This window comes from Sylvia atricapilla, chromosome 5, assembly GCF_009819655.1.
Source record: "Sylvia atricapilla isolate bSylAtr1 chromosome 5, bSylAtr1.pri, whole genome shotgun sequence".
NCBI classification, from domain to species: Eukaryota; Metazoa; Chordata; class Aves; order Passeriformes; family Sylviidae; genus Sylvia; species Sylvia atricapilla.
The window spans coordinates 59524170-59596258 of NC_089144.1; positions in this window are offsets into that span (position 1 = coordinate 59524170).

The following is a 72089-nucleotide window of genomic DNA, read 5'->3' on the forward strand; positions in this document are numbered from 1 at the left end:
TTGCACATGGATGCCTATAGTTATTATATCTCTAGACACAGATGAGCTACAAAATGTATGAAACCTGGCTGTGTTGCATTAAATGACAGTAATTATTCCCCCACCTCCAAAAGGAGACTGAGTTTGGTCAGATTAATGCATGGGTAGGGCATGCTGTGTGTGGAATCCTCAATGGAATAGTCTATTAAGATGAAATACTGCCCAGTTTAGATTCAGTTCAGGGCTCTTTTGTAGCTCTGTCCTTGAGGATCTCTTGATGACTGCAAGTGAAGGTTGAACTTAACTCCAAGTGCTGGACATGGATTCAGGATACAGGACTGGGCCAAGCAGCAAGAGGCTGTGGATTCTGCCTTGCTGTGGCTCTGGAGACAGTGTTAGTGTCAAATGCTTGATATTGAAGTTTTCAGTGCACAAGGGAAGAGCTAAAGGCTGCTCTTCATCTGTTTCAGCAATTAAAACTATTGATATGCCTGCAGCTTGTTTGGCTTGTGTCAAACATCTGTGTGGACTCCAAAATAAAGGACTATTTAAGATGGTTTTATTTTGAAAAGCAGGATATGTGTGTTGCAAGGGAAGGTAGAGGTGATGGTGGGAAATCTTGACTGCATGTGGTCTTAATGTTTAACTCCTGAAAAATGTGTAGACCAAGCACTGGAAGCAGGAGGAGAGTCAACTTTGGTCAAATATGTAATTGCTTGTATTAAATGACCAAGACTGACTTAATCCTGAATTTGCTTGCTAAAAAGTTAAGAATCAAGTTGTTCTTAGATGGCTATTTGTCTACCTCCTGTAACCTACACAATGGGAACAGCCTACTCTAACTTAAAATTGCTGGACCTTTCTCTGTCCTCTAATTAGTCATTGGAATGGTAAATGTGGCAAGTCATTTCCCAGATACCTGTTGGAATGTATGAGGAATAATTTCATTCTCTGTGGGGTTTTCCCTTTGTCTGTTTTGGGTGCTCAGATGCTCAGAGGGTTCAAGATGTTTGTCCTTCATGTCCCTAGTCTGGTGAGGATATCCTCATGAGGAGGTAGCTGAGGATGTTGTCCTCCTTATTTAGATGTGTAAAATACTTAAATGAGGTTGTGCAAAACCTGCCTTCTATTTAAAAGTGGGTTAAAACCCTAATGAATGTAATTTAAAGGATAGCTTTTATCTTGGTCCAGACAAGATCAAAGCCAAATTACATTAGTATTTGTGGAACAAATGAGGTTATGTTTGTTTCTTTGGAGGCAATAAGGGAACTGAAAAACAGCTTTTGAGCCTTTTAGACTAAAATTTTCTACTCAGGGTATTGAGTCCCACATGAGTAGTGCTGTGCTGCATATACTGGATTTTTGTAGAGTAAGGTAGAAACAAAGAGGGTGATCGTTAAACATCTTTATTTTAAACTAAGACATGTCTGGCAACCCAGAAAAATGTAGTCAGGTAAATGGCAAAAGAACTGAAACCATTTCCTCAGACTTGGTTTTTGCAAGCTTATTGCATCTGTTTGTTAAATAATAAAAAAATCCTCCTCCATCAAAAACACCTGAAGTAGTCCCAGCACCTAAAAATGTTTGTGTGCTGTTTTAACAATGCATTTTCAGTGGAAATGTGATCTTTGCACAATCATAGGGTTTTTCCTGTCTGTGTTTACAAGTGCTGCCCTGTAGCAGTGCCAGTTGCTGTGTCTCTGTGCTGCACTCTCATTTCAGGGGAAGCTGCACCCTGGATCCCATCAAGCCTGATGTCATTATGCTTGTTTCATAGCTGGGAAATCAGACTTCCACAACTGAGAAAGGTTTACAAGTTCCAACTAGAGTAGGCCAGAGTGCAGAAGAACCATCTGGGCTCCCCCCATCTTGAGGGTGATGCTGAGAGGTGCACCTGCTTCCTGAATTTCTGCTAGCAACCCCAGGAATAAAAGGTAGATCTCTGTGCTGCTCAAGTTGGATGGTGCAGTAACCTACTAAAAGGTAGGTGTGCTGACCAAAGGCCAATGCAGAGGCTATTGGAAAAAGTATCAAGAAAAAGGACTAATTTCCACTAGTTTTCTGCGTGGGGTCTTCAACATAAAGGGTGAATGTTCAGAGAACTGTGATGCCAGTAGCATTTGCAGGTTCTGCTGTCCCTTTTATTCCTGAAAGCAGAGCAGTGCTTTGTCTCAGGAGCTGGCATTTGATTGTACAAATGTGGAATGGTTTGGGTTGGAAGGGACTTTAAAGAGCATCCAATTCCACCCCACTGCCATGGGCAGGGACACCTGCCACTATCCTAGGCTGCAAAGAGTCCATCCAGCCTCGCCTTGGACAGTGCCAGGGATGGGGCAGCCACAGCTTCTCAGGGCAACCTGTGCCAGGGCCTCACCACCCTCACAGGGAACAATTTCTTCCTCCTATCCAATCTAAACCTGCTCTCTGTCAGTGTGAAGCCATTGCCCCTTGTCCTGTCACTCCAGGCCCTTGTCAAGAGTCTCTCTCCATCTTTCCTGTGGGCTCCCCTCAGGCACTGCAAGGCCACAATGAGGTCACCCCAAAGCCTTCTCCTCTCCAGGGTGAGCAATCCCAATTCTCTGTCTTTCTTTCCTCATAGCAGAGGTATATGAAGAACTGATATAGAAACACTTCCATGTGGAAGGACAGCAAACTCTCCATTTCAAAGATCTTCAAACTCAGACCTTGAAAACTATCTCCCTGGCAAACACTGTACCACTCTCAGAAACACCTGAGTTTATGGTCAGGCAGTGGCACCTCTAGTGTAATCTTTACATTTGGAGGTGAGATTAGAGAGCGTTTCATCCTTTGCCCTGCAAATCTGCAAATCCCTGCTTCCAGGGGCATCCAGCAAGCAAGGAAAGGAAGTGGGTCCTGAGAAATGCATCTGAGCCTTGTCCTGGACCCCGTGGCTGTTCATGAGTTTTGGCTTAGGAGATGAGGAGTCACCTCCCTGGGGGATGTTTGTTAACACAGCAAAAAGAAGAGCTGCAGAAAAGACAGTGTGTGCAGGGAGAAGGGCTCTGAGGCACTAAGTAATATCTGTTTAAGGCAAATAAATGAGGCTTGTAGGAAACCTGACAAACTGCACTGACAAGTTTTTCTAGTGGTTAGAGCATTTTTAGCTAAATGGTACTGTGAAGAGTAAGCTCATAAAAAGAGCAAGTGAGATTTACCCAGATACTCTCAAAAGTTAACTTTGAATCTTCTGATTGCGTCTTGACGTGATTCAGTAAATGATCTAACCTCGTGCTTCAGATTCTCTTAAAATAATATTTTCATCTCTGAGAAGCAATAGATTGCTAAAATAATTGAATCTAAATGATGCTTTAGCTTGTTTTAGTGAATAGATAATTGAATCAGGGATAATAATTTTATGAAGCAGTGCTCAGAGCATAACTGTCTAAACAATCAAGTAGTGACTTAAAAATCAAAGGGAAGAACATTCTAAGTCAGCATATCAGAAGTTAAACTATTTTTGAGTTAGGATAAAGACTGTTCTCCATGGCTAAAGGACTGTCATAGGTTAGGGTACTGTACAGTGTGTGGTGCAATAACCCAAAGATGCTCTGATGTAATGGTGTGCTTCATCACCGGGGTCAGTTTTTTGGCTAAAAATGTGTTGTAGGCATCACAGAACGTGCATACATCTTGATGTATGGCAAGAAAACCCATCAGCTCTCTGGAATGGTTTTTCTCCTTCCTCTAGATTTTGCCTCTGGGCTCGACCACGTTTTCTACAGTCCTAGCAAAAACATAAGGCTTCTAAAACAAAATACAGTTTGTATTGTTTAATGTAAGAATTAAAATAATAACTTTGGTGTTTGTAGCTGGGAAAAGTTTGGGGTTTTTTTCAACTGGAGTTTCATCTCCTTTGTATCTGGGGCATTTTTTTTAATGGACATTTCGTCTCCTTACTTAATGAAGAGGCATGAAATCCCAGTAAAACTTCTGAAATGATTTTGACTACATCAAGTCCGGGAAATACCAAAGCAGCCGTTCTCAGGGTATCCTGTTACTCTAATCAGCCGGAAGAGAAGTGGGTATTTCATGAGTAAAAGCAAGTTGTAAGACTTAAATCCTAGGCTGATTTTTGGAGCTTTGTTTCTATTGTAGCTGAGCTAGTTTGCCTCTACTAAATATAAGCCAATGTAAGAGGTGCTAAAACTTTTCCAGGTGCATTTGTGACCTTTTAAAGTTTATTTTCACTTAAATTATTATTTTGGAATCTGAAGTCAAACGGTCCTCACAATTGTCATAGGCTTTCCTTTAGGATGTGGACACTTGGTAGACTTGGTAGGCACTGCTCTGGTGGGCTTGGAAATGCGTGAGAGATCTCTGCTGCTCTGTATTTGTTTCCTTCCCTAGAATTGGCTCTTGGTGGCAGAGAGCCACAGCTGTTTTGTGGTCTGACACCTCCCCATCAATGTGAGGAGTTGGTGTCTGATGTGAATTCTGGTGACTGTTCTGTGAATTGTCCGTATACATTTTCCCTCTTCTGTGACATCACTCTGGATGTATACCTCTGCATCCTCTTGTAGAGTCTGTGTGAGCCCCACAGAGCAGCAGAGTCACCCTCATGATACCAAAGGTGCTGGCAGCCCCTGGAGGCTCTGCCAGAGGCATTTTCAGCCTCCAGGTTGGCACTTGATGTGAACAGACCTGCACTAGGGTGAGGGTGGAGTGAGAAGTAGGTTCATGATTGCACCAGGGATCCCAGGAGCAGATGGAAAAAGCAGTGGTACCCTTAGGAGAAGTTCCTGTTTGCAAGAGCTGCCCAGGGCTTTACCAAAATATCCTCTTTTTTGAGGACCATCCTGGAGATCTCAGCCAGGCAAGCCACTGGCAGACAGTGAAGTCCATGTGGAGCTGGTTTGTGAGCAGTGGGATGCTGTGGAATGCAGAGGCAAGCCCCTTGGCAAGAATGAGTCAATGCTAATGGTTTTGTGGTGGTAGTCTGGATGCAGTTAAGAAATGATTGGCAGTTGCTTTGTTCAGGTTGGCACACTGTAACTTAGGTGTCACCCCTTGGCTTTTTAAGGTGAGCTTCTGTCTCACCTGATCTGACTTTTCCTGAATGCTAAACTGTCTCCAAAAATTATCACTAATGTGTCATCAGTGCATCAGCTTCCTAATTAATGTTATAGGCAAATTTACCCACCCCATCAAACACACTTACAAGGATGCTCTGGCCTCCTCCCTTCCCAGGGCTGTGATATTATATATTCATAACGACAAAGCAGGAGCAAGCCTCAGATGCAGATGTTCTCCTGTATCTCAGCAGGGCTGCTTCCTGTACCTGCCACTCCAGATAAAGAGCAGGTTTAAATGATGCTCTAGGAGTGAGGCACAGCAGCAAGGAATCCTGCAATATAAAACTGCTAGCTGGCAGAACCAGTGAAATGCACAGCACATGTCCTGTGTGCCATGAGATGACAAATGCAATCCTCTTTAGGACTAAACAAGAGGACACATGTCATGGAAATGCAGTGACTGCATCTTGTTGTGGGTTTCTTTTTCCAGCAGCAAAATGCATCACAATAACGCAGACATTTAGCCTGAGTTACAAAAATTCTTATCTTTTGTGCTGATTTTCTTCTAAATTGTGCTTGGGAACTGAATTTTTCTGCTGCAATTGCAGCAAGTGGTAGAAATGAGACATCACTGGTGTGAGATGCTGCAGTGTGCTAAAAAGTGATGCAGGATAGAACTCACAGCAGTGTTTGGATTACAGAGCAAGTCAATACATCCATCTATGTTTATGGGAATTCTACTGGTGAGGAACTAAAAATTCCAGGGCCCTAACTTTACCCTAGGAAAATTGAGCAGCTTAATCTCTTTGTGGCTTGCATGCCCTACTGGCAGACACAAATGCTTGGATGGAATATTGGAACTATTCTGAATTATGAAAAAAATCTTTCAGGGAGGAATTAGACTACAACCTCGGGAATACCTCTTTTTGTGTCTCTTCCCTCTGCAGAGGCTGTTGGTGTAGCCTTGACTTCCTTTAACTGCTACAGAACTGAGCTAATTTGTTGCAGGTCAAGACCAATAAGTCTTTCTGTTTTTCTGCTCTTCTCTTTCTGGACAGGAGAGGTGGGAGGACAACTCAGGGGGAGCTTGGTTACACCCTGTGTCTTGATCAGGGCATGTGGTGTGAAATTCTTTATGAAAGGAAGTAACGATTTTTCTCTCTTTTGGAGGTGGATGGGATAAAGAAGTAAGACAAATCACTCGTTCTGCTAAGCCACGAGCAATGAAGACAAGGCAGGGGTTTTCCATTTGTCTTTCTGAGGGATGATATGAATAAAGCAAGAAGTCAGTAGCTTCTTCAACGATGCTCTGTCCATCCCTGCTCACAATCTCCCACTCCTATGGCCTGGCAATATAATATCACTTTTATGAGAAGTATTTCTCATACTTCTGCTTTGAGTGATGTCTCAATGACCTGCTCAGAGCTGAAGAGCTTTATTTTTAAGTAGTCAGCTCCATGGGTGGTGTTCCTGTCTGGCTCTGCCAACCCCCAGAATATGTGACACCCATCGTTGCAACTGTGACTTTTTTTCTTCAGTGGACCAGTGTCACTGTGATTTATATTTCTGCCTGACTAAAGGATTTGGATGTTAAACTAATATCGTGGGAGGAATCCTGGTTAGCTAAATGCATTTCATTGACACTGATTATCTGGGACTAGGTCTGTGGTGATAAATTTGCCAGGGAAGTTACTCTTGGTTTGGTGGATCCCAGGAGACAATGCTGTGTGCAGGCTCCCATCACTTTCTGCTCCTTTTGTGTATTGGGGGGCAAATTTTAAGGGAGGTACAAAGAGTGATGAGACCTGCTAGGAATTTTTTAATAAAGTTTTTGGCAAGATGAGGTCCTGTCAAGAAACATTTGTTTGCAGCATGTCACTTGGAGGCTGCTGAGAGCAGCCTCTTCCACTTTCCACTTCCAGAACTGGATTACTAAAGATGGAGGGTGTTCAATTTAGTGAAAAAAAATCTTCTGATTTACTGATGAATTAGGAGTGCCTGCCTGCATGTACATGTGTGTAAAAGCTACATTTCCCAGCTGTATTGAATGCAATTCTTCTCTGTTAGGTTGTGTGGAATCCTTTTTAGTGATACCTAAAAGGTATCACTAAAAGTAAGAGGTTCTCTCCCTCCTCTATAATGAATTCTGCTGTCCTGAGAAGGGTGCACGAAGAAATACAAGCTTATGTTTCTAGGGTACTGGTGAAAATGATCCTTCTAACCAAATTTTTGACTTGAAGTCATCCAGTGGCAGTGCTTGTTGCTGAGAAAGATGATCTCAAATAAGAGAGGGGAGATCAACATTAGTTGAAAAGCTATGTCTGTGATACTGTTGGTAGGTTTTGTATGATTTCTGAATTCAGTGACTGCCAAATGTTTTGAAGTGCCTTTAATTCTTTTATAAAGCATGGCCTTCTACTGTGAAGGACTGACCAAGTAAGAAATCAGGAACTTCATATCAGAGACTTCTGCTCGAAAGGAAAATGTTTACCTGGAGTTGGAATGATTGTGGCTACTACAGTCCTGGGATTTGTCAGGCATGGTGTGCCCCAGCCCCTGTGGAATATGCTGTTCTCACCTTTATTTGTGCTGAGTAAGGTGTTTTAATCTCAACAAGGTTTGTACTGCAGACCTTGCATGACAATTACAGAATTAAGCTCCCTCTCTAGTGTACACATTCTGCCTTTGGGTTGAATAATTGCTCACTTTAAATGTTATATATGCATTTGTGGTGAGTGTATACATATGGGGGTGGGAGGGAAGAATGGGCAGGCAAAAGATGTAATTATTCAACAGAAGCCTTAGCCTTGCATTATAAATATGGATCATGACTTAAGGAGCCTGAGGACATAGTAGATTCATCTTCTGCTTGAATATCTACTTTTAATCATAAATTTGCCTGAAATTCCTTACGAAAGATGTGCACTGACATTTAAGGGCCTTGTGACGTGTGTGTTGTCCATGTGCAGAGGCAGTGAGTGGGCTCTTGCAGCAAAGGGGCTGGGGAGCAGGGGATGCTGAGCTGGAACAAGGCCAGTCTGCCTTTTCCAAAGAGGAAAACTTTCTGTGTACCAGAAAATGCCTACAGGTAAGGCAAGCACATGTTTAGCATAAATGTCAAATCATTCAGTTGAAAGGAGGCAATTTCTGGAGGCAACAGTGTGGGCACTGGGGAGTGGGCTGGCAGCGAATGTGGATCGTGTCCTCATCCCCGGCTTTGGGTGGACTCTTTAACCTCTTCTCACCCAGCTCCTCTGCTGCCTGCAGCTGTCCAGCCTCGGGAGCTGCCCCAAAGAGCAAGTGTGCAGCTGTGGAAAGGCAAAAGGGAGGTAGGAGAAATGCAGGAGGTTCAGCTGCCCTGCACCTCTTCCATGGCAGTGAAATAGGTGTGAACTACGTGTAAAGAAGCATTAAAATGGTCTCCTGTCCCCATTGCTGCAGAGGCAGAACTCCCAGAACACAGCCTGCGATTATCCAGAGTAAGGATTTGATATTAGCCTTAAGGCTGTCCTATAATAAAAGTTGACTGCTGAGCAAGATTAATAAACTGTTTTGCAGATCACACACCTCTCTCTGTTGCATCCTTGTGATAGGCTACCACAGGAGTCTTATTTTGCTTTAAAGAAGTTATTTTCTCCTGTTACCAGTTTTGAATTCAATGGTAAAGAGAGAGTTCTGCAACAGAGTGGCTGCAAAATACCAGACATAACTTGCTGTGATATCTTATTAGACATTAGGCTACATCTTGTAGCCTCTTGCCTTGTGCACAGTTGTTCCCATAGCTCAACACTTAAGTAATTTTACGATTTAGCCCAGCTTGTGGTATTCCACTCAACTGGAGCCCTTGAGTGTGTGGCTATTTGTGGAATGAGTACTTGCCTTTGCTTTGTGAGTGCTGGGCTCTTAACTGAGATAAGGCTCTGGCAGAGATATGCAATGACTCTAAATTTCCCTCTCTAAAAAAGACAGAAGAGATGATGAGGGGGTGTGCTGGTTTGTGGTTCTCAGCTTGTGAATTCTCATTTGGTTTGGTTGCAGAGTTTAGACTCTGTAGAGAAGATGAGTGTAGGTGCTGATGTGTAAGGGAGAAGATGAACTTATGGAGCCAGAGGCCCAATAAATAAAATCAACAGTTTGATATCAAGTGACTTTTGTGTAGAAATTATGAGTTTTGTTAACCAATATATCATCCAAACCTTCCCCTGTGCTGTGAGAGAAACCTCACAAGTGGCAGTAGTGCCATTGCACACGTGTTGTCTTCACAGTCATTCTGCTGTTTGTCATATGTTTTGATTGCAAATCATGCATAAGAGTCTCTTCTCCTTTGGGTTACTCTGAATCTCTTCAGAACAAACTACAGACTCTTCCCTGAAGGAGCTCCTAAAATTTATAGCATAATTACTCAGTAGTGTTGCAGAAATCAAAGATTGAAATTATTGAGGAACAATTAGAAATTTCCTTGAGGAAACAGACGTATTATTAAGGGATGAAATTTGATAAGACAACTGACCTTTTACTTGTTCCCAAGAAAAGAATGAGATAAGATTTTGTTTTATTCCTTCCCCCTGCCCCCATAGCTTGTGAAGTCAGACAACACAGCTATGCATGTGTGTGATACATGTAGTAAATTATTGCTTCAACAGTATTTCCAGAAGAAGCAGTACTGTAAGGCCCTGTTTGGATATTAAAAGTAGCTTCCTGAAGGAACCCTTTCCAAGGAGCTGGGATGTCCTGCAGTTGACAAACTCCTGGCAAGCATGGAGTGCTGCCATCAGCGTGTCACTTGTGTTCAGCCTCCTGACAGGCTGGGGGGCAGTATGGGAGGGCAGTGCCAAGCCTGCTGCCTTCCAGCAGCATCTGTAAGTTGTCCTGCCAGCCAGCAGAACCCAGGGATCCCAAGAGACCAGAGCAGATTTGTCTTTGTTTCAGTATTTCATTGGAAATGCTGTGCCAGGTCCTGTAAGTGAGGACAGACAGGATAGCTCATGCAGAAGTACACGAAGTTTGTTCTCTCCTACAAAAAGAAACTGCAGCTCCAGCAGGAGGGATTACAGGGGCTGTCATGTGCTTTGTTCATTCGGTTCTATTTGAAACCTCCCCTTTTTCCTACTTTAATATATTAAAATAAGGAGCATTGAAACAGTTGCTCTAAAAGGGAAAACAAAAGCCAGCAGTACAGGTTTCATCTTCTTGAGGGTTTTAGCACTGGGAATAGTTCTTTTCTCCCTGTAAAGCAGATACTGAAGCTGTAACTAAAATGCAGACAACTTTCGCCCCCACTGTGGGCATAGTTCTGCTTTCTTCTGCAGCTTGCACATCTTTCTGTGTTGTGTATCTTGATAGTTCAGGATTAGTTTGGAGACAGTTCCTCTATTAGCTGATCTGTCCTGAGCATCTGTAGATCAGAGATAAAGAAGAGACATATGTAAGCAAAATACAGAGCCAAGAGGAACGTGCCACATTCATTATTTTTTCGTAGGCAGAGCCTCTGTACACACACACACACGAATGTTTCTGTGCCTACTTTCAGTAAGTGAGAGATGAAGAGGATGGTGGTGCCTGGTTGTAGGAGGAGGGATGGGATATCTGAGGTACAATCTCGGTCATTCTCCTGGCCCACGCCTCAGTGACTGTGTCTGGGATGGCTCAGTAACAGGGAAGGGTGCCCCTTTTGTGCTCTTTGAGATCTACAGGTGCTTTGTCACAGGAAAATGCTGCTGAATATTGCTTGGAGTTTAGGCACATGCCAGCTGATCCACTAAAACAAAGACCTCTTCCCGCAGTCACACTGGCAGCTGAGTGGCATGCTTGGTGTTGCAAGTCTGCCCTTTATTGAGGGATAGGAAGCTCCTGGACACAGCTGTACTAAGTTTCCATGTGGGGACTGACACCTTGGCCCAAATCAAGATGAAAGGTCCTGCACTGCAGAGTGTCAGGAAGGGATGGTGAGTGTTTTGCAGGCTTTCCTTAGAGTCTGCAGAGCTGATGGAGTGAGCCTGACAGGACAGTGTGCACTAGGACAGGTCCGAAAATGTGTTGTCCCCAAAGCTGCGGACATGTCTGGTCATGCTGGGGTTTTTCCTGTTGTGTCCAAGTGCTGGTGTGTGAGGAAGCAAGTCAGCACTATGCTGCAGGCAGTCATCTGCTTTTGGCTTGTGAAATGGAGAGTTTCTGTCAGAGAGGTTATCCAAAATAGCATCAAGAGTTTGATAGGAAACGGAGCTGGCTTTTATCCTGTGCTATGCTAATCCCAGCAGTATTTCTCTGTGCTTTCTGTTAGTAACCAGGCTACTGTCCACACACTTGTGTGTTGTTTGTGTAGCACCATGGGGATGTCTCTGATAAGGACTGAGCCCAGAGCAGCCCATGGGCTCCAGTGTCGTGGGGAATGTTCCACAGATTATTTTGCTTCAAGCTCTTGATCACTGTTCCTGTACCAGTGCTACAGAACTTTGTCAGGAGATTGTGAAATAAACTGCACTTACAATTACAGAGTCAGAGAATGGTTTGAATTGGAAGGGACCTTAAAGATATTCCAGATTCAAGTGTTCTCTATTCGTTGTGTAATAGATATATGTGTGCATAAAGAATTTATGAATGGAAACTACATGGAGACCAACTCTTATATATTGATGGCTAAAAACCAGCTCTTGGGCAGGTGTCTGTGGGTGAGGCTCTTGCTGAGTTAGTATAGAATGGAAAGAGTGTCCATTGAGCTAGGTGGGGAAAGGTTAGTGAGTTTAGGACTGGCACCTGGTTCTGAATTTTAAAACTGAGCCAGAAAGGCATGAGTAGACCCAATAAGCAGTCAGTGGTTTGTGTGTGACACCAGCTCTCATTTGTCACCTTGCCTGATGCTCAGTTTTGTAAAGCAGTGTGTCTGCAGCACTGGAGTTCTGATTCTCTCATTTCTCTGCTGCTTTTCCCAAAAATGAATGTGTCAGGAGCTGACTGACTGTGAGAGACTTCATGTGACTCTACTATGCACATCATGGGAAAAGCTAATATCTTCGAGCCTGTACTCAGAACCAAAATACTTCAATGCTTTAATCTTCGAAACTGGCATATTCCCTTTTTCCTCCCCTCTTGCCAGATGCCACAGAATTACAATCTCAAAGTGATAGATATTCTGTGGGACAGCAAACATGTTTTCTAATTGGACTTTGAAACATGAAATCCAAGCACTCTCAGTATGGGTGGAGTGGGAGGTTCAGGTTTAGAACCAACTTTGAAATTCAGACCCAGTATTAATGAAATAATTCTAATCCTTTCAAGGTTTTAGCTTAATTTTTACTCTCGATTCTTGTTCAAAGGAGAGATTTACAGATTGCCAAAGGCTGTGAGGTACTTCTGCCAACTTCTTCTGTGACGTGGACAACAAATATCTTCCTGGCATGTGGGCAGCATGCATAGAAGTGCTCAAGTGTGGGAGTGAGGCATCTCTGGAGATTCTCATGGTCTCTTATCTTCCTGTGACGTGCTGTTATTGGCAGCTTCTGTTGCTCTGCACCTGAACTCTCAGTTTGTCATGAGTGGCTTCCTAGGAATTTGTTCTGTGGTGAGGCACTGGGATGAGTATTATTGGAGCTTTCTGCATTTCTTAATTTCCACTAGAAAGCTAAATACATATACAGGTAGAGAGATTATGAGCACTTGGGTATAAACTGCTGAGAAATCTGTTGTCCTTTTTGCCTGCCAGTTACTGATGAGATCCCACAAGTACATCCAGGTTTCCAGCCTAGTTCCCAGCTGGTTTGTGCTGATCTTGTATCACAGGGTGGCTGTTTACTCCTCATCCTCTCTGGCCCTCTTGTAGTCCCTCTGGACTTGTTTTCATATAACTCCATCATAACAGATAACTTGGGATAAGGGAAAAAAATAGCCTGGTGGGTTTTTTTCCCCAGGTGGATGACACTGCTCCCATCCTGGCACTATTGCCAACAGCGTAGAGGAAAAAAATCTATGCTTTAATTCTCATAGACTTACAAAAGTGCAGAGAACTTGTGTGTTTTGTCACTTCTATGTTTTATGTGCTGTTCTTCAGCTCTGAGAGGAACTAAAAGTGAAGTGATCATAGAATAGATTGAGTTGGGAAGGGGCCCACGAAGATCATTCAAGTCCAGCTGCTGAGGATATTTCCTTTGCATGTAAGCACCTATTGTCTAGATGTGCGTTATAAAAACATGGTTTCTTTGAGAATGCATGACTTACAAAGCAGCACTGCATACCTGGTCCCTCCCTGACATATCCATTTCGGTAAACTGTAGGAGAAGTGGACACTTGAAGGATGCCTATGCTGCTTTCCCTTTCCACTTTTATTTCAGCCTACTCATTCCTATTCTTTTTTTTTTTTTTTTTCACTGTTTCTATATTTAGCTTACAGATCTATCTTGGATCATGCTGCTAGAACTGCTGTAGGAATTTGGCCACTTAGGTGGCAGCTATGCCTATATTTAGAAAATACTTCTGATGACTCCAGTGCCCCACTGAATTCTGCTTTCCTTACAGTGATGCTTATTTAAAGAGTAGAATATTAATGAGAACCTAGATATTTGACATCCATACTCCAATTGAAGTAATTGATTAATTAAGAGGATAATTTAATGCTTACTAACAACACTTGCTGTGCAAGATAAGAGTTATTTTAACCTCATTGGCGTAGGCCTAGGCCCAGGCTCTGCACCTGAGTTTGTTCTTCCAAACAAATCTGGATATTTTTTTCCTGTCTCCAGCAGGTTCTTTTTAGCATTTCATGATATTTTGTCCTGTTTAGTCATGTGCTATAATCTACTTATTGCCATGTAGGTGTAAATTATTGGGGAACATGATTTGCTGGCTTGCTCAAAAAAAAAGAATTGACATAATGCGAGGTGTTTTAGTTTTCCTCTACCAAAGGATGTTCACTCTTAGTCTTTCACTGAGACTGTGATGACTCTGCTAGTCCCAATCATTACCTTGAAGGTGACCCTTCCTTTGGTGTCTGTCACTCCTTTCTCATTAAGCTATTTTTAGGTGTTATCTTTGGGAAATTACATAAACATATTAGGGCTTCCTCTTTACGAAGAGATAGTATTGTAGTGTTCTGTAAGTTTCTGTAATTTTATTCAACGTCACAAGTCTGCCACAGATGAAAGATTTCACTAGTGATTTTTCATGACCTACTGTTCCAAAGAAGCCTATAAAAATACAGTTATTCTCTATTAAATATAAGGATGCAAGTGGCTGTATGTAGGTTAGATGTATGGCAGCTTTTGGGATTGTTTTCAGTTCTGTTCTGGGCATCCCCTTGAAGACTGAGGGGATGAGTGTTTAAGGGGACATGATGAAAATGCCAGAACTGAGTTTGATCACTCAGTAGGTGAAAGCTTTGCCTGAAGCTGGGACTGAATCAGTGCAACTCCATGATTTTGGCCAAGGTCTGGCTTTTTAAAACAACCTCTGTTTGCTTGGATTAACTTTATAGGGATTCACATGGATGCAGAGTTCTTTTATACAGACCATCTTTAGCTGACCTTCAAGGAACCCCTTCGTCGAGTCCACCCTTATCACTCGGTTGATTAGCTACTCTTAACTGTGAAACTGTACAAGTAGACAATCCTATTTTTAAAAATTAATAAGGAAAGAGAGGAGGGACAAAATAAATGGCAAGGAGAAGAAAGACACAACCAAAGATTCCCCTAAATCAGGGTTGGTTTTTTTTTCCCCCAGTGCATTTTGCCCTTGAAGGAAAAACAAGGATTCTGACCCAAGGGGGACTTGACTTTGCAGTGTCTGAGACAGAGTAGGAGTCAGTGTGAGCATCTGTCCCAGTGAGCCTATGGAAAGGGTTAAAAGATAGATGAGAAAAACTTCCTGGTCTCAGCTTAACTGGGGAAGTATCAAAACACTGGTAAATCCCTTTGCCCCCATCTCACTCTTATGGCTCCTGCATATCTATGTCCTTAGTTATTGCCTCCTCAGTGATCTCTCAGCTTTTGTTGTAATTTGGATGTCACGCCTTGGCTACTTTCTCCTGGATGGAAAAATGCTGAGCAACGTGGCCGTTTTGTTATAAATCCCCTTTCTGTTTTGTAACTCTGTCTTCCAACTTCAAAAATAGTTTCCCCTCATTGACTTGAGCAAATATGATAAATACAAGCAGTTGAGTCATCCTGAAAGGGCATTTGATGGGTGTGTTTTTTTTTTTTTTTTGGATGAATCGTTTTAATTGGCTTCTTTGAAAACTGCAATTTTTTGAGCATTAAAAATTAATTAAGCGAGAGGAGGGAACACTTATGAGCAGTGTGCCTTTATGAGATTAACTGATATTTGAGAAGAAGAATTAAATATCATATGGAGCCAGGTAAAATGATGTTTCTTTCATAAAAATGTTCCCAAGTGGAGAGTATAAAGAGACTAGATCAGAAACTTTGATTAGTTAAAGAGCTTATAATGTGGCACAAAGCTTCTCTAAATGTCCTACTGTGTTCTGAGTAGGGAAGTACAGAAAGTCCGAACCCTGAGTGGCATAAATTAGCCCACATCTACTGAAGTCTAGAAGCTGTTTTCTATGGAGGGAGGGGAAAGAAAACCTGCAGTGTGTGGTGTATATCCCCATTTAGTGCTTTTCAGTTTTTCCAGAGATGTGATTAAATGTGTAGACTGAGCAGATGTGAAAGCTGAAGAGAGTGGGTCACCTTAGTCTTCAAATATCCCTAGTGGCCTGAAGGTCTTTCACTCAAAGACTTGCTTTAAATTTCATTCTTTGTGTTTACAATGTTTTCAATGCCTGCCTGTGTGTACAAGGAGTGGGTTAAATTAAAACCCTTCCCCAGCATTTTTTGTGATTAGACAGCTTGCTGAGTAATCCTCATTTCATGTGTTTTTATTTTGTGGGAGTGCTTCTCCCCACAGGTCTATGCACTTTCCTGGACAGAGATTTAGCTGTGAGGCAGCTGGTCTGATTATAGACCAAATCTTTTAGTTCATCTGCAGGAGGCAAGTCATACTTGGAGCTGCAGAATTACATATGGCTTAGTTCTGCGTTGAGGGGTGGAAATATGTGAGGTTTATACAATCCTGACTGGCTAATATTTAACAATGCTTATTATGGAGTGCCTGGAGGCAGAGCTGCTTCTGCGTTATGTGGTTTGGGAGAGTTGTTCCCTTTGGTGGGAGCTCTGGAGTTCTGTACCAGTTTTACCTCTAAAAGATGAAACATTGCTTAAGCTTCCAGGTGGGCAGATTAAGACAGTGATGTCTGTCCAAAAGAAAATTTAATTAGTCTCATTTAATCCAGATAACTGTGGCTCAGCTTTTGTTTGCTTGGATTAAATGGGGGATGTATCATCATCCCTCCCAATAAAAATATTCATAAGCTTTTTTTCAATTTTTGTTTTCATTAAAAGCTAGGTGGACTTAAAGATTTTCTTCCACACACAGCAAGCTTATTTTTTATCTGGTTTTTCTCTTCCTTTTCCCACCACTCAACTTTTTTGCTTGTTGAGTTTTAGAAATCCAAGAAAAAAAGCGACAGCCTTCAGGTAGAGGGAAAAGAAAAAAATCCAAGGTTTATTTTCTGTTTAAGGTGGTGGTACTTCAAAACTTTATAAGCAACTTTATCAGAACTTCACACAGCACTCTGCTTTGGATTGGCTTTAAATATAGTGTATGAGTACAAATTGCCCTTTGATGCAGTGTGGAAGGAATCTTGTGGTCGCTTTTAGAAGCAAGTCTGACACTTCCTTACCTCTGGGAAACAGGCACCAAGGAGTGAACATCTTGGTCTGCTTTGAGTGCCAAATATTTCTCTTTTCCCCACCACCTGCTCATCTTTCCTGTGCCCGAAAAACACAAAAGAAAATTAATTTCAGTGTAGGTTAAAATATCACATTTGTGGCCACCAGGTGAACTTGATATAAAGAATGAGAGGGAGGGAAACAGAATGCAGTTCTAAAGCATCCTTCAGTTTTTCTGACCCTTTCTGATTGCTCAGGGCTGACTTGCTCCTTGATGCAGCTTGAGAAAGGAACTCTCCAGGATGAAGATGCAGTGTCAGAATTGGCTGGTTGGAGGGAAAAATCTGTAATCACTAATCCTTTTCTTATACAGATATATACAGCCATAGAGAGCAGAATCTGATTTTTATAAAGATATAAATTATGTATTGTTATTAAACAGTAATAAAATGATTCAAATGTGATTTAATTTTTAAATTAAATCATTTAAAAGCATGCCTTTTTAAAGCACTGGGCCCTAATGAAATGCTGCTTTCTGCTGCTCTTTCATCAAGAACTTTATTCACAATGCTGAATATTTTATGGTGCCAGGGGACATTGCATTATCTCTTCTGATATTGCCAACCCAATAAAATAATAAAGAAAAAATCTCTACTGTAATTTCTTCACTCATTTTGATGAGAAATATTTGGTAATTCATTAAATAGGAATGTATTGCTTTGAAAATGCAAATGAATAAAGTAAAACTGGGTTTACAAAATAGCAGCCAAGCCATTATCTGATCTCTTAAATGATTTGCACTTAATTCAATTACTCAGGACTCTTGTTTCCTTACTGGTGGATTGTGATCTGTGTTTTAGGGGCTGGTGAGTGTTGTGTCACACTGGCACCCCCCAGATTTGCCCTGGGGCTCTCAGTTTAGCTGCTGAGTGGGTTGGGCTGTTGGTGGTTGTGAACATTGCCCTCAGTTCAATCTGTCGTGGGTGTGAATAGGAAATCCACATGTTGTGCTGTGCCTCAGGCAGTGGCCAATCTGTGTGTCAATACGGGCAGTGGTTGTTTGATGTAAGGTCTGTAAGGGCTATCCTAGCAGTGGCTATTCCAGCCCAGTAAAAGCGTACAGGCGTCTTCTGGTGCTGTCTGACCCAGCTGTAGAATCCTGGGATGGTTTAGGTTGGAAGGGACTTTAAAGCCCATCCAATCCCATGGGCAGGGACACTTCCCACGATCCCTGGTTGCTCCAAGCCCCGTCCAACGTGGCCTTGGCCACTGCCAGGAATGGGGCAGCCACAGCTTCTCTGGGCATCCTGTGCCAGTTCTCACCACCCTCATAGTCAAGAATTTTTCCTAATATCCAATCTAACCCTGCTCTCTCTCTGTGTGAAGCCTTTCCTCATTGTCCCATCACTCCAGGTGCTTGCCAACTGTCTCTCTCCATCCTTCTTGGAGTGTCCTTTCTTTTTTTGCCTGACTTTGGAGATATTGGTAGAGGTAGGTCTTCCTTTACTTGCTGGGATGCTCCTAAGTGAGATGGCACATGCCTGCTTCAGAATGGGGACACCATTAATGGGGACAGGGTCCCATTTAATGTGAGAATCCTTTGGAGCCAGACAGCGCCCTGCAGGCTGAGGCAGGATGCCGCCAGGATCCAGGCAAGGCTGAGCTGTGCAGCCGTTCTTGGTCTTTTTTAGCTCACTGCAGCCATGAGGTAATAAAATAGCACTTGTGCCATGTGAGCAGCCTGAACACAAAGCTGGGAGGAGGGTGGAGCAGGCAGGGAATTCTGCTTAGGTTGCAGCAGCTTATTGCTGCAGTAGTTCTGAGGTAGCCTCAGGGAAGGGAGGAAGATGTTTCTTTTCTGGTTCTGTTGGTCCTAGTGCTTTTCTTCAGGGCATAAGTCTTTGGAAAGTGTAAACTAATAGCATGATCCATGATCATCTAGTCCTCTTAAAAATTAAGTGTGCGGTTGACACCTTTTATATGGAGATTGCTGTGAAAGGGCTGAGTGTTTGCAATGAGCATTATAGTTCCGTAAACTCTGACATTACATCCTCATTTCCCAACACTTTATAAAGGCTGCTACCTCTAATACAGGGATTGCCAATTTCCTGATGCTTGCTTTTTCCCGCCACTCACATCTTCATCTTGTCATCTGCTTTTAGTTACTTGGACGCCTTTTTTTAAGCATTATAAAATAAATAGCTATTGTTGCTGCCAGCACTGCTGGGAAATTTTTGTTCAGGTCCTGCCTTATACATTTCAAAAGACATAGAAATCTCCCTTACTGATCGTGTGTCCTGGTTTTCCCTGCACACAGGGAAATAGCCAGCCTAATAAAAATTTTGTGAGTAATATTCACTTAATAGCTAATTCCATCCCGGGCAACCCAATGGTTCTGTGGCAATGACAGTTTTGTACTTCACACTTATCCCAGGACACTTCTCTTCTAATGTTTCTTTCTTGTTGAACAAGCTACACTTTCTAGGGAATCCAGGCTACACATTTCAGAGTTGTTACAAACATTTCTGATTATGGGTCTAGCTCAACCCTGATTTTTTTCTTAGGCTGGGATGTAAAAATGGCTTAAGAGGCAAAAAAAAAAAAAAAAAATCATTTGGAAGGATTTTTTAATAGTGGGAAACATTTTTGCATGAAAAAAGCACCACTTTTTAAAATTGAAACTGGGCAAAAAGTTTTGAGAACATGAAATGTAACTTTTTTTTTCCCCTCACTATCTGGACAATGTGAGAAACAGCTGCTGCATTGAATCTGGTCCATGCAACTGAATTGAAAATCCTTCCAGGCCATGAGGGTCACAAACCCCAACATTTTCTGAGGGTGTGGCAGAGGGACAGCCAAATCCTCCATGGAAGTATTCCTTTTGAGAGAGAAGCTGCTTTTCCCTTGCCACCTACTGAAAGGCAGAGTTTGAGATTTTTCAGATAAAGTCTTGCAGAGATAAACATTCCATTTTTAACTGACTGGCATCTGCTGCACAGGGAACAAATCAATGGGACATGGGAGCAGCAGCAGGGCAAAAAGTGCCAGAGATGAGCAAAAGCTTCCTTCTGCTTCCTTCCATGATGGAGGATGCTAAAAGGGGGGACTCTCCCAGCAAAGAAGAAAAACATCAGTGTACCCCTCTAGCTGCTGTTTTGTTTTTCTTCCTCCTATTAAACTCTTCTTGTTGTACTCTTGTTGAGGACTTTCCATTACTCTTTCCCCACTTAAAAAAATCAACGAGGAGCTTAGGGTGCTTGGGTTGGAAAATGGACTTTGTGACACCATCAAAAATTTCAAGCCCTTTAGCACCAACTGTTTGTAGGGCACCTGATTTACAAGGAAGGGAATACCCATAACATTTACCCCAGGAGCAGCAGCATCTCTTTGATTCATCTCCTGGCAATTTTTCTATTTAACTACTTCCATGTAGAACAACTTGTTTCTCTTCTGATCCTTGAGCTGACCAATACTTTGAAAATGACAGTAAAATTGCCTTTTAGAGAAGGTGTGGGGAAATTATGGCTGCAAATCCCAGCGTGTGTTTAAGGAGATGAGGGCGTCACTCTATTATAGGAAATGAAAGAAATCAAAGGTAAGTGTAATAATAATTAGCATGACCTTCATCAAACAAGGTAATTATGATGACAATTGGAGTTACGTTCAAGCAAGTGTAAATTAGTTTAAAGAAGTAACATTAGGCACCATTTTTGTAGCTGCTTTTATCAGCAGGAGGGAAACCAACAGCTTCAAATAGTTAATTTGGGGTAAGGATCCAATATACATGATGAAATGCCACATGTCTCTATGGTCTAGAAATGGGGCTGCATCAGACACTGATAAGCCAGGATTGCAAACTTTCTCCACCAGAAGAGAGGACACAGGAATAGAAACCAAATGGTTTTGAGTATTGACTTGAGCCCTGTTACTTGTTTAAGTTTCTAAATGTTTTTTATATATGTCAAGCCATTTGTTTTAAAGATTATATCCTTTTATACTAATATGTCTCTTACTTCTCTTTCCTCCTTGGGTCATGGTGGATATTGTTTTACTGTTTCTAGGATTTTTTGTCAGGAAATTCAGAGATTAAAATAGAGTAATAAACACTCACGTGGTCTGGGTAACAGTGTAATGTGTATTTTGTTGCTAGTGAAGTTAGAGCAGTAACAATCACAGCAAAATTCAGTGTAATGTCTCAGTACAGTTGACACTCACTGAAAGTGTGCCTGAGGTTTTGGAAAGATTTCCCTTTGCCTGCCTAGAAGTTTTTCTACCTGAGGGCATCTCTGCAGAGAACTCCTGGCTAACCAGAAGCCCTGGTCTTGAATTCAGGCTTGCTCAGCACAGGCTTGGCCTTATAGCCTCCATCACACCATTGTTGCCTTTGTGACTAATTTCTGAAAGTTGCTTGCTTGCATAGCCAAATTGTCTCCAGAGAGTTTTTTCCTGGGTGGATGTGGTCACAAGGAAAAGTTAGAGTGAGGTTTCAGCTCCTTGCTTTCAGGTTTTATTTGCTTAGAAGTGCCCAGAGAAGATGGGGAGGGCTCATGGCTGTGTGTTGAAATCTCCTCTCCCCTATACACTGAGTTCTCATTGGACCCCTATTTAAAACACTTCTCCAAGATGCAGATTTCTTGAGTTGGAAAAAGCGTGGCACATGATAGGGGAAAATGCTGATAGACTGCTGAAATATATGCATTTGGTGCAGTCTTGTGGGTTCCAATGAAGAATTTCTTCCCTTAAACAACACCTACTTTAAATAGCAGTGTTGCCATACTGTGTTTTGTATCTAACCTTTCGTCAGTGCATCTCTACACCTCTGGGATGGATTGTACCCAAAAGCACCTGCCCTTTGTAGGGGACCCAATTAACAGGTGGTGGGACAATTATTAAATGTTGTGCTGACAATCAGGAGGTCAACCTGTAGGAAGAGCTTGCAGCAAGCTGCTGAAACCTGATGCCATGGAGTGTGGCTGTAGGAAGGAATTTGTGTAGCCAGTTGAATTTCCTTCCTGTTGACACTGCCAAACTGGTGCTGCTTCAGCAAAATCATAGTGGTGAAACCGAGAGGAGTTTAGTCCCTCATACAGTTCATAGGCAGCCCAGGGAGGGGTCACAGTGCTGAGGAGCACTCCCAGTATCCTGAGAGGGGCTCTCAGTGGGATTCACCTGCTGGATGGGATCCTTATGTACTGCAGAGACCACTGCATAGTAATCTCCAGGATGGTGGGGAGATAATTTGGAGTGAATGAGCCCTTCAAAATGAAGCACAGACGGGATAAAAGGTCCTTTGCAAACCCCTGTTCTGTTCATGTCCAAGTGCACAGGCAGAAATACAGATGATTTAGCCACGGGGTGAATTTTCAAGGCTTTGGCTGTGATAGTTGGAGTAAGTGATTATCCTGTCTCCTTCACTGCGGAGCATTTTGATCTGAAGTGTGGGACATGTGATTTTCCTGTTCACAGAGCACAAAGCAGACACCTCGCTTGGAGAAAAGTGTTTAGTCTGGGTGAGAATTGCTCTTTGTGTGCTCGCATGCGATTTATTTATAATAGATAATTCCTCCCAGCCAGATGATTTCTCCCAGCTCCCTTTCAGCCAGAGCCAGGGCGGTCTTTGTCAGTTATGTAAGGTCTGGTAAGTGTGGTGTATTAGCAGCAGCCTTTACTTTTCATCCCCAATGGAAAATGAGATGAGCTGTCCCACTTACCCCATGAAATAATAGGGTTATGTTTGGAGAGGCTTCTGCCTGGCTGGGAGGACAAAGCACTGCACAGCCCGTGAAGGTGGAAGCGTGAGGGAAATCATGGTGCTTGGGCACAGCCATCGACAAAAGACACACAGCCAAGCAGCTCCTGGAAAGGAGAGAGCTGCACTTTCAAATCAGCTTTCCTCCCTTTTCTGCTGTTCTGCCTTTGTCCTCATCTTCAAAGGCAGAAGGGGCCGGAAATTCAGCAAATTCTCCAGAAAAAGGGCAGTTCCCAGGCTATGGGAGGTAGATGTGCAGGGGCGTAGTCCCACCTAGGGGTGTTTGGTTTACAGTTTATGTTCTATATTTTAAGCATGTGCTTGGAAAAATTGTGTGCTTCTACAAATAGGGTAGAATGGTAAATCTGACTTTAAAGGTCCTCTGAAAATTAGGACTGAAAATGAGATTCTAAACAGAGATTATGATACCATTTCTGCACTTTCCCTATGAAGACAGGCTGAGAAAGTTGGGGCTGTTCACTTTTGAGAAGAAGAGGTGGTTTGGAGACCTCATAGCAACCTTCCAGCATCTGAAGGGGGCCTCTTCATCAGGAACTGGAGTGAAGGGGACAAGGAATAATGGGCTCAAAGTGAAAGAGGGGAAATTTATATTAGATAGATATATGGAAGAACTTCTTCCCTGTGAGGGTGGTGGAGCCCTGGCACAGGCTGCCCAGAGAAGCTGTGTCTGCCTCATCCCTGGCAGTGTCCAAGGCCAGGCTGGATGGGGCTCTGAGCAAGCTGGGGTAGTGGAAGGTGTCCCTGCCTGTGGAGGGAGTTGGAACTGGATGGACTCTAAGGCCCCTTTCAACCCAAACTGTTCTATGATTAAATAGCATAATTGCATATTACCTTGACTTTTCTAAAAAACAGGCATGTGACATTTATCTTTAATCTAAATTGAGCAGGTTTTACATCCTAAGGTCTGTATAGACATTCTTCTGCTAAAGAAATGGTAGCATTTTATTCCCTGTTCTTATTCATCCTGTCCATAGCAATGTAAGTGATAGATCCAAGCTGAGAAAGAGTTTGGAGTGGGTCAGGTTGGAGGGGAGGGTGTGTGGGTGGAGAACTTCTTCAGCATATTTTTCACCATGGCCCTGAGGTACTATGCCAACTGCTCATACTCTCCCTCAGGCACGCAACTGGAGCTGAGGGTAAATTATATAACCCTAAATCTGTGTTGTCTTTGCACAGGCATTTGTGATTTACATCCTCTTGGCCACGTCTCATTTTTCAATGACTTGTGTGTTTTACAGCCTTTAATACAAATACCTGTATTCTGGACATTAGCAAAGAAGTAAAATAGTTATAATGGCTCTTATCCTTTATGGTACTTACTATGTGTAGTTTACAAAGGGCTGTAAAAGGAGGCCCTGTGTTATTTGACTAAGGAGAGGTCAGAGGTGAGAAGAGGCTGAAGTGACTTGGACTAAGGCTGTTACAGGGGCTTTCAGCTGGTAACCATATTTTTAAACAGTTTACCATCCTTGCCCATAAATTGCAAACAGAGAGATGTTGTACTGTAACAAATATGGCCTTGCATTCACCTCAAATTTCAATAGACTGTTTGTATATGTGCAGAATTAGTTGGAAATAAGGTAGATTTAGGAGACTGTGTGGAGAACATCTTATCCCTGTGCTGTTATAGCAAAGCAACTGTTCCTCGAATGGCTCTGAGGCATGGCCTTTTCTCTGCTCTCCTGAGCTGCATCAAGCTGCTATTTAGACTTTACCAGGGAGGAGGATGAGTTTGGATGTTAATCTTGAGTAAGCCTTTTCCATGTGAAATCGTAAGCTCCATGGTGTGGCTGCTTCAGTTGTGAGTTCTCTCTCTCTCCCTGGCTCCAGTTGAGGGGAAAGGTTTTATGCAAGAAGAACAGAGGAAGAAAAGAACATTTAACTATAATCTGACTCTGGCAAGTCATGTTCTATTTAAACCTTCACTGCACCCAAAGAGCCCAGCCTTGGCAAGTAGTGTGATCTGACAGCAGAACTGGTTCAGCACATGCATGAGCATCCCAGGCAGCATTTGCAGCTTCCATGGGACCCCAGGGACCCCTGGATCTATCTCCACCTCCCTCTCTCCCACATCAAATTCCCCATCACCTCTGCAGGGGCAGGTTCTCCCTGATGTGCTTATGAAGCATATGATATCCATGTTGGTGCTAGATTCTGTCACTCCTGTTTAAACATGGATTTGCTCTCATTTTCTTTGGCTGTTGTATTATTTGTTTCCTTGAGTTTTTTCCCCCTCACATGCTTTTCCACTTATTTTAAGCCAAAGGTGATTGGATGTTTGTCCTGTCTCCTAAAACACTTTCCTATGCTTTGTTTCCCAAACAAGTAATGAGTAAAAACTTTGACTGATTATTATATAGGTTTGCACTTGATTTCCCCCAGCCATGAAGGAGAAATTAAGTGAAAGAGGACTCTCTCTTTAGTTCCACTAAAGCTGATACTGAGGGGTCCTAACCCTTTTTCGTTTTCTGAAAGGAAGGTAGGGATAGTGAGGAGCAGGATCTCTGTTTCCATTTTCCATTGTAGTAAATCTTAAAGAAAATTGGGAAACTGGTCTGACTTCTGTTTTGCAGCCCTGCCCTGGGATGCTCCCCAGCACAGCCACCTAGGAGCATCCACACTCAGCAGGCTGGTGGGAGGCAGCAGTTTCTTGTAGAGCCCTGTGCTCCCCAGTCGTAGGAGGGAGTGTTGTCTTTCCTGCCCCTTCAGTCCCAAAATGCTTTTTTTTTCCTGTGCAGTTAGAGAAACAATGACAGTAATGGACCTTTCCTGGGGATGTCTGTTTTATTTGCAATTATAATTAGCAGCACTAATATGTTTACTCTTTCTGATAATGTATGGAAAGGCACTTTGATTTTGTGGTTGTTTTCCTTTGTAAATCTCTGCACTGTCAGAGCTGAAAAACGCTCACACTCTGCTCTGTCTCTTGTCACACCAGCTACCCTTTGAAATGCAGCTTATTCCATTTCTGTTGTCAGTGAGTACCATGGCCCCTTGTTGTCCAAAACCTGTTCTGTTAGTTTAAGTCTTGTTGTTTTTTTCCCATTATGAGGAGAAGTTGATGGCCATTATTGTAAATAAACAAAGGTGGATAAAAAACAGAAGCTGTCTTTCACTGAAGCAAACAAGAGGCTGTTTCTGCGGAGACAGGTTTGGATTTACAAAGCAAGTACTGGATAATGTCAGAATAGTTGACAAGCAACAAATCTTGGTTTGCAATCCATGCCACATCCCAGCTGAGCCTCAGAGGAGCTGCCTCCCCTCATTAGCACATGGAGTTTGGGCTGTGGAGAGGTTAAAAGGGCTCTTGGAGACAAACCTTGCTGGTGGTGTTGTACATGAGAGGTGTTCTTGGGTCCTCCTAAAGCTTCTTTATACCTGTGCACCTCCCTGGCCCTGAGCACCATGCAGCTCCTGCAGTTTTGTCCCGCTGCATCTCAGTAAGAGTTGACCATAACAACCATTAGGGTAAAACCAGCCTGTTTTAGCTTTGAAGTCTTCCTCCACTCCAGCCTCAGGCTTTGCACGTGCCAGGGTGTGCAGCTGCCTTTTACCTGGGCCAGAGCTTAGTGGTTTTGGCCATGGTTTACCTGGCTCGCAGTGACAATCTATCGGAACTCTTCCCACTCGTGGAAATATGGTAGATGTGTCCTGCAGTTTGGTGGCACTTTTTGCTTTGGTTTCTTCTAGAATTGTTATAAATCTCTCTTAGAGTAGTTATAAATCTCTGTTTCACTAATAAGTGTATTTACTTGGCATATGAAGTCTCTCATGATCTAATTTTCTTTCATTCTGTATTTATGAAAAATTAAGCTTTGTGAAGTCAGTGCTATGGACTTAGAATTCAACATTTTTCTGCAGCTAAGGTTTCTGCTGTGAGTCCATGAGACTATCCCAATTACCTATTGATTTGTATCAGCCAGGTTTCACCACTTCTCCTCTGAGAATTTTGATTTGCCAAGAACTGGAACCACGATGTGCCTGAAATGTCTTTGACAGGTTACTTTTCCCAACCTTCCACAGCTCCCCCCACATGCAGTTTGTCTTTAATGTGTGCAGATATATGCTGCTGGACCAGAAGTATGACTGAGCATGCAAAGCATCCATTATAAGCAGGTTCTGATTTTCTCTGTTCATGTGCTAGTTAAGCTACCACAGTTCCTACTGCCAGGAAATTTTCCCTTTTATGCTCCTTACATAAATACAGCGATTGCCCACATCTCTATACTTGCGTTGAAATGAGCTTTTTCTTTTTTTCCTTTTCCTTTGAGCAATATCAGTTCTCCTGGGCCTAATCCTGGGATATACCAGCCTCTAGTCTTACACATTTTATTAAAAACTGAGTGATTAACCTCTTGGCAAAGCAATTTAGACTATCAGGGGGGATTAAGCTGTTGAAACAGGGCTATGGACAGGCCTCTTGGGTCCTTGACTGGATCCCTAGTTGAGCCTTTTCCTACATGCCATATTAAATGAACTCAATATTGCTTCTTGACTTGGCTTTTCTACAGAGGTTTAGCAGTCTGGTGGCACAGTGTGTCCTTTCCCAAAAATACATGCTCAAAGTACACCTCCCATTAGTTCAAATGACTTTTCCAGGCTACATTTCTCTTTCCAGAGAGTCAGTCAAAGCAGTATCCAGAGGTCTGCCTGCAGTCGTTATCTATGACTGAAGTACAGTTTAATACCTGTTTTTTCCTCCTTCTTTAACACTAGTTCACCCCCTTCTCCCTACTGTAGGAAGTGGGAAAAAAATTTTCCCAGGGCTCAGAGCAAAGTTAATCCAATAATTGAGGTAATTTATGAGTTGGTGGTTGATAACAGAAGATGTAATTATTCTTTTCCAGCCTTAGCTAGCTCACTGTGATCAAATATGATTATGTTATTGTTCAATGAATCATATGCTGAGCACAATGCACTGACCCGATGGCTGATGGCACAGTGCTCCTTGGTGGTGTTACATTATGAATTAGATCAGTTCCTTATCTTGATTATCTGAGGCCCTAATCCCACAAATGCTTGTGAATATTTTAAAATTTACTGGCAGAATAAATCCACATCTGAAGTCTTGTGATGCAGCCTGAGATGAAAGGATTTGAGGAGTTTTCAGTCCCTACAGGTACCTCTCTGCTGGTTTCATCCTGACTTATGTTTATATCCATCATCTTTATACTTTGGTTTTAGCCCAACCTTTTTCTAACCTAAACTGCCTTTAGACAAAGCCTGTGAGTAATGTGCCTTTTGCTTGCCAGCACAGGAGAGGGTGTAAATTAATTCATAGGCTTATTTTGTACAGTAGGTTCTGGCCTAGGTGCTTTTATTTGAGCATCCTTAACATCAATAGCTAAATAAGTCCAGGCTGGATGGATCCTCCGTGTCCTTGCACAGCCTCTTGTACAATCCAGGCTACACAGAACAACTATTACACACTCACCTTCTTGGCATCAGACCTGCTGACTGATTTATACTCACTGCATGTTTATTAGTGTGTGCATATTTGTGCGTCTGAATGTTTCAGTTTCAGGTGGATATCCCCCTTTAATATTTGGTCCATGCCATTAGAAAAAACCTAGAAAATGCGATGCCGTGGGGAAAATATTTAACCAGGCAGTTTCACCTGGGACTTAGTTATCTTCTGATGTGACTGTAAACTATAACTAAAAAAAAAAAAAAAAAAAAAAAAAAAAAAAAAAAAAAAATAGAAGCAGCTCTAATTTGCCTTTGTGAGATCTGTCTCAAGGCTGATGGGAGGAAACTAAACCAAAACCTGGCTGAGCCCATAGGGCTTAAAAATCTGAGGGAAATCATCCTTCAGCTTCAGAAAAAGTGGCGTATACACAAATCTGCCTGCATCTTCCCCCTGCCCACAGTCCTGCCTGTAAGGCAACCTGGAAGGCAGAGGTGGTCTAGGTTTAAAGGCAGAAGTGGAGGAGCAAGAAGAGAGTGCTCTGGTGTTCTCTAGCTGTGGGAGTCATCCCAAGGAAAGGGAACGTGGCCCTCGGTGGGAAGAGATTGTGTGAATTGTCCACTGATAGCCTGTGAAGCAGGAACCACTGAGGAAGAGAAAGGGAGAACAATCTGGGAAAGCGGGGAAAGGATGAGTGGTGCAGCAAGGACAGCTGTGGATGGGGAGGCCAAGATAGAGACATGAAGTTAACTCAGTTCTGACCTCAGCCAGGTTGCTGTTTCTGCTCTCGGCATCAAAGCTGATGCCGGTACCCACAGACTCTTCTCTGATATACATGGCAGTGGTGTTGTGTCCTGCATAACTCTGTGGCTGCACTGCCAAACACCTCCTGGGGTGGAACAGATAAATCCATGTTGCCTCCACTCAACTCTACCTGTTCCCTTGTGAAGAAATGAGTAGGTGTGTTTTGACAACTAGCTCTGTGGTTGGGCTGATTTGCCTGCTCTTTTTTTTTACCCCATGGAGAAGGCTTGTGCTCAAAAATACAGCATCATTTGTTTGCTGTTAGCCGGAGTCCCCGCTGTGCTTCTGAAGTGCTATTCTAGGTACTGTTTCATTTGCTAATGAATTGCTTGGGTTTTGATACACATTAGTGTGCGAGTCGCTCAGAGAGAAGGAAGGGTCAAGCTGATGATTTGTGGGTGTTGATGTAGCGTCAAATGTCCTTTTAATCCAAATATAAGCCAAAGATTAGTTTGGGCGTTGCTGCAGTGTTCAGTTTCTCAGGACAGCCCAGCAATGATGGAAGCGCCGTCCTGTTTTTACCCTCGGGCTTTTCTGCTCCAAGGGATGTGCTGGATGCACTTCTGGATGCTGCTGGAGCAGTGATGCCTTAACTCTGTCCCTGATTCAAAGAGCATTAGTAATCCTCACCCTTTTCCTTCTAGATATCATGCAAAACAATCCCCCAGCATAATGCTGCTGTTGTTGCTGCAGTGGCAGATAGACACAGGAGTGATGTGGTCTCCAGTCTTGCTGCTGCACTTCCCACAACCTTCCTGCCACAGGGTGGGGTGCGAGGAGTCTCCTGGCACCCTGTGGGGCTTTTGGGCAGGGGTTAGTGAGCAGCCAGAGCCACAGTGAGATCTTCAGGATGAATATGAATACGAGGGCAGATGGGTTAACCAGGCTGTGAGGGGTGTGTGTGACTTGGGCTCCTCCCCATCAATCTGAACCAGCCTGTTCTAGAAAACGCAAAGTTGCAGCTCAAGTTTTTAAAGACCTGGTCATGAATGCACTGTGGGCTTGGGGAGAGGGTTCTGCTGCCAGTGTGGAAGAGGCTGACCTGTGCTCCCCAGGGTGGCATCAGTTAATTTGGTAACTGAGTCCCTGAAGAAGGTGGTAAAGTTTTTCTTGTTTCTACTATGGCCGGGTTGAGTCAGAGTAGGGCAAATGATGGAAGATAAGCTTGCACTTGCTCTTAGAAACCTACTTCAAAGGGTATAAACACTTGGAGAGCTAGACCAAGGTCTTGGATGTGTAAGCAGGAGTTTTAATAGTGTATCCAGAATGTTTCCCAGTATTCCAGCCCTTTCTATAGGGACTCAGTATTGGGTCTTCCTGGGAGCTTTCTAAATGCAGTCCCAGCAGCAAAGGGTGAGGGCCTGGAATCACCAGTTGTGTTTTGCTTTCTGCACACATGGGTTGCTGCGTGTACAGTTTGTGTGCCTGTGTGTGGGTATTGAAATAAAACAGTGTTTTGTCAGGTGTTTGTCTAAATCCTCCTGTTCCCCTTGTCCCACACCATAGGAACGGAAGGGGAGTTTGAAGCCCCAGGGCTCTACATCTGGTGCTGTGAACTCATTCTACTCTGTGATGCCAGTGGGTCTTGTTTTTGGTTTGGAAAGAATAGTCACAAGAGTTTCTTGGTTTAGGTAAATAGTTTACCCTCTGTGCTGGCAAAGAGACACAATTTAGCCACTTGTGGTCCTGAAAAAGCTTTTGATGTTGGCATCTATGCTATAAAAACAGGTCCCAAACTACCTTCTGCTGTGGCTTTGGATCTACCTTGGAATCACTTTAACTGATGATGTCTAGATAAAGACATACTTTAAGATAAGCATTTTTCCTAATATTAGGAAAATTATTGTTATTAAGATAGCACTTTTGCTGTTATTAGCCCTTTATCTGTATAAGAATGTATAGATCCCATCTAGTGCATTTTGTGTAAGTTAATATAGGAACTAACACAGCTCTTATAATGGAAAAACAGAGATTTTTTTTTCTGTGAATTGTGTTCTACTGCTTTCTCTTGTAGGCAGCAGGGTATGCTACTGTTGTGTATGACCTGTGGAAAGGAGATTGTTCATTGATATATGTAGATATTGTTTATATTGTCATCTATTAACACAGCAGACACTTCCAAACACATCTCCTTCTAAGGCAGATTGCAGCATTGGGAGCTCATGCAGGAATCTGGGATGAAACTACAGCTGAACTTCTGTAGGGTGCTGCTGGAGTGGTTCCTTATTTTTACAGGAACTTAAAAACTGGGAAAATCCTTTCCATTTATCACTGTTGTTTATATTGCATTATTGAAATACAGGTAACTACAAGTAAGCATAATAATTTATCCTGTTCTAGCATCTCAGCCAGACCAGTTATTGATCAATACATGTTGACACCAAAGGCTGTACAAGAAGCACACAGGGAGGGAACAACTGGACAACTTTGCTTTTTCAAAAGCCTGTCATAAGTTTCCATCCAAATATCACATTGGAGACCAAATTGATTTGGCACAGCATTAATTTAATTTATCCTATACATAATGTAGTTATTTTTTAACACCAGCTTTCTTTAATTTGTGAGCCTGGTGGTGTAATTTTAATGCCTGGTCATGAGAGAGGCAAATGCCAAAGTGTGTTTGGGTTTACCAGACTTCTTGTGAGTACAAATCACCTTCCCAAGGAACTCTCTTATTTTTGGGAAGTATTCTTTCAGCCTCACTGTCCCAGTTATCTTCTTGAAAACATAATTGGGTTTAAGTGGCCTTTATTTAATGCTGGCTTGCATCAGGCACTTTTCTGTCAGGAGGAAGGGACAATCTGCTGATGCAGATAAGCAAAACTGGCTCAGCCTTTGCCACGTTATGTAAATAGCAGATTTGTGGAGTTGCCCCAAGGAAGATTGTTTGTATTTAATTAGGCAGTCTCTAACATTTGTATTCCAGAAAGATTCGACCTCAAATGCACTGAAACTGGTGGAGGGACCTCCCTGTTTTTTACGAAGTCTCATCCAGACTCCAGTGGTGCTGATCTCAGATTTCTGGGAGCAAACACAGATTTATGGTTTCATCCTCCTCTGACCTTTTAATATTTTGTTCAGCAATCAAATCCAACCAGTGTGAGAGATCATAGAAAGCAAATTTAGGAGCAGGATTTCTACAGTTTCCACATATGCTGGCAAAATGAATTCTCAGTTTTTCTTTATATGTTTGACCACTACTTTTCCTACTTCCCAAACATTTTGACCTTCTCCAGTTAAGGAACAAAACTCACCCAGTGGCAGTTTAAGCAACCCCAACAAACAGTAGAATCATCCTAGTTCTGCAAATCTAACTCTCACATCATTTGTTTCACAAGAATCGACATTCCAAGAGGTGTCTGAATTGGTAAAAATGGATAAATAACTTTAAATAGTGACATTGAAATTTCCCTTTGTGACTATTTTGTAGTTTAGACAAAATTTTGTATTTATTGACAAATGTACTTGTTCTTACTGTGCAGGCAATTTTTACAGCCTCTGATAATTTGTTTGTTCTGTTTATTTTACTGTGCTTAGAAGACAACAGCAATTTGCATTCATTTGCATCTCATTTTAAAGGACAGTGATAATAAGAAAAGTTTCGGGGGATATGTGTGTATGAGGTTTTTTGTATATAAACATATATGTGTACATAAACCAAATTCTATGTTTTCCAATAACGATTGAGAGAAGATAATTGCTGCTGGGATTTTACTGCAGTTTTCACATCCTGCAGCTCTCCCTTGTACTCTTATTTTTGTTTTGAATGCCTGAAGTTTCAAAACCCCACACAGATCCTATTTATGTAGGACAAAAGTAATTCTAAAGGGCAACAGACTATTAAAAAACACTCAATGCAACTTATCAAGGCCAATATTTTAACACACACTGCTTCTTGCACATAGTTCTTTATCAGAGCCATAAGCAGGTAAGCTCAGCAAGCTCCTGGAAAAAAAAGAATCCTCAATTTTTGTTTTTCCAATAGACCAATATTTTCAGTTCTTGGGGGGAAAAAAAGACATCACTTTTAGACCAGGAGCAAAAAAAAAAAAAAACCAACATGATTAATAAAAATGGATTTAGCATGGGTTGACAGATGTCCTAAATGAGGTGGATTTAACAAGTGATTTTATTTTATTAGGCTTTTTCCATACGTGTGTTTGATCATTTATAGTTAATGGCACACATAAGCCAAAGACAAATAGGTTTGCATGGACCAGCTGGTCTGATTCTGAAATGTTGGCTTGCTCATGCAATATTCATGTTTAATTTCTAGACACTTGCATCACCAAATGTGTGAGTAAAAGGGATGGGTAGGAATACCCTGCAGTTACCACTCCTGCTGATGCTTGCTGAGATAGACTTGGCTTGTTTTGAGGTAGGGAAGTGGCTGAGGTACTCAGGATGCCACTCCGTGGTAGGAGGGGATAGAGGAAAGCTTTCTTCTGAACCAGTAAACTCTGCTAAGCAGATATTTCAGCAATAAGATGTGTTTCTTAGGCTCCCAGGCCATATATTTGTATTAGGTTTTGATTTAGTGGTGTGGATTTGTGTGCTGACATTGGTTAAACCACTCAGCACAGGCTGAAGGATAGCACTGGTGAGATGATCAAGATCTATCCAGGTGTCCACCCTGTATGTGGCTGTGACTGAACATAAGGGTCAGGGTGGTTAATATGGGCTGGTCGAGGGGTATAAACAGGAGTAGGATAAAGCTGACAGCCCAAGAACCACAGATTTGCTGCTTGTGAAATCATCACCAGTGTGTGGGATCAAGTTTAGTATCTGGCAGCATCCCCTTAGGTGCCCCTTTAACTCTTCTTTGATTGCGCACAAAAAGAACATTAAACTCGCCCCTGTTCTGTTTCCCTCTGACTTAATGGCTCAGATGGGAAGTGTGCATGGCTCTTTGTTAATGACCCCTCTCTGGAAGGGCTCCTTGCCTGGGTCAGGCAGTTTCCCTGACCTGCCAGGAGCTGTGAGTCAGCTGTGACTCAATTTTCTGAGCCCACTCACAATCATATCCTGTGAAGAACTCCTGGAAATCACCATGACTGTGACTCAGGCTTAGTTGTGTAGGTCCCAGTGAGGCCATGAAAGTGGCATGAATTTATTCACAGTATTTTTTAGTGCTGTGAATTTCTTTAGGCCTAAGGAAAGGCTTATACCTTGTAACAGTTCCTGTGTTTTCCCAGAAAAGTTCATTCAGGCTTTCATACAGCTGTTCCTAGGGAGGTAGGAACGTCACATCTGTATCACTAGGTCATTTCTTATGCCACATTTCAGGACGTTGTAAGGAGGGGTTTATGTAGAAATCCGGTGTTTTTGAAAGATGTGTTTGAGCTGGGCGTTTAATCTGCTTGAACAGATTTTATTGCATCAGTAATTTGAAGTATTGAATGAACTATGGTGGAAAACAACCAGTACAAGCAGTGAAAAACACCATGATGCTTACAGGGACTTGTACAAAGTCACAGGGAGTTCAGTGTAGGTTGCATTAACAAGAGTGTTTTGCTTTGGACCCATTTCTTTCATACTTTTGCTGAAGTTTTGCCTCATCGTCCCATTGAGGAGAGGGACAGCCTTGTCCCAGAGTGTATGGAGAATTTGCTGTATCCCTGCAGTAGCACCCTTGGGTGTTCCTGCTTGTTCAGAGAAGAAACAAAAAGCTTGTGGTACCTGTCAGCTTCTGTGTTACACCCACCAGGTAGCTGCCTTTGTGTGGGAGGTTTATTTTTGTGCACATATGTGAATTTATAGATACACGTGTGTATCCCTTAGGGGAAGCATGCTTGCATCCCTATCCTCTGTGAGAACCAGCAGAGCACTGAGTCCTCCACAGCTAAATGAAACTGCTCATTCTCTGTGCCATTGCTTGTCCGTCTGTGTTTCTACACATTTGCTTACTGGATTTTGGCTAATAGGAAAAAAATACTTTGATTTATGCACGTGTATTTTCGGAATATTATGGAGCCTGGTTCATTAGCCAAGATATGGAGCTGAACAATGCTCAGGTTTGCTCTGTGCCCTGAGGAGCTCCTCATTTTAGCAGTTCAAATTATAGTATGGATTGATAGATGTAAATATAGTGGAAAATAACTCATTTTGGTGATATAAGAAAAACACTGCAAAAAAATCTTCCAATATCCCACATTCAACTTGAACAAATCCCACAGCCCTCAGGACCACTGATGTTATTTCTGAACACAGTCCTGCAGCAGTGAGCAAATTATGAGGTGTGTGCTTTTAGCAGAGACATTTCAGAAAAAATTCCTGTGGGAGAAAAAACAATTCTAGTTCTGGCCCATTTCCTCTACTCCTTGGTCCAATCCTCCAAAAGAACTGTCCACACAAAACCACTCCCCCACAGCTCTCCTTTGTAAATCAGTAGCCACACAGATTTCCAGGGATAAATGAGATAATTTCTCAGAGCTAACACTGATAATACAGCTCTGGGACTTTTACTGTCACACCTGAAAAGTAACAAACTCAGGTGTGCATTGAGCAAAGTGTCAAATCTCCTTTTTTCAGATGTTTGAATGTGTGAACTACTTTTTGGTTTTATTACGGACGCACCAATCTTTGTCCCTGATTTGTGTATTAATTAGGAGATGAAGATGCTGGAAAGTGGAAGAGTAAAAAGGGCTGATCTCTCTGCTTGGCATAATAAAAGCAATATATTTGACAAGAGGCTAGATTAATTGTATTAGTGTATTTATTAAAGTAATTAAGAATAGTAGGGGAAAATTATATAAAAAAAGGAAAAGCTGGCCAATATCTGCAACGTTGTTTTGTGTTTCTGCCTTCCCAAAACGAATGATTCATGCTATTTCTGGATAAACCTCCTGATTGACTGCCTGTCATGAAACCTTGTACGTAAGTGATAGTGTAACACAGCAACTTTATTCACACTGATGAGGACAGGGGGTGGCAGCACAAATGGGGCTACACAGGAAATATAATTGCACTAGAGAAAAACGTCATAATGATACTCAAGTGTCTCTTTGCAAATCCTCATCTGATCTTCTCTGCCTCACAGACCTCACTGCCCAAAGAGTAGAGAGCACAAAAGAGAGAAAAACCTCAGGTCTGTCCTTGTGATTTCAGCAACAGCAGAGATTTAATTTCGTTCTGGTTCAGAGAAAGCATCTGGAAGAACACCAAAAGCAGGAAATAGTGTTGGAGGATATTTTATGGAAGATACCAAAATCCTATTTTGTTCTTGGGTTCCTCAAGTGTGTACCATGGGAATAATGTACTATATTTGGACAAAACCAGATTTCCTTCTCCAAACTGACTCCTCCCAACACACTTCTTCGAACTTCGTAACATCATTATTAGCTTTTAAGGAAACACAAAGCACCCAGTCAAGCATTCCTTGCACAGATGACTCAGGTCCCTGGAGAAGAATTGGTTTCACTTTTGCTCTGTGCTTTGTGCTCATAAAACAGGGAATTTGATGTGACTTCTTTTGTGGAGCTCTGCTAGTTGTTGTTTCATTCCTGACCTGATCTGTGTTTATTTCAGTGTTGGGATTCCCCCTCCCACATACAGAACAATTGTTGCCTATGCAGGTGCTGTAGGTGCTGTGCTGGGAGAGGAGGCAATCAGAGGGGACTTTTGGGACTGTAACAAAAATTAAAACAACCCTTACCCACTCCGCTGCCTCCCTGATTTAAGAACTGAGCACTTGTACCTCAAAGAATAGAGTGTAACTTGTGTTTGTGGAATCCAGGGCTACAAGAAATGAAATTTTCAAGTTATGTATCCAAGCTTAGAGTTTAAAATGTCATTTGTAAAACACTCAGAATGTCGAGCAGTCCCTATGTGAAACCAGATTGTGACACTATCCTGTAATTCTTGGTGAAGAGAGGGGAAAGCTCAGTTAAAATATGAGCACAGCCTGAACTTCAGTGCTTGTGGTTGCATGACTAAGCACAGCAACAATCTTATGTTCTGGGGAAGCCTTGCAGTTTTATTGCTCTTTTATAAATTCACTCTATGTACAAAGATGTTGTGCATATTGATCTTCTATTTAAAAAAAAAAAAAGATAAGAATCTAAAGTAATTCTCAAACAATGAACAGAGAAGAATATTTTGATTTTAGCAACCTATGGATTCGACAATTTGAAAAACCCCAATCCCTGAGTTTGGATTAAGGGTTTTTTGAAGGCTAAGTTGATTTCTGCTTCCATATAATGTAAAACTGCTACAGGAGGAAGAAGCCAATAATTTCTTCTTTTTTTGGCTGCACCTGGTAAATGCTACAGATAAATATACCTGCAGCTATGAATTTCATATAAAAGTGCTCAGATATAATCAGTTTGAGAGGAACTGTTTTCTGAAGTAAAAGGTATATAATTGATGCAGTTTTAATGAGATTAAAATATAATCAGTAATCCTTTGTTTACAACTTGAAGCTTTCCTTAAAAAGTATTTAAACTATGTAATTTAGGATTTAGTTAAGGTTGTGAATATGTTTGGGGTGCTTTGTTGTTGTTGTGAGGTTTTTTTCTTTTTTTTTTTTTTTCCCCACGAACAAAAGCACAACCCTGAAGCCTGAGGGGCTGTACTCCCTTTCCCGTATTTGAGAGCTTCAGGTCAGTGTGATTTTATGACATCCCTTTGCCTTCCTCCTCATGTTTTGATCCTTCTCAGAAGGTGGAATAGCTGTAAGATTGGTTTTGCTTTGATGTGAGACATCCTCCACAGTCCCCACATCCTGGAGGTCGGCTGGGAGGCAGGAGATGGAGCTGACAATTCCTCTTTGTTGTGGTGACAACGAGCTGGATTTCATTTGCTTGTGTTTAAACACTGGGAAAGGCACTTAGCCCAGGTAATATTCCCTGACAGTTTGGGAATTGTGCAAGGGGAATTTTCCTGGGGACACAGCTGCAAGGACATCTTCTTATCCATGCACACTGAGGAGATTCTGGCAGCTACTTTCTATTCTTCACATGTCCTCTGCTTTGAGCACATCAGCTTGCTGGGTGTTAGGACTACATTCAGGCCTGCACACGTACATGGTTTGCTGGATTTTATGTAAAATATCCATAACAGGGATGCCAGGGCTGCCAGAGCAGAGCTAGACTAATTTTTACTTTTTCCTCCCTCCATATTTTGTGTGTTTAGAGGTATTTTTAAGCCTTGCAAGTGTTTCCAGCTGTTTTCAGGTCCTCACAGAGCAGCACAGCTGAAGTCCAGGTGTGCTGTCCCATTCAGTGCTTCCCTCCTCCGTGGGAGGCAAGTGAAGCCACAGTAGGCACTGCAGAGTTCATCAGTGATGCAGGCAGGTAGGGCTGGGGGAAAACTGTCCCAGCAACATTTTTGGATGGTGAAAGGATTACAGCTGAACTTGAAATACTTTGTGAAATTATGGCAGTGGTGCAGAAAATCAGTTATGGAGGGAAAAGCCTATGCTCATCCCATCTTGATGTATTCTACTGACACATTTTCAGGATGAAATATTCCTCTTTCAAGAAAAAAAGTCTTTGAAAGTCCCTCAAGGGACCACGTCTTCCGCTTTCCAACTGGAACAATTTCATGTTTAATATCTCAAACTCCTTTCTGGGTGGATTTCCCAGCCTTTTCCCACCTCTGATCTCAAACCTGGAGGTGTGAACACCCTGGGGTGTGAACTCCAGGTACTACAAGACAAATAGAGGTAACAGTGGTGGAATCTCATCTTCAAGAACACTTGCTAAATTAATGAGTTTCTCTCTAATAAAACCTAGGTACTTACAAGCTTCGGTATCTTTTTGCAACAGGGTTTTGTATATAAGGTAAAATGTTTGAGATTGTTCTTTTTGGGTTTGCAGAAGTTGACCAGTCTGTCTTGCATCTGTGTTCACCAGGAACAAGACAGAGCAGCTGCATTTTTCTCCATGAGTGAGGATATTGATAAAATATATACCCTTTAACTGGCTGTTATTTTGTGAAATTATAAGCTCTTGGTTTGTTTTTGGGACTAGTAACCCCCTTCAGATGCAATAATGCTGAGCAAAACCCTTGGAAGTTACTGGCAGCTAAATCACACCAGTAAGACTAAAGACAGTTTTAGTCCTATGCTAGTTTAAAGACATAGTTCTTTGTTGTTTTTTTTTTTTAATCTCATCCATTATTTAGATTAGGTTTTTCATTGAAAGCCGTGTTTAAGAGCTTTTCTATGTATTTTACATGGAGGGTAAAGGTGTAAAACACATCTATTCAAAAAGGAAAGAGGACACAAAAGAAAAAGTATCTTGAATGCTTCTGTTATTAGTGAGTCTCCAGGCAACTCCTGGCTGAGGGCAAAGCTAAATTAAATGATTGTAGCAGCAGACTGATACATGTATTTATATTTACAGACACACACCCCTCAGGAGCTATTTTTAACACATGTGCATCTCCCATACCTTACGTCTGACAGCTTTATTTGAATCCAGGCCATTCACTGGAAATAAGCAGCTAATTAATTTATCACATGAATATCAAATATGCAATTAGTCCCAGAGCACTCAGTATTCCAGACATTGCCACCGAGGTAGTCTCCACACTGCCAACAATGACTCCGAGGAATGAGTCCCATTCAGTGCCTGACCTGCTGTAGAATGACATAAATGGGTTTGCCATATGCTGCTCGATATTGTACTTATAATTCTTCCTTTCTTCTTGTGTTCCTGTGTGTGGGCAGTCAGCTAATGGGTTCTCTTCAATCACAGCGGTGTGAAGGAAGCAAAGGAGTGTTTAGGAGAGTAGAGAATGCTGTAGTCACAAAGCCCTGGGATGAATATTTCTGTCTAAAGGCAATTCTAAAGAAACACACGTGCATGTATTTCTCTTGGTAAGGCGAGAGCTAACAGCTGAAACTGCAGACAGCAAGATCCAAGTTAGATGTTGGGTGGAAAAGCTTAAAAGGGTGATGAGGGTTATGTGTGGCAAAGCAGATGACAAGGGGAGATGACACTGCCACTGCCTCTTGCTAGGGGGTAAGGTGACCAGCACCTGGAGAACAGCTCGGGCACGGCTGATGGTATCCTGGGGGGGAACAGTGGGAGATTCAAATTCTCAGGCTCCTCTCGACCACACTGTGACTCTGTTTCTTCAAAAACCTCATCACATTGGCAGCTGCATTGCCTTCCTCAACAGCAGCCTCAGTGATCAGACAAGCTCCAAAGCTGATCAGGTGGAGCTGAAGCACGTTTATTTACTGTAAAGCAAACATCATTACACCTGCCCTTGAGATATTTTGTAATTAAGTACAATTTCCCATGCTGGCAAACCTAGTGCCATTTATAGAAATGCTAATTTCTCTTATTTCATGGCTAGCTCTGAAGGTCTAACCTTGGAGAAGCTTCTGAGTGTTGAACAGTTTTAAAGATCAGTAAATGTTACTGTGATTGTAGAAAAGCCTTGCGAGATGACGTCCTGCTCCATTCTTTGTAGCTCCTTGGCAGTATTTTACAGCACAGCAATTAGAAATTGTTTCTGTCAGATGGAGCATTGGAAGATGTTGTTATACAGCACTGGAGCATTTGGTCATAAATTTTGCAATTTGTGATAGAATCTAAACTAATAAAGCATTAAAAACAAGGCAAAGAAATTTCAGTACTTTTTCAAACTCTGAGGAGGACATGGTTTTACAGGGGTGATGTGAGGTTTAATGAGGGGTGGGGGTCTATCAGTGCTTTTGTTTTTATTAAGTTGCATCTCATTTCTTAGTTTTGAGTGTTAATGTCCGCGGCTTTTGATGGATACTTTCTAAGTTGCTAAACTAATAGCTCATAAATAAAGTACAACAGCCATTCTTTGGGTTTCAAAATGTAGGTCATTGTGTTCCCAGCATTAAGCTGTTAGTTCAAATGTTAGTATGGATATCAGTCCTTCAGATTAATCACCAAATAAAGCAGTGGATGAAACAGTGGGGTTTGGCTGAATCAAAGTCTGCAATGGCTGTGGGGGGGAAGGAGTTTAATAGTCAACATGAAATTCCTGAGCACTCCAGTGCTTCATAAAAAGTGCCATGTTGCACCTGTGGACATGCTGTAGCATCCTGAAACAATGTGTTTTACGTTCACATATAGTGGACCTATCAGTCAGCCTCAATGAGAGTTTAACAGCAACTTTTTTTGTACTGTAATAACAAGTCTGAAAGCCAGCTCTGATCTCTTAGGCTGTTAGTTGTAAACACATGCCATTCTGCATAAAAATGCCTTTTCCTCTGTGTTTTTTTTCCCTAAAGATTGAAGGAAATGCTTTATAAAAACAATTCTCTTCAAGCACTTAAGGGACACTAATTGCTTTTAATTTCAGTGTGCGATGGTCCTTATCCAAGGGAAGTATGCTGCATGGGCCATAAACCATTTTTATATCATATAGGGTTTAACAGAGCATGCCTGGAGTTAGCTGAGCTGCCTCCCTGGTTCTCTGCTCTCTATTATCCTTCACCATGATTAAACACGCAGTGTTTCACTGCCTGATGGTGAAGGGCAGCCAGCAAAGATCACTGAGCTCTTCTTCTCTGCTGCCTGCCTCTGAGCAGAGATGTGTTTCTCTGTTTGCTCAGCTGCCCTTGGAGCAGAGTACTGCTGTGTCAGAGGGTGGTCACAGCCACAGTAGAGTTGACCCTCTGCTGTTCTTTCTATGTCCTGTTGCTGCTCCCGCAGGAGAAATCTTAGCTCCAGTGACAGCATTGTGCTCAGCAGCCAAGGCCTGTGCCTCTGGAACTTGCTTTTTAAGTGCCTTATGAAGCTGATGCAAAAGTCTTTCCTGCCCTCATAAGCAGCAGAGGCAAATATCCTCTCTAGAAAGAAATGACAGTGATTGTTTCATCACCATCTCTTTCATCTTAGTGTGCAGCACTGGATTGACAGCGCTGTACATCCTCATCCACCTTCCACAGAGCAGTACTTGGGATTATGCTGGCTTTGCTCAGAGCTGAATCTCATGTAATTCAAGGTCAACCTAGTTATCTCAGCCCTTTCTAGAAGGCCAGTCCATTTTCACGTGTTCACATTCTTATTCCCTTTGTTCCTGATCCTGCTCCTGCCTCATGGGCACCCCAAAGTTTCATCTCAGGATGGTCATCTGTGTGGGAAACAAGCGGGCAGATATCCACAGTTAAGTGAATAACTGAGCAGGTTTATTCAAGCTTGAAATAAACCTTCTAACCCTTTTCTGTGTTGACATTGGAGTAGCCACTTGTGGTGCCTGCACTGTTAGAAAGCTGCTGCTGGCAGCCTTTCAACCCTCGGCCATCGCATCCTTTCAGTCTTCGGTGTTTACCCTTCAGGCCACAGGCTGCTCCTCTTTTTCTGTTTGGAAATCTCTTAAGAGACCATAGATATTGCCAGAAATCAATAACTACATTCTTGAGAAACTTGCTAGGCACCTTAGGGAGTGTTGAAGTGCATGCTCCTGCAGATGTTTTAAATCTGTTTGCAAGGAGCTTTGAAAAGCAGCACAGGGTTTAATTGTCAAACTGTAAGTGATAGTTTTTCACTCCTGTCCATCCAAATGGATGTCTTCCCATCCTCAGGCAAACCTACTTCTAGTGATGCATCTCTCTGAAGCATCTGATTCTCTCTGTGGAAGGGATGGACCTGGTGTCTGTTCAATCAGAAATCCATCTGGATAATTTTAAGGCTTCCAAGACTAGTTCTGCTCCTGACCAGAAATCAGCAGACTGAAATACATATACATATTTGGCAGTTTTATGTAGGAAAATGGATGGTTGATGTCTTTTTACTAATAGATGGAAAGTGTAAAGTGATTGTGCATTTATCTTACACTGCAGGAGATTCTTAACATCACTGAGCTGTGACCCCATCCTAAAAACATAATTTTCTTTTTCTTCCAGTCTGATTTAAGTGGTTTAAACGCCCTTTGTCTTCTCCTGTTACATAGCCTACTCGACACACATGATTACTATCATGAAAATACTTTATCTACCCTGAGGACAGGTAACCAGTTCTACTTATGGCCAAGGATATGAATTCTGTTTTGCTTTACAATGTCTGTGATTAAATGATTGCTATTTGAAAAAAAATTACAGATTTATATTCCATCAGTAGAATGACTTTAAAAAAACCAAACCTCTCTAAAATATGTAGTAGAATTGACCCCCTGCTATTATTTTCAGCTATTATGAACTCCAATCTCATTCATAACCTCGGCACAGATTATTCTGTTAAAATTTGCAGAGATCCAAAGTATTTTTCTCACAGTAATATTTTCTAGTTGCTCTTCAGCCTGATTAGGATCTGAAGCAGTGACCAGGAGATGAAAGTATCTCTGCCATTTTTAATCCCCTGAGCCATCTCACCATTTTCTACATTTACTTTTCAGAAATTAATTTTTAAAAAAGCAATTGTTTCTGCAAACAGCCCTTTGAATTCCATCCCCATGGCACTTTAGAACATTATTGCAAATTATTCAATTTATATGCATAGTCAAGCCTACATCATTATCCCCATATTCTACTAAGGCAGGAAGAGACACAAAAAAACCCCAAAGCCAACCCAAACCAACCAACACTCAGAAAAAAAAGACAAGAAAAAGAAAGGCAGAAAGCTGACCACTATTCCAGGAAAATATTTTTCACTAGGCTGAAAAAATTCCCTAAACCCCCTTCATCAAGGTGATCTTTTTTAGAAAGCCCATGTAAGGAATGATTCAAATGACTGCAGTAAAACTCAAAAGATATACTGTATTATGAGCACTAATTAATGCAAATATTAATGTCTTTGGCTTCAGATGAGATGATGCAGCATTCTTAAAAATTAATAAAAATTATTATACAGACTTACTGTATATCTGAACATGTTCCAACTTAGCAGCTCATCATTATGCACAGAATAATTGTCTGCTCATTTGCATCCTGTGAATTTTAAGGCCTTTTAACTGCATGTGTTACTTTCTCATACAAGTTACTGTGCAGTCCAAGCTTGTGATGGGAGAGATGGAGTAACAAGGAATGGTTAGCCCTGGAAAGAGTGGGAGGAATGGCACTATTCCCCCAGTTTGGTGGGTCCAGTCTCCGTACACTGCTGGAAAAAACAAGTGAGAAAGTGATGGTAGAGCCAAGACCCCAGCCTGCAAGGCCTCAAGACACACATTCAAAACATAGGGCTCATTTATCAGTGCCAACAGATGTGCACGGCCTAATGGCATCTTTTTCCTAATGGAGTCAATTAGAGAAACAAATGAGTTTTCTCCAGCCCTGTGCCAATTTCACTGTATGGACAAACTCCTTTCACTTAAGCAGAGAAGAAGGGGAGGTTGGATGCTTTTGGCTTGAAGTATTTGAGCTTGCTGTGACCTGTGAAGAGACAACAAAAACCCACAGAACAGGAGGATTGGAGGAGGAGAAAATCATGGAGTCACAGAATATCCTGAGCTGGAAGGAACCTACTCTTAAGCCCAACTCCCTGAATGGCAGAGCCCCAAGAGTCACACCAGTCAATGCTGCTTGAATTCTGGCAGGTTTGGGGCAGTGCCCACTGCCCTGGGGACATCTTCAGCCGTGTCCACAGAGGAGTGATTTTTAGTAAGGTGCTCATCTAACAGCTTTCCTGTTTGCAGGAAAGTTTTCCTGCAGTTGAGAAACACAGGTTTCTCCTCAGGTACGGGAAGCCAGGAATGGATCTGCTCCTCTCAGCTGTAAAGGAAAGGCAGAAATGAAGGTTTCTAAGGTGCCTGCACTCCTGCCTGTGCTGTCTCTGCTCCTGGACAGTGAATAAGAAAGGTCGTGCAATGCTGACTTTTGGAGGTGGAAGAGCTGCTAAATATTTGCGTCTCCTCAGAAAGGCTTGAGCCATTTCTGTGCAGGTCTAGTGAACGTCCCGAGGTCTGTGAAAGCCTAGCAGAAGGGGCAGGGATAGCTGCCTGATGCTTGCTTACCTGTAGTCAAAGGGAGTCAGCTGTACACTGCTCTCTCTATACCCTGCCCTGCCTTACAGCTTAGGCTCTTTCCCAGGAGGCACTTTTGAATTGCTTTTTGCTGGGTTTCTCATTTGGTTTACTTAGAGAAGCTATTAATTACAAGTTGGTGAGGTCTCAGATGAGGTCTAGACCAGCTGCTCTGAGAACACAGATGAGCTGCTGGGTGATGATGGCTCTTGGCTGCTCCTGACCTGGGTTCCATTTGGGCAGTTGCTTTGTTCTGTAATGAGCAATCCCATAAGCTATCCAGTCCCCAAAACCAGGCTTTTTAAAAACTAGAGTGTACTTCTAAGACTTAGCTCACACTGTTTATAGAGTTGATTGCCCTCGAGTTCACCTTGGGCCTAATTGGCTTACTGGCTTAATTAACAAAGTGCTTATTAATGTCTAGTGGCAATTAATTTTCAAGGGATTATTTTCTATTAAGATCATGAGTACAGTATTAACACTGTACAGCTGTGATTCTGAAGAACCAACAAGCACGAGGTTGGGGGGGGGTTTCTTTTATGTGTTCAGCAAATTCATTTATTTGGTCATATTGTGCTGATTTGCCCTGTAGTTATAATAATTAGCATCTGTATAAGACTGAGAGCTGCATACTGAGAGTAGGGCTTGTTTGGAACAATGGAATGATAGTTTTTACTGGACTTAAAAAAATATGATGGGCTGACGAGCAAATAAATTACTTTTGTTGCAGAATGTGATGTTGGAATGGTTGAAATGAGCCTGCATTTTGCGAATTTAAGTGTGCTCTTTGGTGTTTTAATATTTATAGGTCTATGAAAGTTGGAATGTAGGCACCAGAGCCTGAGACCTAGCTATAGCCTAGCTATGAGCACAGGCTCATTTCACAACATGATATTTCATTAATGTGTATTTTAATGGCACAGTCTTACTGCCATGTGAATCTGGGAAAGGCCAAGGATCTCTCCTGCCCAGCATCAGCCCTAGTGGCTTAGAGAAAAAGAGGTAAACCCAGGGCACATAAAGACAAGTCTCCCTGTGCAGAAATCATCACTTTTAGCTGTTTCTGTCTTTTGGAACTCTCTGGAGAAGCAGAGCCTTTGATGGTTATTAGTCATTGACAGGCTTTTGTTTTTTGTGAGTCTGACTTTGTGGAACCTGTTTACACTTGTATATCTGCATCTCCTGTAGCAGTGAGTTCCCCTGTCTGTGCATGGCTTGAAAATTCACTGCCTTTCCATTCTTATAAAACATGTATGTGCTACCTTTTTTTTCAAGTGCTCCCTACTTCTTGCACTCTAAGAAACTGTGAGTGATTAATCATCTCTTGTTTATCTCCATCTACCTGAGATGTACAGACCTCTCTGCCAGCAGCCCACAGGCCAATTTTTTCTTTCTTACTTGAAGAATCCCTATTACTTCATTCTCACACTTTGCATACTTTTCCTCATCTTTGTTGCTTTCATTCTGGAGAAAAGGTGACGAGGATGTATGATAAAGGTGTGTAGGTCTGAGGAGATGCAGATGCAAGTTTACTTTTGAGAATCTCTAAATCACACCTTGCCAGAAGGTGAGAAGAAATGCAGTAGAAATGCACCTTCTTTTAGCCTGTTTTTCACATTACCAAACAGTGGTCACTTGCAGACAGAATCTTCAGCTGGGTTCTGGGATCGTGGATTGCTTCTAATGTACCAGTTTCATATTGTTCTGTTTCTTCACCTAGTGATTCTCTAGATTGTCTTTCATGTTCCTTATTCCTGACGTGCTTGGAAATGTTTATATCAGCTTTTATATCTTTCTTTTTCAATGGTTCTTTAAGATTATCTTTTTCTCCAACCTTATTATCATTGTATATGACTTTCTTCTGTTTTCTTGTTTGTGCAAGACTTCTGTCTTTTCAAGTGTAATGTTTTACTACTGTTACCTTCTTTATTCTGCATTTTACTGTGACAGCTTTTATTGAGGGGAGGTAGAAAGGAGGTACTTTAATGTTGTTTGGGCTTGGGGTTTTCCCCAGTGTATATTTGGGGTGTGTTAATTCATGGTTTGCCAAAAAGCTTTGAAAGATCTGTCTGACACTCAGCAGAGAGCAGGTTCTTCACCCCTGTTTTGCAAGAGTGAAAACCCCCAAATCTTTCTTTTCTCATGCACTACCTGTATGGCATTTTGGGAACAGATATTAGAAGGTGAGAATTCACCCCACCTCACATCTGAGCTGTGGAAGGCCCACTCAAGCTCTGAAAAGCTGGTGGGAGGCTTATACCCTACTTAGGATCTCTATTACCTTTCTGCCACCAGGAGAGTTTCACCTGGGCTATCTCCATTCAGAAATTCTGTGGGCAAGTCACAGGGTGTTTCTGTAGCTGTGTCTGCCTCCCCATGGCACTTGTACCTGCAACAAATAAAACTGAGGAACCATTCTTTATTCTATGTTCTGGTACTGAGACATCCCCCAAAATAATTATAATAATATCATCAGCAATTACATGTCAGTGGTAAAAAGTGGCACCTCTAAGTTAACATGAAGTATGTTCATCACCACTCTAGAGCAGGCATTCACATTTAGTTTTGTTTTACAGTTTTATAATAAAACCTTTGGTTTTTTCTCCTTCCTCCTATAACACACTATAAAATAACCAAAAGGAATCAACCAAGTGTGAATGCAATAAAAATCTCCATTCAGATTTATTATGCAAACATGAAAGGGAAAGTTTAATATACAGTACAGCGAAATAAGGCAAATGTATTCAGCTAGCATGTAATTGGGTCTGAATTTTATAACTTGACTGGTATTGTGAGGGACACCCTGACAATAAGTCACCGAATTTTACAAATCATCCAATTAATAATCTCTATTGCTGTAATGGCTGATATCCCAATTGGTCTCAGGCATTTAACTTGCTGTTACATGACGCCAGGCTCATGGATCTAGTCAGTGTTTGGAGAGGGAGTAGGGGTTTGTCATCCTTCTCATGTGGATTACAATCAAAGGTAGGGCATGTTAATTCCATGCTAATTTGTCCTTGTTGCCTCTGCACACATCTGAAAACCACGGCTCCCATGAGCATCTCTGAGAAACACAGACATGCACATGGACAGAAAAGAAACTCATGTTCCAGTAGTCCTGATGGAAAACCATCTAGGTGCTGGGCAAATCCTTTTAAATGTTGTTGGGGTTTTTTCCTGGGCAGAATAAACACAAAAAAGAACAGTCTGTTCCTGAAACACGCTTTCATTTTAAGGTTGCATAAGTAACACTCACCACTTAGTTCCTAGGAAATGAAATACGTGAAGTGCAATATCAGTACCTTGGCTTCCTTCTATTGAAGTGCCTGCATCCAGAAATGATGGCAAAGGGTGAGGACGAAATGTCATTTTTAACACTGAATTAAGGTCTCCAGGACACAGACTGACCCTTATTTCTATCACGGAGAGCCTCAGCAGGAAGAAACTCTGGCTTCTGTTTGAGCAGAAATAAATCAGGGTAACCATGTACTGAGTGCCAGCAGCACTGCAAGGAGCATTTTGTATCTGTACGTCTGGTAAGGGCTAAGGCTGCTTTTCCTTGGCCTGCAGACAGAGCAGCACATGTGTGCAAATCCCTGAGAGGCACGAGGACGTGGCTGCTGTCCCTGGCCGAGGCTGTGGAACGTGTGACAGCTGAAAAAGCCTTTTGTCCGCCTGGCGTGCGGCAGCCAGGCTTGGCAGCCTGCTGGAGGCTGCAGAGGAAGAAGCTAATTACTCCATTCCATCCTCTTTTGTGGAGTGTTTTCCCTCTCTTTCTCACAGAGCTGTCCTTTTGCCTTGCTCCTCTCAACAGAGCTAGTGACTGAGTGTGCTCTGCAAGGTGGCACTGGTAGCTGACAGGCCACCAGCAGGAGTCAGACACTGCAGCCACCCTCCCGAACCTCTGCACACTCAGGTCCTGGACCCTTTCCATGAGTTGGTCCCCAGTGATGTGAACTAAATTATTCAAAATATTTGGTTGCCTTACGTGTAAATGTGACCTCTGTGAAGGGCTTTGTGAAATCCTTGGAATGTCCCTATTTTTTGTGTGGTCCATTAAAGGACAAGCTAGGCACAGGGATGCAGCACTAGCAGCTGATGCTCTTGATGCCCTCTCTGAAATACAGGCATCTCCTGAGATGGAAACAATGACACAAGCTTGGCTGGGCCCTGAAGGGGTTGTTTTGAAACAGAATAAGCAAACTCTGCTTTTGGGCATAATTGCCTTGGTAGAGTACAGATAAAGAAGATTATTGATGTGGATGACGTGTGCTGTGCTGATTGGGTCCAAGTCTGGCTAATTTGATTCAAATCCATGACCATGCCCACCAGGAGCTGCAAAAGATATTCTTTAAATAGCTGTGTCCTTTGGACCTGGTCTCTGCTATTGGAGAAATCAGGAGTGCTTTACAGAACAGACACAACCACAGCCTAACCATGGCTGCAGTTTATGTTCCTGCCCTTGGCTTGAAGAGCAAGTGGTCCATGAGGCAGGATTTTGCAGAAGCAAGGCCATAGAAGGGTCTTCCCTTCACAGAACAAAGTTCTGCTGGGTCAGTGTCAGAGAGATCCTTATTGTAACTGGTTCCCTGGGCATTATTGGGTTTTCTGCATGGTTGAGAGGCCTTTAGAGATAGGCACAGAGGGAGTAGAAAGAGTATAAACCCACAGCCTGAGTTTGTTGTGCCAGGTTCTACAAACTTCACAGGATTTGAAGAAATTAACTCAGTACCTAAAACAATCTCTGGATTTAGTTTTGGTTTCCCTGTGGTAATAAATATTAAAAAAACTTCAATGGCTTTTATGGAAACTTCTTTGGCTGTCATCCTTGGTATGGAGAATACATCAAAAAGGGCTGGTTTGTGGTTCAGCCCTTCATCTTTTTGTCTTGTCCAGTCAATAGTACCAACAGCAGTTGTATTCCCAAGTATTTGTGTAAATATACCAGGAAATGTTTCAGCATCTGGAGTGGTTTTGATTTTTTGTTTGTAGGCTTTTTTGTTGCTTTGGTTTTGTGGGTTTTTTTACAGATGGTTTTGATATTTTTGAAAAAATTGTATTTCTTTTCCCACCTGAAGTTGAAGTAAGTCTCTAGCTTGGTTTTTCATTTTAATTTACATGATTGCTTTTATTTATCCCAAAGAAATTTAGCCACTCTGGCAGAGGCAGCCAACTATTTTGACTGGCAGAATAGACATAGTACCCAAAGCAGCATTGATTATTTCATGTGGACAGAAAGTACTTGACAGATGTTAAAACACTGTACTTTACAGTATCCTGGAGAGAAGGCAGCTGTTCTTCATATTTTATAGAGCAGGAGCTGAAATTAACGTTTGTAGGAATATATCCTCTTAAGACTAATAGATTGTTGTCTCAGTATTACAGAGTTTCAGCGAGCAGGTGATGGTCTTTGGGCTTCACTTCTAGATTCTGGTCTTTACTGGAGCTGAGCTTGTGGGTTTTAGCCATCACAGAGCTTTAATCTTGCAGGTGTTCTGGCGTTACTTGTATGGCATTACAAACATGAATCTGAAACTTTGCAGCTGGTGAGCAGAACATCTTGATATGAAACCCAGACCTTTTGTGTGAACCTTCATTTCTCCACAATTAATTTTATTCTTTCTCCAAGCTTAGCAGAGCGTTGATTCAGACAGGGCTTGTGCCCTCCGAAGTATTGTGTTGATCTGTCAAGCCAGACTTGGAAAAGAGGTGGTTTTTACAAGGCTGATGGATCCCTTTGCTCTGTTCCCACTGTCTTGTTTGTTTGGACGGGACACGCCCCTCAAAGTAATGTCTTTCCCTTCCCAAGTGTTAGGGGGTGAGAAATATCTGTGAGAAAATGGGAATATGCTCTGAAATGTTCTTTTCCCCTCACCACCACACCCTACCACATCCCATTTCCTTCTTCTGGGCAAATCTACCTGGCAGGTTTTCAGCAGTCACTGCCAGCTTTGTTAAAGATACTGCAAGATGCCAAGAATATAAGTCTAAAAACATCTTTGCTGGCCAGGGCTGTCACTGCTGCCAGTGCTGGGGTTCCTCTCTCCTGCTGATAAAAGCTCCTGGCTGATGAAGTGTTGACTTAGGACCTGTGAGAGTATCAGCAGTTCGGGTGTAGTGGGAAGGGTGGCTCTGGCCATCAGGATAGGAGAGGATGGATCAGATAGTGGCTTGTACAAAAGCAAATAAGTCAGCCCTGGGCAGAGGGTAGCAATAGATCAAAAGGAGAAGTGCAAGGGCAAAGAGAGGTAGAGGTGAAATTCCCCAAAGCACCCCAGATAGTTTTGCATGCCCCCAGAGGAGCAGAGATTCTGAAACAAATAAAACTGGACGTGTTACCAAAGTGAGCTGCCAACATTCTGATATCTTAGGAAAAATACTTCCTCAGTGCACACTAAGGGCCGTGCTCAGACTCGCAGCATTCTGTGCTCAGCCTCCAAATGCTGAATATTTCATTTGCGATTCGATTTACTTCTTGAGGAAGCAGACTAGAAAAGCTCCCTGTGTGTTGCCTCTAGTTACTAATTTAAATTGAGATTAGAGCAGGAGCATATCCATCACTATCAGTTGGCCTTAAAACTTTCTGCATCTGGCAGTGTCTCCTGACTGATGCTGGTGCTCTCTGAGCTGAGAAGAATGCCTGGGAAGTTTTCTACATCTGGCACAGGAGTGAGGGTGGAGGTACCGTCTCTGAGGTTAACAACTGAGCTAAACAACTATACAGAATCAGAAATGGGAAAGAAAAAGCTTGATTCTCAGAATTGACAAATTGCCACCATGCAAAAGACATGAGGTTTTTAAAAGCCCAAAGAACCAGCAAGATTACCTGGCCTGACAGTGCAGGCATCTGGCACATGAATCATAGAAAACCATCGTGGCTTAGGAACCTCAGCCAGCTTGTTCTGAGTCTATCCAGAGGAATACCCTGGTTCATTAACTCACAAGCCAGTGCATTAGCATGTACTTCATAAGTGTTAAGTGTTTATCAGTTAAATAAACCTTGTGGATGAGCTGGTCAATAGACGAGGGATTTTAGCTTTACTATTTCTGCTCGGCTACTTGAATGACCTTGAACTTGTCTTCTGTTCAGGGTCCCTGGTCTCCTGTCGGCATTTGTGGCTTTCCACTGCAGATGTGAACATCAGCTCAGGCTCATTGACAGCTGCTTCATGGACAGGACCAACATAATGTCTTCCCTGAGGACACTGAAAGCAAACATTTCTGTCTCTGGACTCACATCCTCCATGACACAGGCCCCTTTTGGTAGTTGATTTTTCCTTCCATTATTAGAAATGTAAAAGTCTAAAAGTTTTATTTCTCTGAATACCTGATTATTTCACTCTGCCTTGTTCTTTCTGTCTCCTTTATCTCTTTCTGACCACCTACTGAGAGGTCAGAGTTTATATCCAAGGACTTGCAGAAGGTAAAAGATTCCATTAAAGGCTTCTGACAATTCTTTTTTCACTTACTGCATTTGCTTCCTAAAGTGATTGCTGTCATTTTTTATAAGTTGCCTCTTCTGTTTATTTATTATGCACATCCCAATAGCATCTTGATTTTCACAGTTCCTCTGTACCATGTAAGTAATATGTGATTTGATGATAGAACATTATTATCCATTTTCTGTTACTTTTAAGTAGCAGAATTTTTGTCTGAAAATTTTGATGCTTTTTCTGTGTTTCAACTCAATTTTTGTTTTCCTCAGTATGTCCAACAGTATTCACTTAGTCTTTTCTGTTCACAATTTACCATACAAGTAGCTAGGGAATGTGTGATTCTAAATAAATTATGCCATCATTTAAAAACACGTTTTCAAACTTTATGCTGTGATTTTGATGGGAAATCAAATAGTAAAACAAAGGAAGTGAAAGTACAGAGTGGTTCTAGAGTGGTTGGTAGTAAAATATTTCTCACTTAATCTAGACCAATCATATTTTACTTATTCATCTTTTCCTTTACAGTCAATTGGACAATAGGATAATTTAGTGATTAATTAATCTGAATTTTTTTTTTCCTTTCCCCTCCATTTATAAAGAGAAGAATTGGAATTAGGATCAGGCCAGATTTTCCACTCTTGTCCATGAAAGGGAATCTGAGTGGCTTCTTTTAGGATAGTTTGCCAAAGTTAGGATGTGCTTATGTGCTGTAACATGGTTACATAATTTTTCTTTTAGATCTATGAGATTAACTGGCAGGACCTGGATCCTTCTGTGGGAATTCTAATGGGAGATAGATACATATTGACTTTGCTTAGAGTACTCAATGTTTGACTTCATCCACCCTTATTCCTTCCTCAATAATGAAAAAAAGGTGATGCAGCTTTCCCTAATGTGCTTTGATCCCATTTCCAGCCTTCATGCCCAAAGACCTCTTATCCCTAGTTGGGGAAGTCAGAGCTTTCTTCAGTTCTGTCCTAAATTGCTTCCTCTATTGCCACTCTTCTCACCCAAGATTTTACGTTTTGTTCGTCCTGGGGAGCCCACTTCTTCCAGCCTCCTTGCTCCACGGGTGGCACTCCAGCACAAGAGGGATGATCCTGCAGCAGTCCCAATGCCTCAGGGGGAAAATGGGCGCAGGAGAGGCAGCCAGGGACACTGAGGGCACAGGGAGCCCAGGGAAAACCCCCAGCTGCTGGCTTGAAAGTGCTGAACCTTTCTTGAGTGAGGCCAAAATTCAGTCAGAACCAGGTAATGTTTTACAGGGGTAGCAAAGGGACAAGCCTTGCACGCTTGAACCCAGCCTTTCAAATTTAATCTGCTCACTGCAGAGTAAAAAGGCACTTGAATTTTGTGGAGAGCAGTTATGAGGGCTCTTTTAAAACTGACCAATAGTGTATGCCTTCATAAAGCTGTATCAAAAACTTGTCACTGCTCGTGCTTTCAAAAAATCATGTCCTGAAGCACTTTGGTGCTTCAGCACTTCCAGGTGACTGGCAAGGGCTGGGGACACATGGCCTCACCACTGGTCTTCTGAGGTGCCTTTCAGTCCCACTGGTTCTGTGTTTCTCTGAAAAAGCTAAAACCCCAAGAATTCAAGGCCAGCAAAGCTGCAGAATGTATGTCCCATTCCAAGAGTACATAAGGGGGATAAAATAAAAGGTTTAGGTTTTACACCTGATTTCCATGGAAAACATCTGAGTCTTTCTCATTTTCTTCATTTTCCAGTCCTGTGTCAGACTGCCTTTTGGCCCCTCTTTGCCGTAGGGCAGTTCATATCCAAACCACTTGGGCTTGCAAAATGCTGACAGTGTTACCAGGGTGTGCTCCAGCAAAGGGTGCCAAGCCTTGAAAGAGTATTAAAAAATCCTCATACCAGGTATGAAAAGGTTAAAAAAGCAATGTCACCATCTGCACAGGAACCAAAAACTTTCCAGTTTACTTCTCACTTTTTTATTTTCCTCTGAAAGATCTGAGAAGCCCAGCTGATTTCTTAGATGCCATGAAAAGAGATTTTTGCTACGCCCATATAAGTCTGCACTTGAATTACAGCTTAAAAATAAAAAGTGACAGCCTTCTCAGCTTGTTTGATGTGGCATTCAAACTGAAAGCTACAGCTTCCTCTTCAAATGTTGATAGTGAATTGTTGCAGGGGGAGAAATCTCTGCACTCATAGGGGAAGGAACCCATGTCAGTCATGCCAGAGCATCAGGAAGGACTATAGGATCTGGAAAAAATGTGCAAAAAGCTGCACACTATAACTTTTTAAATACTCAGCTACTGTGTAGTGGTGTGGTCTGGAGATCTTTAAATTCTGACTTAATTAGAAAAAAAAAACCCGCAAATTAATGGTCTCAATGTGGTCACATTTTTAGCAGAAAGGGTTATTTTAGTTGTCGTGAAACATTAATTCCCCTTTTGTGCGTTTTTATATTAAAACACTAATGAATTTGTATGCCAAAACAAACTGCCCTTAATTATTCATGATATATAATTCATTAGGCCCCAGAGGGAAAGGGGAGGTCATGTGACCAGCCTGTGTCTCATTAACATGTGTGAAATGATAATGAAATTAGCAACGGATGGACAACAAATTGGAAGCAAGTTTATTGTAACTGGAGGGAAAGAATTGCTGGAATTTTTTGCTGCCTAACGTGGGGTTTTTTGTTGAGCTTCACGAGCAGGATAAGTGCAGCGAGTGTGGCAGCCTCCACAGTGTCCCCAAACAGGGCAGGAAAGTGTCACATCTGTGTCTGTACTGCTCTGGAGCTGAGGAAATGGCTATGCAGCAGGTGGATTGCTTTAATTATGCAGAGGCTGGGGATGGCCTGTGGGGCTTCTTGGGTGGGAATCTTGGAACATCCAGATCATTTCAAAAACGTCCAAACTTGGAGTACTCTGGATTTCTGGTCAATCTGCAGCTGAGTGCTGCAACAATTAGAAGCCTATAGGATGTTTCTGAAACCGACTTTTTGCAAATGTGCCTTTTCTGGTGGTTATTCAATCCTTCAGCAGCTGGAGAGGCACTGGAATGTTAGCACAGAATACAGCACAAGCCTCTGTGGCTGGAGATGAGTTAGGCTTCAGGTTATCTCGTATGCTGATCAAGTTATTATTTGATGATAATATAGCCACACTCATTCCACTCTCACTGCACTAATGTCTTCATCTTGAAACATGTCAAGCATGAATTTAGGACAGGAAACATAAGGGCTGAATTAGGCTGGGAGGCTTTCTTATAGGGATAAAAAAAAGGGAAAAAAATTCAGGAAAAGCAAGCAAATCCTTACAAAATACAGACTGAGCTCACATTTTAGTCCTGTTGCCACTGTGTAAAAGAAGAGGAAATATTTGTATTGATCAGGGGAGACTTTGGAGTGTGGGTAAGGGGAATACCTTTTGTTATGGGCTCTTATAGGCTTATATGCTCTACCAAAGCAGCAAAGGTACCCAGTTTTGCAGCACTGGAACTGAGACTTTTTCCTTTCCTGTCCATCATCCCTGCAGCTGTCAATCCAGGGTGTAGTGTGAGCTTTCTGGAAATTTTCAATTGGGAGAGTCAGTCAAGATGATAACACAGCCTTGTGACTGTCAGTCTCCTTTGGAATGAAATGCTACCCCTGGGTGCTGCCTTGTTTTCCTTACAGGGTTGTGAGTCCAGGGGAATATGGATATAACAATTCTGTGTATGTGCTGTGTGTTCTGCTCCCTGCTTGGGGCTGGCTCACCTCCCTCAACAAAGCCATCTTCTGGAGGAGTGCAATTCAAATTATGATTCAAATGATGATCATGAATGAGCTTTCTTAATGCACAAGAGGCAGATTGTGTATGTTTTTATTACAGATAATTTTTCATTATGGTAAAAGGAGGATCAATCATAGTTATAAAAGGAATATCACATTACTATGGTGTAATTCTCCTTTTATAATAGCATAGAAAATACATCACGTGAAAAGAGAGTTAGTATTTGCTCAGTATTTAAAATAGTTGATATGTTCATGATATTGCAAGTATTCTTCTCTGACTTGAAAATTCTATAGAGAAACATTAGTCTCCTTGGATTCTTCTCCCAAACTATTCCATGGCCTGCATATCTTGGGCTCTTTTCTGAAGTGGAGTGATTTTTCACATCACTTGAAAAGTTCGGAAATAAAATAAAGAAATGGTTTTCAGCCATTTTTCCCGCCTAGTGTTATTGCAGTGGGGAAATAAATATTTTACACTCTTGCCTTTCCATTGTCTTTAAATGTGTACCCATTTTTGAACACTTATTCTTTCTGATGCCATTTATTTTTCTAGTTCTTTGTGATGGGATGGAGCTATCTATCACTTAGGGGCTGTGCTGAAAAGTCCTGGCTGATGGCTGAAGAGCTCAGGTCACAAACAAGGTTCTTTGATCTTTCTTCAAGGCAGAGGCTCTTTTGGAAAGCAGAACACGACTCTGCAGTTGTAAAAAGGGGTTATGTTAGGCTGGATGTTATCAATGGAGTAATATCAACAGTAATGTCATTAGCAGAGAGGGATATTTATCTTTTAATGAAACCAATTATCTAGTCAGTGAATTATCAGCTGCTTTATGCATGTATTATCCATTCTTCAGGGTTTCTATTTCATCTTAGGACCTCTTCCATTTTCCTTTGAAGCTTCTAAATGTATATCCTTGGCATGCTTTGCATCCCGGGTGTGACCAGGGTTTGCCTTTGGGAGCTGGGTGGTGCAGAGCCAGGAAGATTGCAGGAGATGTTGATAATGCAGATGTGGTGGCCTAGGAAGGCAGATTTTTTTTTTTTTTTTATTTTCCTGACCGCTTGAAATGTGTTAGCATTACAACTTTCTGCACTTTGCTTTACATTGAAAAGTGAGTGTTAAGATACAACATTTTTTTAATGAAAGGCAATTGTTTTTTTGCATATGTGCTCTAGAGGTAACAGGTTAGCCTGGAAAAACACGCTGTTTCATTCCATACTGCAGACCAGGGCAGCAGGACCAAGGCATCAAGGGCTATACAGATCCTGAGAGCATTTTTCACACCCAATACCTTCCTCTAGCAGACCTGGTTTATTATTTATGGTTTATTATTTTGCACCACCCAAAGAGCTCATGCTTCCTGCAAACTTCCTGTAAATCAGAAGGTTTTTACCTCTGATGACTCTCCAAGCCACGTCCTTCCCTCTGGTCAGATTGTCTTTGAGCTGACTGAGATCCATCCAAGGTAACTCTTTTCCTCAGGACAAGTGTCTCACTGCTCCGTTCAGCTTACGGATAAGTCATTTTCCACAGGTGGAAGGGGTTGGGATGGGTGGATTTTGCAGTCCTTGTGGAAAACTCTGCTGCACTGGACTGTGTTTATAGTCTCAAGCCACAAACTTTCTCTCCACTTGAGTGAATGGTTTTGGAAGTGAACACTGAGCTGATTTTTAGGGAGTTTGTGAATCTGTCCACGACCATTTCTCTGGGTCTTGTAGCAGAACACCACAGACATGTGGGCCCTCTTTTATTTCATATTACTTGGGGTATTATCCCATCATTTGGACTGTGTGTGCTGTTCAATCCTCTTGCATCCAGTGAAGGCCCTTTGCTCAGATGTAAGCTTTATTATCCAAGCAGTTCTAAATTCATTTTAGAGGAATAGAAATGCGTTCCTGACGTACTATCAAGTACTAGGAAAGTTGGGCTAGTGAAGCCTTTGTCAGTATTTTAATTTACTGCAGGCAACTGACTGGAGACCAGATGGTAACCCTCTATAAAGATGGATCTAACAGCTCCACATAAACTGTAGATCATGTTGGAACTTGAGATCCAGCAGAGTCCAATAAAGTGGATACTACAGAATTAAACCCTACTGCCTCATATGGAGTTCTAGATATGCTGCCTTCTCTGTTATAGAGTTGTCAGCTTACAACATAACCTCTCATTTAAATTCAACTACTTTTCCAGTCAGTCTCTCCTGTGTTTCCAAGGATGATAGCACGGATTTATGTCAGTTCTGTCTGCCTCCTGTCATTCTCCCACCACTCTTACTACACTTCCCACTTCTTTTGCCTTCTAGAGAGTAGTAAGTTCTGGGATAAAAAAAGAAAAAAAAAAGGCATCACCCAAGAATAAAAGCCCCACAAATCTAACTTACAAGCTCAGTTTAAAATGCTCTGCCCTGATCTATGATTTTCCTTTTGCTGGGATTGTACCTGCAACATCTCCTGCTTTTTGGAATGGTTGAGCACAGCATCCCTCAGTGCTGTCCCTGCCTTTTATACAGCACAGCCTTTCCACTAAACTGGCACTGGACACCACCTTCTCCTGGGTGTTTCCTGACCTCTCTGCCTCCAGGCAGGCTGGAGATTAGTCTTCTTGCTGATGATTCCCATGTTACCTGTCCAGACTTTACTCCTATCAGTAATCAATTTGAATACCTTAAACAGATCAGGAAGGTGGTTTCATACTGAGCTTCCTGATAATTCCTTTTCCAGCTGGTCAAGTCCTCACTTTGCCAGACAAGCCACTAAGCTGTGGGTGAAACATTTTTGAAGCTGTTATAAATAAACACCCGAGTTATGTTTTGTAAATTATGTTGTTGTCTCTGTGGGCAGGGATTTTATCACACTGAGCTCAAATTAAATTCAGTGAAAAATTCAGGAGTGCAGCTATAAATCACAGCTCCTTTTCAGGGGAAGGACTGTTGTCTTTACACAAGAGTGCAGGTGCTTCAGCAAAGGGATAATTTTACCCGGAAATATTGTTTTGGAGCTGCTGCTTCCTTGAAGGGAAAGGCTGGAAACAAAGGTGTGAGACCATGGGCTCCTGTGATCCTCCTCATCCTTAAGGCAGCAAATCGTGCTGCTTCCCATAAATCCTTGAGCCAGCTTTGCTTCTTCTGCATGTCCACAGATTATGAGGTGAGAGTAGCAGCTCCTGCTTTCTCATCTTTTCTCCTTTTCCTTTCTCACACGGATTTCCTATGCAAAATTTGATCAGTCCCTTGCAATGGTAAAGGGCAGGTGTGGAATGGAAGTGAGAGAGGAGCAAGAAGGGGCTGCTCTCAAGGAGAGAGGGCTCTGTGTGGAGACACAGGCAGAAGTCCCCTCTGACAGAGGGAATGAGAGGTGGATTGAGAGGTTTTTGGGGGGAGAAGGAGAGATGGAAGTGAAGAGTGTGCACTCGTGGTGTATAGTCACCTGCTTGGAGATTGCTGTGAGAGGCAATCGCAGTTACCATGTGAGAGAGGAAAGACAGATAACACATTCAGAAATAATTGCAGCGCGTTTCATTAGCTGTTATTCAAATTCTGTTATCTTAGCCTTTGTGCTTAATTATCTGACGGCTGCTAAACAATACCCAGAGAGCTGAGGGGGGAAGAATGCAGGGGCAGCTTTGGGAGTAATTTAACAACTTACATTTAATTGGAGTGCTCAGTGGGCTTGTCCCTGGGAGGATGGGGGCATTTCCAGCTGCTGTCAGTGGGTTTTTCTCTCTTGCCAGTGATATCATTGCTCTGAGAGTGCTGCTTTGCTATATATTGGCCTAAAATGAAGGTTAGGAGCTGTAACAACTCACCCTTAAGGGCAAGGAAGCATCATGCCAATATGTGGGAAAAACCCCTCAATATTGAAAACAAAAAAGTGGAATCCTGATCCTGCTGTAACAGCAGGAGGTTCTACTACTTGGTCTAGAGTATCTTGGGTTAAACCTATTGTCCAAAACAATATCAGCTCACTTTTGTTCTTCCTTTCTGCAGACAGTTTCAGTCCAAGTCTACTCCTCCAGGCACTGTCTAGCCCCAAGTACACACCTTTCCTTTTAATTACTGATGTGCTCATCTTTCCCCTGATTTGGGGTTGTGGGTTGCTTCAATAAACAAGATGAAAATATTTGGCAAGATTGGAATTAATTCAAAGCACAGAGCAAGGCAAAACCAAATGCAATTTAACTAAAATCCTTGTGGAGAAAGTGGTGTGAAACTACATGATAGCTGCTGTAATTTGTTAATACTGGTGAACTCTTGTGCTTTTCAGTATTTTTCTTTCCTTCCTGCTTAAAGCTTTTCTTCAGTGTTTGCTTTCAGTTCTCCATCTATTCTGCATTTTTTTCCAGTATTTTTTTTTTCAATTTTTTTGATGGTTTCCATTTGAGAATGAGATGTCAGGAAAACAAGATGCCTCAGACATGGCGATCACAGTGTGTTTTAGCAGCAGCCTCCCCTCTCACTCTTTCACTGACAGCCACGACATCACCTTAGACCTTCCCTGGAGCCACCCCCTTCTTCCCCAGGGAGTAGAAACCACCTGCCCGTGGTCCCAGACAGTCTTGCTCTTTTCTTGATCCTCCTTCCACACCTCCTTTTGTGCGGGACAAGTCTGCCTGCTTGGGTTTAATCACCAAATTGAGGAGATGTGACTCCTTGCTATGTTCCTCTGGTATGTCTATCTGATTTCTCCTGCAGTACCATCTCAGTCATGTGCAGCTAAAAATAAACGTATTTTCCTTCTCCTCAGCCCTTTCCACTCAACTTGAACTGTGCTGAGGAGATGAGAGAACAGGGAAAGTTACCTCGATTTCTGAAAGCACTGAATTGTATTTCAAATAAACATAAGATTTTCAAGTTTCATAAGCAGGTTTCGATAGGACTGCAGCATTCTGGTGCAGCCTGAGAGCTCCAACCAACCTTACGAATGTCTCAGAAAAAATCCTAGAGCTCTCACTGCTGCTGGTTACATCTCACATGGACACAAATCTTTGAATGGACAGCCATGGTCATGCTCAGCAACCCTTTCCTGAACATCTGTCAAAAAAACCAAAACTCTCAAAAATAAAATACATCACCACAAAACACTCTATAAGCACAGCAACAAACCTTCTTTTCTGAATAAGTGAAAAGCCTCCTGAATTTTCAGCATTGAATGGATATTTGTGTAGTACAGAGAAGGACAGGGGAAGGAGAAGGGAAAGGAAAGAAGCCTGGACATGTGAACAGTATTTTCAGTTTGGTCAACTTTGCATGTACTTTCAAAAACACATTACCTTTTTTCTATTACTTAAAAAAGGATTGGAGCATATAACTGAAGCTATTTCTGCTGTATTTTTGGAAGCATAATGTATCCTGCAAGTCAGAGAAGGGAAAGAGGGTTTAATTATTTTATGTCTTTGCTGTCCATTACCTTTTTTTAGCTCCTTTGCCCTAAGAGAACCTGGCAGATCCTCAGCTGTGGAGCCTTTCTGGCATTGTCTAGGTGGACAGGTATATAAATTCAGCCTCTTTCCTCCATATCCTGAGGGGCCAGACACTTCCCAGTGCTGTCTGGAAGCCTCTGCCACCCTAGAGGCACTTTATGTAGTTAATAATATCCAGCATTACCTCTTCACCCCTCCTTTTTCTTGTTTCAGGCACGTGCTAGGTGGAAAATGTCCCGTTTGAGATACATTCAGTGCTTTCCACACCAGTCACAAACCTCTGCTGACGTTTGGGTTTAGGTTTCCCTCTCGCAGGTGAGGCAGACTGAGAGGAGCAGAGGGAGGAACAAGCAGAAACGTGACTGCATCAGGAAAGCTCTGTGATATTTGACATGGATTTGTCTGGTGGGTTTTTGTTTTGCACCTCCTGCCTGTGTAGCCACACTCTTGGGTGAGTCAGGAGGATTTGCACTGGATCCTTCTGTCATGCATGAATGTCAGCTCCTTTTCCAGCAGGTTACCATGGCATCCTACCCCAGGTTATTCGATAAGGGAGGACATAAGAGGGACATGTTTATTGTCTATTAACACCTTCAGGAGAGCAAAGTGAAAGGACTAAGAGAAGGAGAGGGTCACTGTGTTGGGTTCTTGGCTCTTCCACTGCTGTTTTTGAGATTGCAAATGAAGTGTCTCTTCCTAGGTACCATCATATTACCATCACCACACATAGCCAGGCCCTTGAGAGATGCCAGGTGAAGCCCTGAGGTGAGGAAATGTGAGGCAACTGGGTTTCACATCACGCTAATGCCTTCATCCTGTCGATTACCTGGGTGTTTTTATTTTTTAAAGTTACTTCTTTGCATCATTCTCTCTAAAACAATCCCCCTCATCTTCCCAGAGAATCAGCTTCTATCTGTGATTGCCAAAGGCAGTCACATTTCTAAAACAGCCTGGTTTACAGGAGGTTTAGCTTGAATTGCCTGCTGGCCTTATGTAAGGGAGGCAACAATTGAATCTTCATAGTTGGGCTGAACTAGGAAAGTACTTAAAATAGCAGTAAAATCTCTCAGTGTGCACTTTAATTATTAAATTTTGTCCCTCTGCAGAGCAGAGTAATTTCTTTTTGGGATAATTGCCTTTTCGAAGCAATTTTTGCATTAAAGATTCACTGGCTTTTCAGAAGATGCTTCTAAATGCTCCTTATTAAAAATTTAACTTGAGTCTTGTCTTTCCTTGTTCTGCCTTTTACTTTTTCTTACCCACAAAACAGTAGCTTTCATTCTTTTCTGGCCTGACCTGTGTTGCACACACTTGCATGTTAAAGCAAAGAATAATGCACATCTGTTCTTCAGCAATGGTGTCCTGTAAATCCAGGGTGGTTCAGGGATAGCTCAGTTTGTGTGACCTGTTGCCTCACAGCCCAAACTCCCACCCTGCAAGGCTCCCCTTCTAAATCACGTGTGCTGCCTTCACTGTATCCCTTCTTGTTTGTGAAAAAAAAAAAAAAGAAATATTATGGAAGGACTCTGATTAAATTTCCCAATTTATGTCTGAACGTGAATCAGCAGGTCGATCTTTTCTGAATCTAGAGATGGATTTGGTCTGTCTTTGCCACCCTTCATTGATTGCTGCTGATCTCACCAATAAATTTTTGCACATCCCAGAGGAAGGAGGAGTTTTGCGAAGGAATTTCACGGAGACCACCAACACACTGGAGATAAAGCTGCACTCCATATCCACTGGGGAACTCCCTTAAAATAATCCTGATGATTCCCTGTAACTAATTCCTCAGCAAGCCCTTTCTAATGGCCCATGTCTGAGCCAAAGTTTTCAGAGGGGGGAGTTCAGTCAGAAAAGCATTTTATCCTGGCTCACGTCTGCTAAAAGAAATTAGAATTAGTATTTCTTTGTGCATCAGTAATGCCACATTAGGACACCTGAAGGTTTCTTCCATTCCCTCTATCTAAGTAATTCAGAATTAATGGAATTTTAATAGCCAGAATTTGTCTTAAAGGAAAACATAAAGATGACATTGAATTAAGGGAACTTGAATTTATCTTCCATCTGATAACTCCTTTTGGCAGCTTTTCCTGGTGCTCCTCCTTTGATTTAAAGGAGTTACTCCAGATTTTTAATAGTACAAACTAGATGGAAATCATCTCATTGAAGAATTGCAGAAGTTTAGAATTTTTTTCCCCATTTCTCCACCAGCCCCTCCAGTTAACTGGATAACGGTGGCCTTCAGAAAAAAGCAAAGCTTTCAAGGGTAGGGTCTTAAAATGGGAATTTAGACTGGGAGATGTTAAAATTCAGTAGCAACATGCACCCAGGTTTAAAGTATGGATTCAATTTTGATTTTGCTGAAAATGTTCATATGTTTGTACTCGTGTGCTCAGATAAAATTGGAAAAAAAATACTGAGACAAACTGATCTTGTGAAATTCTCCCTGCCCTTTCCAGACTGAAAATAAGATTTAAAAAAATTAGTCTGTCTCTCACTGAACCTGATCTGAAGCCCAGGTGCAGATCCTGGTTTCAGGTGATGATCTCCCACCCCCAGAAAAAAGAAGAAAGGTTCTGTGGAGCTCTGGTCCAAGTCTGTCTCTCCCTGCAGTGGGCTGCATTCTGTGCTCTGCACAGTCTTTCTTGCCCAGAACAGCTGTGGTTGTCATCCACTGGCACAGTGTTAAAATGAAGACTGATTGTCTTTCCATCCGTGCAGTTAGCTGCTGTCAGTCTCACATGTGGCAAGCACTTGGTGCAGGGTTTTTGTCCTGGAGTTAGCTGGTTTAACCTTGAATTAAGTGAGTAAATACATAAAACATCAACTGGAGTTTGGTAGCAACCAAGTAATGTTATCTGCAAAACTCTGTCTCAGCTTCCAGCTGGCATTTCTCAAGGGGCAGCAGCACAATTGAGATTGGCAGGAAGCGGATTTCATGGGCTGAATTCTAGCAGAGGAGCCAACTACCTGCACAGTGTGTGAGTTATGAATCTTGCCTTTCTCAGTAAAGAGCTTTCTTTTCACACTTATCTCTGGTACTTGTCAGCTTTTGAGCTAATTACAGTCTCTTTTTAGAAGGGTATGGCTTTTTGTAGTCATAACACAACTCTATAAACTAAGCAGGAATTTTCTCTTGTGACTTCCTTGGACTGCTCAGACATCTTCACCTTCTTTGCACCTTGCTGGGTTTTGCCCCGGCCTCCATGGTCATTTTTCCAGCCGTTTTTGTCTGAAGCTCATGGCAAAAGAACAGGAGCACGCAGAAGGAAGCTGTTGTTGTGACATTTATAGAGCTACAGGAGTGGAACAAACACCAGGTTCAGGCACTCTTGGACTCGGGAGACATGAGCCTTTCACCTTTTGGCTTCCAGCTCTGAGGTTTGCAATCACTTCTGCAAACAACCTGGCATTAAACCCCCCCTTATTTAGTGCTTCTCCGTGAGGAAAGCTTTGGGCTGGTTGTCAACACATGGTTTTTCTTCCCCTTGGGGGAAGGGCGGGAGTGGTTTTCAGAAGCAGAGTTCTGTCAGTGTCATTTCTTGTCTTGCCCCTGCCCCAGAGCAATTTTGTGAGCCTGAGGCTGCTCTGGTCACCCTGTGAGACCCCAGCTTTGCCTGAGACTCTGCTGCTCCCTCAAAGCTCCATCATCCACTGGCGCAACCGAGGCCAAGGGAGCAGTGGGAACACTGGGACACTGTCTGATGGGCTGTGGGAAAGCAGGACACGCCGAGGTTATTCCAGTGCCCAGGCTGTGCGTTGAACGGGAAAGGCAGCAAACTCAGCCCATGGAGCAGCTCTCGGCCTCCTGGGGAAAAAACCCGGGGCCTTTGGTGGTGTTGTTTGTTAATTATTTGTGCTGTGGGACCTCGAGAGGCCCCGTCCTCCCTTGGGACCGTCCGTAGCCGCAGTTTTCGCTCTGTCACATCCCGTGGATGTGCCGAGGTGACAAGGATCCAACTGTACTTCCAGCTCTGCTGCCTCTGGCTGCCAGCACACGCCGCAGCCCTGTGAGGGATTTCCTGTGCGAGGGGTGTGCAGGCAGATTTAATTGCTAATAGAGCAGATCTGATAACACAGAGCACGCAGCGATGTGGTTTTAAGACATGGGAGAAGGGGGCTGGAAGCATCATAAAAATAGAGTCTCTGAAGAAGAGTCATAATCTAATGCATCTGGACAGTGTAGGTTAGAGTGTCTGGACTAAAGGTTTATCCAGCTTTGGTTTTTTGTAGTATTTTCCTTTGTATTTTTTAGAGGCTCATACTCTTCTTTTCCTCAGGACTTTGTTGTGCTCCATTTGCTGTCTTGCATTTAGGTTCATTTGCATTCTGAGGGTTTCCAAGTACTTTAAAAATGGTCATTAAATATATCTTGGCACGTCTTTGAAAAGTATTATTAATTGTATGCTTCAATTTTTACATATCTCCACGGGATATCTTCACCACACAATACTGGGGTTGGATACTTTTCTTCCATTCTCTTTTTCTCCTTCAGATTTACAGATCCAGACTCCTCAAGTCTATTGTATCGTATGCCTAAACTGTTCTCTTTATCACTGAAGAAGCTGACAGATGAGTTATGACTTAAAATTTAAGTCTGGCTTTAAAAAGAGGTACTAAACCCACCAGTGTATTATTGTCCTGTGGGATCTTTCAAGAGCCCCTTTTATTGCCAGAACAAGTGAGTCCTTTCTGGTCTCTGTACAGTGGGAACCAGAGAAATAATAAACTGTTGTCAGTGATAAAAATAAAGGAAAATGTGGACCATTTGGTGGTGGACCAGGACTCAGTAAGAGACAGAGTCTTTTGAAATCTGTATCCAGCAATTCTGTGCTTGAGGTAGGCAGTGAAGAATGGAAATCATGATGATAGTATCTTTAATAGGGTACTGTGAAATAAATCAAGCAAAATAGAGGGGAAAATTATATGGAATTAATAGAATTCACATTCTAATGGGCCAAGGAACCAACTACATGATGAAGGGAAAAGTATTCTAATTATGTGGTAATATTTGGTCATTTTAAATTTATTTGATGACTTTATACTGAAGAGACAAAAATAAAATGTTCCCAAAATTAGTTATAAGTGGTGTTTGAACAAAAGATGCAAATCCTGAGTCAGGAATATGGACACTGTGGTGCACTGGAAGGAAAAATCCCAAAATTCGCAGCCATTTGGCTCTGTAGCAACTCAGAGATGCTGAGCTATGCTGAGCCTAAAGAAGCAGCCACAAACAGGAGGTTTAAAGCTCACCTGGGGACCAAAGCTAAGAACCCACAGTTCCCCTGAAAGGGGGCCAAGCTGAAGGACATTTCTTCCATTTATTTTCCCCCAGCTAATACCCCCTTTCCTGTCAGTTCTGTGCCAGAGCTCACTTTGCTGACTGCAGCGAGACGGTCAAGATTCAGATTTCCTTTTTCCAATGCTTTGCCTGCTTTGGAGGAAAGCACAGACATAATCCATCATTAGTCCTGGGATTCAGCTGGTCCTAATAGCCCTGTGTATGAGCACTCCAGGAGAGCTGAATGGTGGTTTCCAGCTCTGGGGGAGCCTCCTGAGTCTGTCCTTCAAAAACTTCTATTTATACATTTCTTTCAGGTTATGTAGGAGGTGAGAATGTGAACAGGTCACCGAGCTACCACATCACCTTCACCATGGACTGTGGTTTGTGAGCCATAGACCAGGGCTCAGGAAAACCCGGGCAGGATTCAGCTCTGGAAAAGCACAGGAAAAAGGGATCAAGAGAGATCTCTAATTCTCCACCGTAACCTTTCCCATGTCTCTCAAGAGAAGAGGGTTTCTGAGCCACAGTGACAAGCAGGGTTTGGGATGTGGTGGGGTCTTTGCTGCTGTAACTCATTTCCTTATTGCTTTCCAAGGCTGCAGCAGCCCCTGTGCTGTTCCCCATGCTGGGATCTGTTCCCGGGATAGGAGGTGATGGGGCAAGCTCTCTGCTCTCGGCTTTCCTGAGGACAGATCCAGCTGCATTTTGTATCTGCCGTCAGTGTTTAAAAAAGCAAACTCTCAGAGCATCCATGGGATCCTGGAAGCTGTGCTCCACTGTGTGACATCCCTCTCCTGTACTTTGCATGTGGAGCAAGGGTTTCCCCCCCAAACAGGTCTTGAGCATTTAACAAAAATACTCAGTGATTTGTGGGGAAGTTCTCTAAAGTGGGCTGGGAGGAAGGGACTTGGCTCTAAGGAGAGGTTCACACATATTGAATGGTCAAAAGGTAAAATTCACTGCCAGCTCACCCCTGAGCTGGGGCAGCTCCTCATCCCTGCAGCTGAGAAATGCTGGCACAACCTGCTGGCTGGCCAGGGAGCCTTTTGGGATCACAAGGTGCTACAAGATGCTTTGCTTTCTGCTACACCCTTGTCTTCAGCTTTAGTTTGGGCTTTAAAAGTGGAAATGGTGCCAGAGGAAAGCCTGCTGTCTTTCATTTATGTTTAGAACTTAGACATTCCCCCAAAGCAGAGAGTTATGAATTTATTGTGTGTGTGTGCATAAGAATTATGTAATTGCTTTTGGTGTAGTGCAAAACTCTCATTTTGACTTTGGAATTGCAGGTGAAGAAGTTTTACATGTTAAATATTACAGTCTAAAAATTGTTCAATAATGAAAAAGCCCTGCCTGGGGCGAGATTACTTCTACCTGGTGCTCAGCAGAGCTGCAGTCAGTGGAGCTCTGCTGCTGAGGTCATCCCAGATGTGCTACTTGGAAGAGGTGAAGTAATGGTGTATTTCTGAAAAGCACCTTTAGGATTGGGGAGCAGGATGTTCCTATCACCTTATCCTTATTTGTGTGCGCTACAGTTTATTTGTCTGGAGTGAAATATATTTTAGTTTCATTTGTCAAAATACTTGCATCCATCATATTTTAAAATCAAAACATGTATTAAGCTGCTAGTGTTTTAAAAAAGGCAAACCATAAGACCACACCTGAGATTCTAGAAGCCTTGTCAGTGTGTGCTGGCTTTGCTGCTGTTGCGTCCTGCTCTTAATTCCCTGATTTGCTGCTCTTGTTTCAGAGCAATTTCTGGGGAGGTGGAGGGTGTCCCGTGTCCATCAGCAGCACCAAGACTGAAAAGGCACTTTTGGGAGCCTGCTGTCTCCCTGCTGCAGTGCTTGATCAGCAGGCTGCTGATCCTTCTGGGAAATAGGGTCTGTGGCCCCAAAAGAGACCAAGCTCACAGTGTTTCTGCTGTACCTGTTAGAGTGTGCTAAACTGCAGACTGGGACAAGCCTTTACTCAAATGTGTCAGCCAGATTAAACACTGACTTGAAAGCCTCTTTTTTTGTTTCATGCTCAGAAAACTGCTCAAATGACTGTTTTCCCCAAGCCATCCCCACTCAGTTTGTTATCATTTCCATTATTAAACACTTATATAAACAGTGTAACATTTTATAGTGTTTGACAGAGATTTCCAAGTCTGCTAATTAGCATGGTCCCTGGCACATAGAATACATTTTTATTATTACCCATTCATGGCGTTGTTATTCAGAAGAGGTTCTCTTGTGAATGGAAACGTGCATTACTGCACTTCAGGCTAATAAGTGTGACATAAAATACGACACACAGAATTAACTGCTGTTCTGCAGGATCCAGCAACTGGGGGTGATGTGCATATGGTCATACTGAGGCTCTGTTCATTTGCATCACTGCTTTTCTGCCTTATTAAAAGTCTGAGAGAAGAGAATATTGGGAGAAGGAGGAGGGGGAGAAGAAATGAACAAATCTATCTTGGCATAAACAGGTTTGGCTCAGCAATACAACAGTTGTCAGCAGCCTTTTCCACGAGCCTGTTACCCTCAGTGAGGAGAGCACAAAAAAGTGATTGAAAAGTCAGTTTGTGGGCTTACAGCGTTCTTGGAAAGAATCTGAAAGAAAAGAAAAAACCAAACAAACCCAGCCCCCGGAAATAAAAAATTATGCTTGTAAAATGAAGTGTGTTTTATCCATATTCAGTATCAAAGCAGAGCTTGCCAAGCAGAGGTGCAGCCCTGTGTCCACCCTGATTGCCTGGTCCAAGGATTAGATTTTAAAAAGTGGCCTCTCTTTTTTTCCCCTTCCCTCTGCCCATTCCTGCTGTGATTTTTTTCCCCAGTTGAGACAGAGTAAGTGATTCTTTGAGTCCATTTCAATGAGGAAAACAAAAATAATCTATTTGCCTTCAGCATTAGCACCTTCACAGACAACTGTGAGGGCATCGCAAACCATTTGAGTGGGTGAACTTGTAATAGCTTCTGTTGCAATGATCCTGGAGAAAGAAAAGGAGGATCCTGGTGGATGAAGAGAAAAGGTTAAACAGTCTGGCAAAGAGAGTTGCTTGTCTGGCCAAGACCAGTTCTTTTTTACCCTGTTTATGTCTTGTAGAGAAGAGCTATGGAAAAAAAAATCTGAACTTCTCAAGAAACTGTCAGAGAAGCTAATTCCAAATTTAAGTCAGAGTTTACTCATGTGCAACTGTACATACACAAAGAGCAACAATAAAGTGCAATTTGTACGTTTGGGTTTTTATACATACAGTCATAGTCATATGTGTGTGTGTGTAATACAGGTGTTAATGGCTATGGGAAATGGCTGAGAGGAGTTGGCACATTTTGCTATTACTGTGTGACTTGTCATGTAATAAAATATCACTTCAGGTTTATGCTGATAAAGACTCAAAGTGAGCATCCAGTGGCTGTGGGTGTGTTTCCAGTTCTGGAGATGTAGTTGGAAACGCCTGAAATGCTTTTTTAGATGTACCTGTTTTAAAACTGAGGGAAGGGCTGCTTCCATTTAAATGCAATATCCCACGGTTTCTCAGGGCCTCCCACACCAGTGTAGCTAGCCACAAGCCTGCCCCAGGCTGTAAAACCATTGAGAGTAATTAAATACTTACAGTGCTGGACTCCAGCTTGCTCCTGAGAGCAGCAAGATACTCTACAGCCCACGTCTATTCCCGTGGAAAATAGCCTGTGGCTGCAGAGAACCTGCTGGCAAGAGGCTCCCCCAAATGCTAATTAATCACAGGATCACAGAACATGCTGAGCTGGAAGGGACCTGCCAGGACCATCAGTGTTGCAAGGAACACCTGGTTTTGAACTCCAGCATGGGAGATGTCCTGAGCACAGCAACATCAGAGAGGCATCAGGTGCCACTTGGGGCTGTTCTATTTTTGACTCAAGGACCTGCTGTGGAAGTGAATCTGATGCTTTGGGAAGGCTGACCTGAAACAGAGACTGGACAGAGCTAGAGAATAAAGTCGGTATTTATTGAAAAGCCTTTAGGATACACCTTGGGCAGGATAAGAGCCTGATCAGGGCTACACCCAAGATAGATGTAGAATGGTCACAAGATGGCTGACACAAGGTCCTACATTTTTATGAGTTTTGGTCCATTTGCATATTGGGATTTCATTGTCCAATTACAGCTTCGAGTTGTGTGGTCCCATCCTTCTTGTTCCTCCCTTCAGTCCACCATTGTTTATACTTTTAGGCCTGAAAGTTGTCCTTGGTCTTCAGCAGGGAAAGGATTTGTTTTGTCTCCCTACTCTGTGAAGAGAGCTCACCAGCACTCAATATGAGGCTCAGAACTACATCCCTAGGCAGCACAACATCCGAAAATGTGAAAGCTGAAACTTAAGGCATCATTTGGCAGTGATGCTACTCCAGCAGCAGGGAGGACACATCAGCACAGGCGCCTGAAGGAGTGGAAGAGATGAAGCAGCAGAAGGGATGGATGCCTGTGCGCTCCTCGTGCTCCTGTGTGATGCTCTTGTCACAGGTGCCCTGCAGCAGTGAGGGCCCTGCAGCACCTGCAGCAGCTTGGCAGAGCCTGTGGTGATACTGCCCCTGCAGCCCCTGAGGAGGAAGGGTGCTCCCAGAATTCCCCTCTGAAGCAGACACAGAGAAAAATTTTGGACAAAGATGTGTGTCCAGCACTTCTTAGAAGATTTCCATAATTTTTGCTTATCATATGTTGGGTGTTTCCAAGTTTTTGATGGTGATCTCTGCTCCCAGATGTATGATTCCAGGAAATGAAAATGGATGGAAGTTTGAGGACCGCAATAGATCTGTTGTTGTTTCCAGCACGTTAATTCAAGATCATATCATGAAGCATAAAAACATCTTTGCAGTGTTTGTTGTTCATAGGAAAAGGATAAAAAGAAAGAATGCCTTAATGAAGTACAGAAATGAGAAAAAGAAAATATGCTTTCTTTTCCCAAAAATATCCCAGTCTGTATTATTTGTTTTCAAACCAGTCAGGTACTGCTGGTAAACTAATCTGTCTGCTCCACAGTAAAACTGTACTGCAAAAAAATCCAGATCTGCAGAGGACGAATGCCAGTCCTAGAGAGAAGGCTTAAAATAGATTGCGTTTTAGCTAGCAAAATTTAGAAGCCTTTTTTGGAAAGGCTTAGGTAGTTTTCAGCTCAGATGGGTACTGTCTGAACACATCTACTTACTCAGATTTGAAATGTAAATAGAGAGAGACAAAAACACATCCATATAGTTTGGGAAAAGGAAAGAGATGTTTTGGAGCATGCAGTGCCTTGCATATCATGAGCATATTTTTATATTACAGATTGTGGAGATGATGTGAAATAAAACAGATTGATATAAAGTAAAGATTTGGACCTAGTCTGGATCTTCAGCAGCTATACTTTGACTGTAGCTCCCAGGTATTCCCACTCATTTTCCAACAATATCTCCTTGAGATATGTTTCCCACTGCCAGAATTTTATTTTATTAAGTTCTGTGAGGGTGATGGCCTGACTTTCTGAGACCATCACTCTCAAACCTTATTACAGAAGTCCATGGACAGCAGCAACTCTACCAATTGTATTAGAGGTCCAATTTCATTTTGCTTGTTTTTCATGTGTTCCATGTTGATAGAGG